This window comes from Chenopodium quinoa, unplaced genomic scaffold (assembly GCF_001683475.1).
Source record: "Chenopodium quinoa cultivar QQ74 unplaced genomic scaffold, ASM168347v1, whole genome shotgun sequence".
Classification (NCBI taxonomy): domain Eukaryota; kingdom Viridiplantae; phylum Streptophyta; class Magnoliopsida; order Caryophyllales; family Amaranthaceae; genus Chenopodium; species Chenopodium quinoa.
The window spans coordinates 4,796,191-4,857,138 of record NW_018742484.1 but is presented as its reverse complement, the minus strand read 5'-3'; the positions used below and the strand labels follow the sequence as shown (position 1 = coordinate 4,857,138).

The 60,948-nt window shown below is 38.0% G+C and overlaps 2 protein-coding genes, 1 long non-coding RNA gene and 2 pseudogenes across 5 annotated transcripts; all 5 read right to left on the bottom strand.

The window, feature by feature from the left end:
* Positions 1-6,590: 6,590 nt before the first annotated feature.
* LOC110719185 lies at positions 6,591-14,777 on the bottom strand (annotated as a pseudogene).
* A 5,680-nt stretch (positions 14,778-20,457) lies between these two features.
* Positions 20,458-25,137, bottom strand: LOC110719499. 3 transcript variants are annotated; one of them, XR_002511105.1, is made up of 4 exons: positions 22,031-25,137; positions 21,778-21,957; positions 21,343-21,646; positions 20,458-21,257 (listed from the first exon to the last, which is right to left on the bottom strand). It is a non-coding gene; the product is annotated as an uncharacterized LOC110719499 (long non-coding RNA). The 3 variants fall into 3 exon arrangements; XR_002511106.1 differs by having other exon boundaries at positions 22,667-25,137; XR_002511104.1 differs by having other exon boundaries at positions 21,778-25,137.
* Positions 25,138-28,010: 2,873 nt separating this feature from the next.
* Positions 28,011-29,533, bottom strand: LOC110719183. The gene is made up of 2 exons (XM_021898086.1): positions 29,193-29,533; positions 28,011-29,055 (listed from the first exon to the last, which is right to left on the bottom strand). The coding sequence occupies exons 1-2, from the start codon at positions 29,531-29,533 to the stop codon at positions 28,011-28,013; spliced, it is 1,386 nt and encodes a 461-aa protein (XP_021753778.1).
* A 16,393-nt stretch (positions 29,534-45,926) lies between these two features.
* LOC110719498 (scarecrow-like protein 28) lies at positions 45,927-49,501 on the bottom strand. The gene is made up of 2 exons (XM_021898453.1): positions 49,099-49,501; positions 45,927-48,985 (listed from the first exon to the last, which is right to left on the bottom strand). The coding sequence occupies exon 2, from the start codon at positions 48,234-48,236 to the stop codon at positions 46,263-46,265; it is 1,974 nt and encodes a 657-aa protein (XP_021754145.1). The 5' UTR covers positions 48,237-48,985; positions 49,099-49,501; the 3' UTR covers positions 45,927-46,262.
* A 9,476-nt stretch (positions 49,502-58,977) lies between these two features.
* Positions 58,978-60,948, bottom strand: part of LOC110719497 — a 10,567-nt pseudogene continuing 8,596 nt past the window's right edge.

The following is a 60,948-nucleotide window of genomic DNA, read 5'->3' as shown; positions in this document are numbered from 1 at the left end:
ATCCTCGACCCAGTCATCACTTAAATCGAGATCAGTCTTCAGCCACAAAAAAAGGCCTAGACGAAATTCCTATTGTTTTCACCCAAAACCTTAAGTAAAGCAAAATTAGCCCATTGATTCCCCAAAGAAAGAAAGTAAACAAAACTCCCTATAGTACAGAGAAGAGTAAAATTAGAAAGGCAAGCAAAGAGAGTTCGTACTTATCAAGTACAAATAACAGTATTATTTCTAGAAAGTGCCAAGAGTCACATGGTATGTCGCAATCTCACCTCAATGTAGCATAACTCTCTGCAAGAAAATGGACATGACAAGAAATTAAGGTGGCTATTTTTAGATGTCGACAAAATAATTCCAGCTGCACGTCAGTCGTGGATTTCATATTGTTTACGAATACCAAGTCTTTACCATTCATTCATTGCCATTACATTTTCTATCCTTTTGGTTATGCTGCCTACCCATATCGACCTATACCCTTTGCACCAAACTATATAACCAATCTGAATTTCACGAGTATTCATATATATAATATTGTCCAAGATAATCAAGCTTACTTGAATTATATATAGGTAGCTTTGCTTATAATTTATCATACCATAGGTTTGCGACAATAGATGAATATACTTGGAATCTAAGAAATATTTAATAAGAATTTGTTAATCCTTAAAACAAGAAGTGGAATTGTAAATCATAATGTAACAATAAAATATACCGGAATAGCATTTTTTAGTCACTTATGGAGTAATGGAGGTCAATCAATAGAGTTTGTAAAAACTAACAAAGATGGAGGGATGGAGGATTGATTGCATGATATATGGTTAAATATGTATGATATATCTAAAAAGCGCAATTTTTATATTACTCTTGGAGTATCGTGAGCATGGTTCTCCAGGTTCTTATTGTTTCATGTTATTTTAAGTGTTTATTATATTATTCAATAATGTATACATGTTATTTTATTATACAGTAATATTATTACATCAATATCATAATTAACTATTTTACTATACAGTAACAGATGAGTATTACTTTATTTAGTGCATTATGCTATTCTGATCTGTATGATCAAACTCTATGTTAATAGGTATGAAACTTTTTGTTACATTATATTGTATGTTATGTTCACCATATTCATCTCTACTAATATTTCGGTTTTATTTCTTTACTTTTTTTTTTCCTGCCTTCATAATTCTAGCTTTTACTTTTTTTCCTTGTAATCATTTAGATATTTCTTGATGTAAAATATGTTTAAACAAAATAATACAAGTTTTTAGCAAAAAAATATTACGTACAATATTTAAACAATATAATAGAAGAAGTTATATTAATAAATAATACAAGGTATAAGCGAAATAATATATGGTTGAATCCAAAATAACAATGTTTATACAAGATAACAAAGAGATAAAAAAATAACACAAGTTTTAAGCAGAATAACATTAGAATTAAAAAAATAACATAAAGTTAAAATTTAAAATAGCACAACATATATCTAAAGAAATTAACAAAAATATATGATAAAAAAAACTACAATGTTGCATAAAAAAATAGCAACGAACAAACAATTCAAAACTAGAAAATAGCATGCGTTTTGTAACATAAAATAAGGTTTTTTCAAAATAACTCCAATATTTTTGTAAAATAACACATGGTTTTAACATAATAACATAGGGAGCATATGGTAGTATGGTATCCAAGAAGCACCATACTTATAGTACTCCCGGAGTACTTAAGACTAATTCTCTAAAAAGTAGAAGATTGTTAATTTATGTGAAATTCAAACTAAAGAATTTACTTTGTAATTTTTACCGAAAGTTTATTGTTATCACTTATACTCAAATTACTCCCTTTGTCTCAAAATAACTGATACGTTCAAACTTTGCATACATGTTGATGCACCAATTTGACCTTATTTCTACATAAGTAAATATTAATGAAAATTATTAAAAAAAATAGTTATATCATGAAATTTTATATCAATACCAATCTAATAACTAATTTTATGACATAATATGTGTTATTATGTTAATAAGAAATTATAGTCAAATTTAACATATGAATAGGGAAAAAAAGTGCAACGTCGTCTCAGTTATTCTGGGACGTAGGGATTATATTTTTAGCAATATGAGTGAAACGAAAGGGGACAATAGATCAAACTGCCTATTATCATGTTATATAAATTGTAAAGTACTTTTTTTTTTATTTATTTTTTTTATATATATAAATTTTTTTTCGTATAACACTAAAACAAAATAGCTCAATTTATATATTCACGCATGGAATGCTTGCCGTGATTATTTTGCCTTAAAATAATTTTCTAGATCAGTCATTAATAATTAGGTGAGAAAATACTCATATAGTGGTGGTATTCGTTAAAAGGGAAACATTATAAACCAATTGTTATCATCTCCACTAATATTGTGTTATGAGTATCATTAAAATTAAATTTGCACCGATAAAAAAAACTGTATTCTTTTGTTGACTCATATCAATAATTGTTATCAAAAAATATGCTTCTTTGAAGCCATATAGAATTTGTAGCTACCTATCATATCTATTTTGAGTCCAACAAATAACACAAAGCTTGTTTTGCGCATATCATCTTATGATACGAGCCATACACTTTTTGGAAGTTGACTCTTCTCCAACTTGATTTGATTGTATATGTTTTATTAAACTGGTAGCTGTTTTTTCCTTAATCAATAAGATACTCTAATAATTTGAGTTGTTATTTGCCAGTTTGAGTAGCGCGCAGTACAACTTCAAGCTGCCCAAATTCAATGTATATACTTATGCACGATTTTACTAATTTATTAGCATTGTAAGTTGCATTTTTATACACTAAAATATGTACTAGGTTATTCTCTAGTATGAACTGTGGATCTCATTGCTTGTGGTTTGCCTAATTGCCTTGGTATTGTATAATGAGTACGTACATGCAATAGTAATCTGTAAATTTACTAGTCAGGAAGCACGTTCCTTGCACTATTGCATATGTAGGTTATCTTCGTCATTTATTGTTTGCACTATTTGCTTACGGTCTTTAAAAAAAAAAAAAAAAAAAAAAAAAAAAAAATTGACTATTATTATCTTTAACTATGCACTTTTAAAAACAAAAAAGAGTTGAAATTATGAAAAAGTAATGCTTAAACAAACTCAACAAAATTGATAGTCTTTTAACTCCCAAAAATGGAATATTGTTGTAGACTTTGGAAAAAAGAATAGAAGAAAAACACACTTGATAATTTTTAATGTAGCATACATATACCAATATACATGTATGATTGTGTGATTATTTTGCATTATACATGAGTTGAAGTGAACAAAAATTTTACAACCCACTATTATGTCTATAAAAATTTTGACTTTTTTTTTAATAACAAGTCAAACATATATGTGATGTGTTTAGTGAATTTTGCAATTCTTCCAAAAACTAGAAAATTATTCAAGGACAATTATTATGAGAATTTGAATTTACCTAAATCCATCTTAATCTAGGTTATTAATTGTAGTTTTTTTTACACAAGATTATCAAGCAAGTATGTTTAGTAATTAGTATCCACCTTTTCAATGGGCTATGGGTTCCTCCATTAATAAATTCTATTTTATGATGACCTTATAATAAACAGAAAAGTTGAGTAATTTTGCCTTTTGTTAAGTTCTTCGTCCTAGGTTATCTTTAAGACTTAACATTTTCTTTTTATATTAGTGGGGTTTGATCTAATTTAATAATGCCATTTACCCAAAAAAAAAAAAAATCAGCAACACCTTAAACGCAAACGTGGGAGTGAGTCAGCAAATAACATGGGCATCACTAACATTAAAAAAATGAACCCCACTAGTGACATCTGTCAAATCTTAATTAGCAATGCGCCTATTAATCAGCACCTATGATTGTATATTAGATAAGAGCTGACGTGGATTTTAATATGGTGTTACATCAAATGTGACATTTGGGTCGTTGCATAAAAGTATTTGCTCCATTTTCCACCCTAGCTAGATTAATGGGTTAGACACTTTATAAATAGAAATACTACACAAAAGATAAGAAAATCCAAAATTCCAATCCCTAAGTGTCCCCTGACGTAGGTTGAATCCCTAAGCTCAAACTCAAAATCAAACTCAAACTCAAAGTTAAAAGGTCATTCCCTCACTACTTGGTACATTATTTGTGACTCTAGGTTTTGTAATAAAGAAAATAGAATCTTTTTGTCAAAATTACTCTTGTTCTTATTGTTTTATCCTTTTAGTATTTTTCAAATTGAGAAAAAAAAAATAATTTTTTATTCATTAATAAAAGAATAATCATTTTCATGTGAGATTTTATTAGTTTCATCGTGACATAAAATTTCTAATATTAGCTTTAAATTTAAAATTATTAATAATGTGTAATTGCAATCTTGCACATATTGATGCTCAAATATATATACTTTTTTAGTTTATTTTTACTTCCAATTCACCAAATGGAAGAAATTTGAGAGGGTAACTTAACAGACATTTTTTAAAAAAACTTTAACACAATTAGAAGAGAAAGTTAAGTTGATACAGTACAATCTAAATTTTTTTAATCAATTTATCCAATTACCTTATCTAATATCTTTCTCAAATTGTGTATCTGTGAGGTGAGTTGTAAGTAAAACAAAACAGAGAAAGTGTAATAGTGTATAATGGAAACTGTTCTAAAAACACCTAAAAGACAAATGAGACAATAATAAAAACAACAAACAAAATATAAAAATCAAATATTTTGAAATATTTATTAAGAAAAATTTAAACGATATTGTATTATTATATTTTTTCTAATATATACGAATCATAAAATACGATCAAACTTCTAAATGTTACAAACTTTAAAAAGTGGTGAAGTGAAATTATACTTATATATTATACGTTGACCATTAGTATGTGGAGTTGTTGACTACGAAATACTCCGTATATACAATATAGTTAGTGATTGGTATGTATCATGTATGGGATCTATATGGGGGCGAGGAAGGTTCTTGAGTACAAAAAAAAAAAAAAAAACTAAAAAGATCGAGATGGAAATCTTGGTCTTTCGGGTGTCGTTTGTAGTGTTTGACCGACTTCTATGATTTTTGATAAGTGGTTGGATGGTCTTGGTCATATTCCCAAATGCCCTTTCTAATTGTGTGAACACACCAAAATTTGTGTTGGATACACGTATACTTTTTGGTACCAGCGCATATTCATGCCCCTCTATTATTATATACTTCTTACTTTCGAGTGTGTTCATCACCTTAATTTCTTTATTCATATTTAACCATTTAATTAATCAATGTGGAGACTCATAAAAGGATTTATGAAGTTTAAGTTTAGCTCTCTTTTTTACAATACTCTTCCTATCACAAACCTTTTTATTTAATAAAAAATGTTGTTAAGGAACTTGACTAAATGAGTTCATTTACTTACGTTATCCTTTCAGCATTAACTTGATTTCAAATTCTTAATTTAAGATGTTATGGTTGCGGCTATGTTATAATCTAAGATGAATATTGCAATCAAAACTTCATTATTATTCATATAAGACTGTACTTGTCTCGCATCATAGAAGGAGAAGAGACAATATCGTTTTATAAGTTAAAAAGAGGTACTTTAACTATAGATTACAAATTGATTTTACTATGATTACTCCTGTGAGGTTTCAAGGGTAACTCTCCTCTTCACGAGTATGAAATACTTGACTCTTATTCCATACTTCACTTTTTTGTTTGTTTTTTTTTTTTTTTTTTTTAAATAATTAACTTAATTAGATTGAAATCATTCATGGTAGTTGAAATGCTCCCACCGTATTTTGCATTGGCAAAGCTAGCTAATCGAACGTATTCATTCGATATCAAGTATGATTGTGTGAGGCCCTTGCATTGTCACCTTATTATTACTAGAACAAATTAACATGCATGATTTACGTGTGTTTCCACTACATGATTAAAGTGGACTTTTCATTTATTTAATTGATAATTTGTTAGAGACATCGTAATAGTTTGATTAAACGATATGTTGTGAAAACTGAAAAGTATGGTGATATAATAATATATGAAAAAGTCTAATGTTGATTTTTCTTCCACTCTTATGATAATCTAGATCCTGACATCCTGGAAATTTTCCTTGTTCGTAGGAAGATCCAGGTTGGACATTGTCTCACTAGATTAAAGAAAGTCATCATGTTGTTAAATTGACCAAATATTTTGATATTTAAGGTAAATTTTTAGCGACACTAGAAGTATAATTATCTTAACGTCAATAATCGGTCTTCTACATTAAATAAGTGTTTTAGTTCAATTCAATAAATTTGTCTTGAGAGGTACAAAGTATATACACTTTTACGATATTAACTTTTTATAATTTCTATTTAAAAAATTAATGACATAAGCTTATAAAAGAACGAAAGAAGTACCGTATAGGAATAGGATTAATTAAAAAACAACTAACCGATGGGATTCACAACTTCATATGTTGGGTTTTGATTGAGGGAGAAGGATAAAGTGCTTGAGCAAAGATTTCTGTGATTGGGTCCAAAGACAGACCCAATGTCATTCAACAGAAAGTACATGGAAACCAAAGGAATAAACCTGTTCTGGAGATGCAAATTCTTGCTTTATTCATGTGATTGCTACAATAAATCACATCCCATTGTTTTCCAAACTAGTATATTTAGCTTATTTCCTTGGGAATCAAGCATGATGTTTTCTCAAAGCAAGCTGGAATTTCTGAATATAATTGAAAATAACCAAAAGCCTTACATCTTCAGCATGGAGACAAAAGGCTTCAACATTGCTAATACACTTGACTGTAAAGTTTGAAGGTGGAAGATCTTGGGTTGTTGAATTTAGTTGAGACACCCATGTTAACAGATCATCCCCAAAGAAGTCACCTGCTTCGAGACTCCTTGAAATAGCACGGCCGTTGCTATGATGTGTAAGCTGTAATTTACCATTGAAAATGAACACCACTTTGTCAAGTGGATCCCCTTGTAGCACTATGTATGTTCCTTCTGTCCTTGTGAAAGGCCTTAGATGTCCACAAATGAAATTCAGAAGCTTTTCATCCATCCTTGTGAAGAGAGGTATCTGAAGTAGAGAAGCAATGTTTTCAAATTCAGGTCTCCTGAAACTTAACTTCTAAAGACTTTCCTACTTAAATTGATTGCCAATTTGGCATCCAGTTTGATAATTTGTATTCAGCAGATTGCTTAAGGATAGGAGTCTCACATTGCGAGCACGTTCCTTGTACAAGTGGGTTCGAATATCACGTTGTAAGTCCTGTGGAAGTGAGTTTAAAATGGCATCGTCTAGGCCTTTAGTGCATTGCCATTCTATTTGAACACTCTGCCTAACAAGTCCCTTTAGATCATGTGGAAGGTGATGGTAATGTGTCCATTCCTCTAGCCTTCTCTGCTTTATCCTCTGCTTCTCTCTTCTAGCCCCTGCAGATTGTACACTGGTCTTCACAAAAACAGGCAAAAAGATGTTAGTAAAAGAGAACAATCTATCTACAAACGGAAATGGGAGAACCAACTAAAATGTAGTACCTGCATACGGGCAATCAAGTCTGCCAACAAGATGAGACCGAATATGATTATTATACAACTGAGCGCTGTCTCCAGAACATCAAAACTTGCCTCAAAATGTTTGGCCCAAGGAGCTGCAACCATCAAGTTTTTAGTAATAAACACAAATTTATGAATTTTTTTCAAGAACATTCTTGCAGTCTTGCTCATATATGTGCATATCATTATTAATACACAAGACTACAAGCTTTCACAAGAAAGGCATACCATTCTGCTGTCTGTTGGTGACCTTTACCTGATTTTAAATATACTACTCGTAGTACATAAGTTCAGCAATAAGCATGTAACGTGACTAACATGAGTATATTGCTTACTTAATATTTTACCTTATACTCCTAACACCCCATACGAAGCAGTATATCGCTTTCTGGATAAAACTCCTTAAACCAATTTCATTTGTGAAGGCATCAGAAAGCATCCCATGGTCAAGCTCCTTGTATCCTGCAACGCAGTCCTTATGCAGTTGTCTGCAATCATGGCTAACAGAATCTATCTTTTCACGTCAAAAAAGCACTATTGGAGCCGTTCCAGGTACATTTGGTAGTACATTGCTCCTATATACTTTAAATAGAGATAGAAAGTTAAGAGTCACTAATGAAAAACACTTGAATATGAGTGAATTTATTTAGTAATATACTTGTTGATGCTATTATATGAAATAATGAAAGGTAGTTAAATCTTCATAATATAAGGCAACTGCTTATAAATTAATCAGACACCATAATAGGTCTTACATGGCCCATCAAAATGAAAACAGAAAGGTTGATGAACGCCCCTGACCACACATATCTTATAGCAATGCCAAAAACTTCCATAATATTGACGTCCCGAGGAACCATGATAATAGCCCGTGGAGTAAACTGTATCAGAATGATCAGTGACAGTGACCTACTAGCTTCAGTTGGTGATGTTAACCAAATTATTAGCTGTTACATAAAAAAAAAAAAAAAAAAAAAATAAGAGTCAGATTCTCAGTACTCCGACATAGGTATGACAATTTATGTTAGACCACAATAAATTTTCAATATTTGTTTGAGATAATCTACTGCAATGCGAAGTAAACTGTAGATGATTAGGTGACTCGAACAATGTTGTAGCCTTCCACTGCCCGACCGGGTATGCTATGCCCTGGCAGACCGGGCGGTGAGGACTTGCAGTGCAAAGTACCTTTATTTAGAAGTTGCTTCACGCGCCCGACCAGGCACTCAATGCCCGGTCTGACCGGGCGGAAGAAGAATATGATAGAGACGCGGTTTTTTGCGGAAGTTAGAGTTATCTTATTTTTAGCTTGGAGCCCAAGTATCTTTTATTTAGGGATTACTATAAAACCTTCCTTCTATTAATGCTAGGGCAATGAGAGGGCAAGAAGAGCCGTTCTTGAGAAATACTTGATTCATCTTTGTAATACTTTGCGGTTTATAGTGAAATACTTTGATCTCGGTGCCCGTGGACGTAGCTATCACATTGATAGTGAACCACGTTAATTCTTGGTGTTGTTCTTATTGTTTGCATTGAATTTCTTTGTTGTTTCTTTATTGTTTTCTATCATAGCTTCCGCTGTCGCACAACAATTGGTATCAAGAGCTCAGGTTTAATCCTTGGAGAGTTTTTTGAGGGAAACAATGGCAGAAGATTCAACAATAAGAATTGAGAAGTTTATCGGGAAAAATAGTTTCGGGCTATGGCAAATTAAGATGAAGGCTCTGTAAAACAACATCAGATATGGCGTCCGTTGGCTCCAAAGAGTACTACTTCGGGGTTAGGAGACAGACTAACTGACTTGCAATTAGAAGTTATGGAAGAGAAGGCTCACTCTACCATATTACTTAGTCTTGATGATCACATCATCACGGAGGTTGCTGATTAGAGAACGGTGACTGAATTGTGGATGAAGCTGGAGTCATTGTACATGACTAAGTCATTGACAAACAAATTATTACTGAAGCAACGGTTGTTTAGCCTCCGAATGCAGTCAGGTACTCTCGAACATCTAGAAAAACTTAACTATATTTTACTTGATTTGAGTAATTTAGATGTTAAAATTGATGATGAGGATGCTGCGTTGATATTACTTGTGTCTCTACTGTCTAGCTTTGAGAATTTTGTAGAGTCTTTTGCTGTTGGTAAAGACTCACTGACCTTAGAAGAAGCAAAGACAACACTTCATACTAGAGAACTTCGTCAAAAAGCTATAGGTGATAATGGGGATAATGGTAGTGGGTTATTTGTTAAGTCTGGGAAGTCTAAAAAGAAAAAGGGGTTTAACAAGGGGAACAATGCTGGGTCGCGCGAGTGCTGGTAATGGCATAGAAGGATCTCGTAAAACTGCTACTAAGACCTGTTATTACTGTAAAGAACTGGGTCACTATAAGGCTAATTGTCCAGTGAGGAAAAACAAGCCCCAAGCTGCTGTAGTCGAAGAAAAATCGAAAGAGAGCTATAATTCAGAGGAAGACTTAGCATTAGTCAGTTCTGCTAGGTCATGCGATTTATCTGATAGCTGGGTTCTAGATTCGGGGTGTTCGTTCCATATGAGTCCACGTCAAAATAGGTTTGATACATATGAGCCTCGCAATGGGGGTACAGTTATAGTTGGTAACAATGCTCCTTGTAAGGTTACCGGTATTGGGTCCATGAGATTGAGGACTGTTGATGGGCAGAGGTTAACTTTGACTAGGGTGCGGCATGTTCCTGCTTTAGGAAAGAATCTGATTTCATTGGGTACCCTGGATGATTTGGGGTACAATGGTGTGTTTTCGGATGGGGAGTTGTGCATTTATAGAGGTTTTGAGTTGGTACTTAAGGGTATCAAAAGGAACACCCTCTAATTCTTTGAGGGTGTTACACTGTCTAGTTCTGCGGTTTGTGCATCGGTGTCTCACCAAGAGATGACTAAGATTTGGCACATGAGGCTTGGTCATATGGGGGAGAAGGGGATGCAGCTATTGTCTAAGAGGGGTCTTCTATCCGGAGTCAAGGTTGCCAACCTTGAATTTTGTATGCATTGTGTGTTTGGTAAGAAACACAGGTCAAAGTTCAGCAAGGGTGCTCACATTACTGATGTTGTGCTCGATTACATCCATTCAGATTGCTGGGGTCCATCTAGAGTTGAAGGTATGGGAGGTTACCACTATTTTGTGTCATTTGTTGATGACAAGTCCCGATACACATGGCTTAGCTTACTTAAGTCAAAGGATGAGGCCTTCAAAGCAATGGAAAACTTTGGTGGAAAATCGACAAGGTAAGAAGATAAAGAAGCTACGAACGGACAATGGGCTAGAGTTTTGCAAAGACGAGTTTAATCAGTTCTGTGCAGATGAGGGTATAGGTCGGCATCATACCGTCAGGAAGACACCACAGCTGAATGGTGGTTCAAAATGGGTTAATCAGACACTGCTAGAGAGAGTTCGATGCATGGTCTCTAATGCAAGTCTTGGGAGGAGGTACTGGAGTGAAGCTGTGCTGACAGCTTGTTATGTCATTAATAGGGGTCCTCATTCGGGAATTGACTTCAAGATTCCTTTTGAGATCTGGAGTGGTAAGTTGCCTAATTTTTTAAATTTGAATATTTATGGTTGTGTTGCTTATTATTATGTTAGTGAGGGTAAGCTAGATCCACGAGCCAAGAGGGGGTGTTTTGTTGGGTACGGGGATGGTGTGAAGGGGTTTAGGATCTATTCACCTTCGGAGGGTCGGGTCATCCTTAGTAGGGATGTTACTTTCGATGAGAGCACCACGTATTCAACTAAAAATACGGAGACTTCTGATTTGGGAAGGGAAGGGGATAACTTATTACAGACAGATGGGATGCTTGAGGTACATCAGTCTACCATTGTTGATTTACCTCGGGTACAATATATTGATGATGATGCTGATGTTCCAGTGCCAGGTACTCCTGAACCTGATATTAATCCAACTCATCCTAACTCTGGGGAGGAGGTGGAGCAATCTAATAAGAGGTCATGTAGTCAACCTGACACCATTCTTGAGATGCCTAAACGAGTTATCAAGAAGCCTATTAGATTGATTGAAGATATGGAGGGAAGGACTTGTTGTGTTGATGAGTTGACAGGTTATGCATTGAGTGTAGCTAATGATGTAGAGTCATTTGAACCTTCCACATATAAATAAGCAATTAGTTGTAGTGAGTCAGCGCAATGGCTTGCTGCGATGGGTGAAGAGATGCAGTCTCTTTACAAGAACAGAGTGTGGGAACTGGTAAAGATACCAGAAGGGAGGAAGCTTGTGGGGTGTAAGTGGATTTACAAGAAGAAAGAAGGGTTATCAGAAACTGAGAAAGTGCGTTTTAAGGCTAGGCTAGTTGCTAAGGGATTCAATCAGGTAGAAGGGGTTGATTTTGTGGAGATATTCTCACCTTTGGTTCGACACACTTCTATCCGTGTGTTATTGTCAATTGTAGCACACTTTGATCTTGAGCTGAAGCAGCTGGATGTTAAAATGGCTTTCCTCCATGGTGATTTGGAGGAGGAGATTCTGATGAAGCAGCCCAAGGGATTTGAGGTTCCTGGAAAGGAACACTATGCCTGCAGACTGCTAAAGTCATTGTATGGACTTAAGCAATCCCCCCGACAGTGGTACAAGAGGTTTGATTCTTTTATGGTTTCACATGGTTTTGATAGGAATTCATATGATTGCTGTGTGTATCATAGTAAGCTGGATAATGGTTCCATGATTTATCTGTTGTTATATGTTGATGAGATGCTGGTTGCCACAAAGAATAAATCTGATATTCTTAGATTAAAGGAGATGCTTAACTCAGAGTTTGACATGAAAGACCTAGGTGCAGCTAGGAAGATTTTGGGTATGGAGATCTATCGGGATCGAGCTAGAGGTAAGCTTTTCTTGACTTAGAAAAGCTACATTGAAAAAAAAATTTGTCTCGTTTTGGGATGGAAAAATCAAAGCCTATAAGTACGCCAACTACTATAAGCTGTAAGTTGTCTTTGTCTATGTCACCTCAAACAGAAGAGGAGTTGTCTTATATGTCTAGAGTTCCATATGCCAACATGGTTGGCTGTTTGATGTATGCTATGGTCTGCACTAGACAGGATATTGCGCATGCTGTTAGGGTTGTAAGTAGGTTTATGGCTCGACTTGGGAGGGAACACTGGCAGGGGGTGAAAAGGATTTTTCGCTATTTGAGAGGGACAGCTGATATTGGTCTTGTGTATGGGAATGGTAAGGAGTGCTTGGTGACTGGGTATAGTGATTCTGATTATGCAGCTGATGTGGATACCAGGAGGTCCATGACTGGGTATGTGTTCATTTTGGGTGGTTCTGTGGTGAGTTGGAAGTCTACATTGCAGTCTTCGGTTACGTTCTCTACTACTGAAGCTGAGTACACGACTTTAACTTCTGCAGCTCAGGAGTCTATTTGGCTCAAAGGCCTTGTAGGTGAACTGGGTATTACATAGGATTTTGGTACGGTGTATTGTGATAGTCTAAGGTCCATTTTCTTAGCTAGAGATCAAGTGCACCATGATCGGACCAAGCACATTGATGTCATGTATCATTTCTTACGTACTGACAAGAGGGTTAAGGTGAAGAAGATTGAGACTGCTGACAACCCGGTTGATTTCTTCACTAAGCCTGTTCCATTTAGTAAGTTTAAACATTGCTTGGACTTGCTAAATATTGATTACTACGTGATGTAGTAGGCCCTTAGGGGCGGTGTTGGGGAGCTCCTGGTGTAGACATGTTGGCCTTAAGGTGGAGCTTGCCCGGGCTTGTGATGCAGGTGAAGCATTATGAGTTGTTATACTTAGAGACGAGTATGTGATGGGTCTTGGTTAGAGGCTTATCAGGATGGGTCTTGGTTGGAGACTTATCGGGATGTATGGCTTATGCATGAGCTTTGCATCGGGTTAGGCTTGAGATGTTTTTTCACTATGTGTTAGTGGGATAGTTTTGCTGACTACGAGTTCTCGTCAAGGTGGAGATTGTAGATGATTAGGTGACTCGAACAATGTTGTAGCCTTCCACTGCCCGACCGGGTATGATATGCCCTGGCAGACCGGGCGGTGAGGACTTGCAGTGAAAAGTACCTTTATTTAGAAGTTGCTTCACGCGCCCGACCAGGCACTCAATGCCCGGTCTGACCGGGCGGAAGAAGAATATGATAGAGACGCGGTTTTTTGCGGAAGTTAGAGTTATCTTATTTTTAGCTTGGGCCCAAGTATCTTTTATTTAGGGATTACTATAAAACCTTCCTTCTATTAATGCTAGGGCAATGAGAGGGCAAGAAGAGCCGTTCTTGAGAAATACTTGATTCATCTTTGTAATACTTTGCGGTTTATAGTGAAATACTTTGATCTCGGTGCCCGTGGACGTAGCTATCACATTGATAGTGAACCACGTTAATTCTTGGTGTTGTTCTTATTGAATTTCTTTGTTGTTTCTTTATTGTTTTCAATCATAGCTTTCGCTGTCGCACAACAAAAACAAACCTATTGCAATCCAAAGCAACGCAAATTGAACAAACCCATAGCAATGCAATGTCAAGGAACACACTATTGTTTATTGCAATGCAATGCCTAATGAACAAACCTAGACGAATGGGTTAGTCACAGCTCCAAGCGTTGAATATACCGGAGAGAACTAAGGACTACTTATCTATGCGATGTGCATATGTTTGAAAAGAGAATTGATTATCTCTCATTATATAATCCCTCATTTTTTTTAATTGCAATATTTTGACTTTTACACTATTCACATTATCGTATCTAAATATCTGTATTACATTTGATTGATGCAATCCTAGATGAGCCACAGAAAAACTTGAGATTGTTGAAAGTCGCAAATGTACACATATCTAGGGTAATGGCTGTACAACAAGCAAATCGACAATGAACATTGACTTGATGTAATTTAAGGCGATCAAGTAAGGGTCCTTGATTAAATCTCTCTTTTTAAAAGATCTAGGATCCAGAACTTGTAGAGCTATACGAAATTTAACAAATATATTAAGAAGGTGAAACAAATCAATGAATGCTTGGAGGAATGGCAATGTAATACCCGCCTTAACGTCGATGCCTAAACACGTAGGGCCTTTGCCATTGTGGACGTACAAAAAATAGGGGTCAAGGATCAAGCTCAAGATCCCAATGACAATCATCAAACGTTTTTAATTGATGACAAAGTGGCTCTCAGGATCAAGAACCTTGATCATCATTGTCATTCATCTTTTGGTGTTACTATTGGATTGAAGATTGAGAGTCTTCTTAGATACTTGAATACTATTGGGTTCCCTCTTTTTTAACGCTAAGCCATACAACTGATTGTATGGTGCAAGCCATGCGACCAAGGAAATTTTTTTAGTTGAGGTATAATTCCTAGATGGATCTGATCATTTGGGTGAGGAGGCTTTTGATTTAAGTATGGATCAAATCGAGCAAATTTCAGGCGTATCAAAAAATTACTAATTACTCCCTCTGTTTCGAAATTTTAAATTGTTTTGACTTTTTATAGTCGGACTTTAAATAATTTTGACCATGAATTCTCTTTTACATATAATATTCCTTGAAAATAGCTTCATATTCCTTGAAAATAGCTTCATTTAACTTCCCTTGACTTCTGGTAACCAATTCATTGACTTCGTAGCAACCTGTAACCTGCAATCTAGCAACCCGTAGAAACTACTAGAAAATATGCAATTTTCAACGGAAAAATTCTACGGAAACATCCTGTTTTCCGTCGAAAAACGTTTTTCCGACGGAATTCCATCGGAAACTATCGTCGTAAGCGTCTTAGTCGGAAAAACGACCTTTTTCGATGGAAAACACTTTTTCGACGGAATTCAAGTGTTTGAAGAGATTTTCCGGCTCGGAAAAGTCCGTCGGAAGTTTTTCGCCAGAGATTTCTGCCGAAATTTTCGTCGAAAAATGCTGCTAAAAAAAAACGGGCCACCACCACACCAGCCCTACCCCACACCACCAGCTCCCACCACTTCACCCTAACCGAAATCACCACCCCACTTCACCTAACCCACACACAAACCCAGATTTACCGTAACCGACCCACTTAAACTTACCCTTTTTACCCCATAACCGAACCCACACTCAAACCCACCCACCTAAACCACCCACCAACCTAATCGAGCCCCTAACCAAACCCACACCCAAAATCACCCACCACCCTAATCAATCCCCTAACCGAACCCACCCAAACCCACGATCTACTACATATACCACATATTCGAAAACAAGAACAACTTTATTCGATCTACTACACCAGAAACCCGAAAAAAAAAAATTAAAAAAAAAAACTGAAAACAAAAGATGAAAAATCGAAACAAAAAACTGAAAACAAAAGATATAAAAATTGTAGATCTACTACACTTACCACAACAATTCGAACACAATCCACCGAATTTAGTCTTGAGTTTGGTTATATAAGGCCAAATTCGATCATGAAAACGCTAGATCTAGAGTTTTCATGGTCGAACTTGACCTTAAAACCATAAATTAGATATATATATATATATATATATATATATATATATACATATATATATATATATATATATATACATATATACATATATATATATATATAAAAAAAAACGTCGGGAGCTTGGCTGGAAAATAACACAGGGATGCTTTATGGGTTAGCTTGGTCAGAATTGATTTTTTTTATTTTTTACAGAAGAGGGGAAGGTGAGAGAAGAGAGGAGTAGCGAGAGAGGAGAGATAAAGAGAGAAGATAGATGGAGAGAGAGAGAGAGGGAGTGCGGCGATGGAAGGGAAAGAGAAAAGATAGAAAGGGGAACTGAAATGAGAGGGGGCTGCTAGGGTTAGCTATTTATACTCTGCTCGTCAAAACTGTTTGAAATCCGTCGGAAATTTCCTACGAAATAAAAAATTTTGACAGAATTTTATTCCATCGGAAATATTCGATTTACGACGGATTTTCTTGTCCGTCGGAAATCCGCCTATTTCTTGTAGTGAGACATAGGAACCAGTAGTGATAATTTAGGCATAACAGTTATTAGCAGTTAGTATGGGATCAACGTATCAAATACTTGTTAACAAAATGTTTAAAAACCCGCTAGGAGACACCATGGAAGTTTGCATAGACGACATGCTCGTCAAATCCAAAAAAGCAGCCGATCACATTACACACCTGAAGCAATCCTTCGACGTCCTGTGTCAATACAGTGTGAAACTCAACCCTACTAAGTGTTCCTTTAGAGTGTCTGCAGGTAAATTATTAGCATACATCGTGACACAACGAGGAATAGAGGCTAGCCCAGACCAAATCAAAGCTGTGATCAATATTTAGTCCCCAAGAAACGTCAAAAAGGCGTAGAAACTCACAGGACGCATCGCAGCATTGAAGCGTTTCATATCCAAGTCATCAGACAAGTGCCTCTTGTTCTACGACGTCCTAAAGAAAAACAAGGGATTCGAATGGACCGAGCAGCATGAAAAAGCTTTTCAAGACTTAAAGACGTATCTAATGATACCCCCACTACTGTCGAAGCCTAAGGAACATGAAACACTAGACTTATACCTGGTAGTCAGTACAATGTCAGTAAGTGTCGTCCTGGCAAGAGAAGACCAAGGGCAACGGCTGCCCGTATACTACGTTAGTAAGTCTCTGCTTGACGCAGAGACCAAGTAATCTTCCATAAAAAAACTCATACTTGCATTAATCACTGCTGTTAAAAAATTACGTCACTATTTTAAATCTCACCTACTGGTGGTGAGAACTAAATTCCCCATTAAGTCTGTGTTACGTAGGCCATAATTGACGGGAAGGATGGCTAAGTGGAGCATAGCCCTCAATACACACGACATCACCTTCCAACCTAGGACGGTGATCAAATCCCAAGTGCTTTCCGATTTTGTGGCATATTTCAGCCTAGAATTGGAGCCATTTGCAAACAAGGAGCTGGAAGAAATCAATCGGCAATCATCTAGACAATGTTCAGTGACGGATCATCCAACCAGCGTGGCGCTGGATTAGGAGTTATGCTAAAATTTCCACAAGGGGAGCTAATAGTGCAATCCATCAGTTGTGACTTCAAAGCAACCAACAATGAAGCTGAGTACGAGGCACTAATCGTAAGGATGATGGCAACTCAAGATCTGAAAGTAATAGAACTAAACGTTTTCAGTGACTCATTACTAATCGCCAGCCAATTAAACGGAGAATTTGCCGCTAAAGATTCCAAAATGATGGCATACTTGGAGAGAGCGAAAATCATTGCAAAGACATTCAATCCTTTCTCAATCAAGCATATCCCCAGAGATAAAAATACTCAGGCCGATGCATTAGCCAACATTGGTTCAGCACTCAGAAAGTCGCCGTTCACAAGCATACCTCTCGTTCACTTGACGATACCATCGATAGACGTTCCCTAGGTGCCCGACGTCATGGAAATTACAACAGAAGACAACTGGATGACGCCTATCGTGAAATACTTAAGAGATAACGTCCTTCCGGATAACCCCCTCGAAGCAAGAAGAATGAGGTATAAGGCCTCACGATATACTATTTTACATAACGTTTTTTTCAAAGTGTCTTCAACAGGTCTGTTGCAAAGATGTCTCGTGGGCGACGAATGTTGGACCACGCTACAAGAACACCACGATGGAGAATGCGGTAGCCATGCTAGAGCAAGAGGCTTAACAACTAAGCTACTAAGAATAGGCTACTACTGGCCGACGTTGAGGAAATATGCAGAAGAATACGTGGCAAAGTGCGACAGCTACCCAGGGGCGGACCCACCTTTAGTCATAGTGGGTCCGGTGACACAGTATTTTTTTTTTTTAAATAAAATATCAAAGAGACCCCTTATTATAGATAGGCGGTCTCTTTGATGCTGCTATTGGTAACAACAAACAACATCAAAGAGACCTCTTAATAAGGTAGGCGATCTCTTTAATGCTGCTATTGCTACTTAAATATTAAAGAGACCTGTTATTTATATAAGAGGTCTCTTTGATGCTGCTATTACATTTCGCAATTTTTTTGCGCTACTTTCTTTTTTCATTAAAGAGACCAGTTATATTTAATAACTGGTCTCTTAAGTTATCTCACTTTTTTTTGTATAATTTTTTAATAATTTTTTTTCCCTTTTTATATCTTATATTTGTACAACCGATTTTAATATTTCCCCATAAAGCTTATCAATTAACTAAAAAATCATAAAGTTAATTCAATATAATAATTTTATTGTACCATTTGTTTATAACATGTTATTTGTAGTATTTTCGACTTGTAAAATTGAATTCTTAAGTACTGTATTTGGTTGTGGTATGTATTTTTGTGTCCTATTTTTGGATTGAAATCAATTTGGTGATATATATATATATATATATATATATATATATATATATATATATATATAATTTTTGGATTGAAATTAATTATGAACAAGACATGGAAAAAAAAATTTGTACTTTCACAAATGATCAATAATTGATGGTGACACACTATCTCGGAAATCTTGGATCCGCCACTGCAGCTACCAACGTCACGCCGGGTTATCGCTTCAACTACTAGAAATGTTGCATCCATCGTTGTGCCCGTGGTCATTCATGAAGTGGGGCATGGACATAGTAGGCAAATTACCCCAAGCTCTAGGACAGAAAGTCTTCATGCTGGCCATGACTGAATATTTTTCCAAATGGATCGAAGTTGATTTGTTCACTTAGGTACGTGACAAAGAAGTCATATCTTTTATTTGGTGTAACATCATTTGTAGGTTCGGAATCCCATCCGAAATTGTCTACGAAAATGGATTGCAATTCATCAGTGACAAAACCCAAAGCTTCAGCGACAAATGGAACATTAGACTATGCACGTCAACGCCAAGGTACCCTCTGGCGAATGGACAGGCAAAATCAAGCAACAAAACCATAATAGCGTCACTAAAGAAAAGGTTGAAATGCGCCAAAGGAGAATGGGCAGAAGAGTTACCCTCCGTCCTTTGGGCAAATAATCAACCCCAAGAACATCCACAAGACAGACGCCCTTCTCTTTGGTGTATGGATGTGAGGCAGTACTCCCGTCAGAGGTCCGCATCCCAACAGTGAGATACAGCCTTATGACTCAAGAGCAAAATGATGAAGAAATGACCACCAACCTGGACAAAAGTTAAGAATTAAGAGAAACAACGTGCATAAGACTGGCGGCACAACAACAGATAGTGGACAGATGCTTCAACAAAAAAGTAAAAGCTAAAGTATTCTAAATTGGCAACTGGGTACTAAGGAAGGTATTCCAAAACACCAGAAATCCCATAGATGGAAAACTAGGGCCAACATGGGAAGGACCATACCAAATCATCAGCGTATCTGGTTAAGGAGCTTATAGACTCATGTCCTAAGATGGTAAGATCTCTCCAATAAGTTGGAACACAACGCATTTAAAATCTTATTATTTTTAACATCTGTTAAGGTACGCAAGTTCGTCGTCCTCTTAAAGCATCTCCTTTGGTTCAAGTTATGTTTTTTCATTAAGTTTTTATTTTCACTACGAATAATGACTTTAGCATCAGAGGGTCGTAAGCGAAAATGACAACGGCCAAGTCTAACGCTTCTTTTGTAGGATTGCCTTGACGCTAGTTCAGAACGCGTCCCAGCAGCACGTTCGACGCGACCCTAGTAAATTCTGCAAGACACGTGTCCAATGATGAATGCCAGACTCTTAAGATATTGACGTCCACCGTCAGACGTTGGGGCAGATAGGCATCACAATGAACGCAACGAGACATGAAAACGCCAGACAGGCATCATAAGTTTTTTTTTTCAATACATGACTTGTAAAAACTTGGAAATTTTTCTAAGTTCTTTTTCAAATTTTTTATCCAATGTAATTCGCCCGTTTGGCTCAACACATTAATGAGCGCAATAGAAATAAAAATTACTTTGTGCATATAGCCATTGTTCTGCTAACAAAATGAAACAGGAAATTACGAGGATAAAAGTACTAATTACAAACTGCCTATAAAAGAGGCGTCCACCAAAAGAAATAAAGTTCAAAAGAAAAAGAAACTTTAAGTTCAAAGCCTCAAGAGGCAGCAGTCAACTAATACATCAAAAGACAAGGACACAAAAAGTCAGGCATCTAAGCAGGTTCCTCGACGTTTTGAACAGGCTCCTCAACATCAACATTGACGTTGGACGCACCATTGGCATCAACAGGAGCTGAGTCAGCTATAGACTTGCCTTCTTCGGCGTCAAACTCAGTGTTAGATTCAATGTCAGCTGCAATTCCCACAGATTGAAGAAAGATGTTCACTTCCTGCTGCACCTCCTCCCTTGTCAAACGACCAACCAAGAAACGTTTCAACACTTTAGCTTATCTAGTTAACTGTTCCAGGCACTTAGAATTCTTCGCGTCCTCTTGGACGTCAACCAATTACGCCTCCAACTTAGACGCGTTCTTGGTCAGGTCAGCAATATTCTTGTTTAAATCAGCAACGTTCTTGTTTAAATCAGCAACGTTCTTGTTTAAATCAGCAATGTTTTTGTTTTTCTCTTCAAGAACCTTCTGTGCAGCATCCAATGAGTGTTTAGCCTTGGCCAATTCCTCGTGATAAGTACAAACCTCCCCTCTAGCAGTGGACAGTGCAGATTTGGTACTTGGAAGCTCCTTCTCATTTAAAATGAAATGACCCCATCACCAAAAAATCCTGAAAGGCCTATAAAAACCACAAAAAATATTCACACAATATCAGTAAGTACAAGTCCAAAGAAAGAAAGCAAATGACGAACAAACGTCCCTACATTTAATTGAAGGTTGATCGCCTTCCCAACGATCACTGGCGGCTTAAGCTGACTTAGGCGTTTCACAAAGGCGCAACATTAGGTTCCCCAGACAAGAAGCTAGCAGGAATTCTCAGCTCGTATTCCTCCTCCTTCACTTGCTTCTCCTTGACATTGGACGAGGAACGAACGTGCGAAGCCTTTTTCTCTGCCGGTTTCTTATCATCAACCTTGGAGTCTAAGGGTTTGGTCTTAGCAGGCTTATTCTCAGCAGCAGGGGCAAGAAAAACGACAGGTGCTTGTTTCCTCTTCTTAGAAGCCATCTCTATCATTTCCGCCATAGACATAGAGCAAACCTTAGTCTTAGAAGAATGCGCAACATCTAATGGCTAAAAAGTCATAATCTACGAAAAATGGGAAGTACCAACACGAAAATAAAAAGAAGAAAGACATTACCAGAAGCCATGTCAAGAGTGTCATCTAAAACCTTCATTTCCTCCTCCGAACCAGTGTCTATTGGATCAGGATCTTCAACAACGGCGCAAGGAAACATCCTGTCTTCCAAAGGATACTTCAGAAAATCCTTCACCTTACTAGCACTTTTGTCTCTAACTACAACGGTACCGACGTCGATCTCTGCAAAACGAAGCACATAAGAAAAGAGTCAACAACAAATGCCATAAGAAATGAAATAGTATATGTAAGATACCTTCGCCGCGCCATCCAGTCCTTATCCATTTGGCGTCTTCCCCTAGAGTCTCCTTATCCACAAAGACTTACCGCGTCTTCCAGCCACGATCGTTAGCATTCACCTTCCCAACCAAAGCTGAACGGCCGCGTTGCACATGAAGGGTGCATCTATTGAAAGCTTCTACATGGATTTTGTAGACGTGAACAAGATCAGAAAGATTGAAGGGATCCGCCCAGCCTTCAATGAGATTTTCAATCACTTGGGTGACCCTCCAAACCAGGGGCATCACCTGCCGTGGACTCAAGTCAAGCACCTCTATAAAAGAGCGCGTCATAGCATTGAAATGAAAATTAAACCCAAGTTTGAAAGAGTATTCGTAGAACACAATGTGGCCATTAGGGCAATTCTGAGGGCGATCCTTCTCACTCGGAATCACCACGATAGCGCTCTCATGGAAGCCTGCCATGGAAACGAAGGACGGAAGTTCGCCTTCGGTAACAGTACTTGCTGGGTTCTCGAAGGTCGCCATAGTTTGACCAGGTAAATCCCTAGTTTTCTCCAATATTCTAAGTGAAAACCTAGATCTAGAACTACCCCCTTTCATCAAAAACCGAAAAAATGAAAATGAAGAGAAATTAAGTTAAAAAGAATTACCTATTAAAGAAGCAAAAAGCGGAAGATTGGCCGGAAAATCTCAATCAACACTAGAATTCTCTAATTTCGAATTTTAAAATTTCTCAAAGTGAATTTTAGGGATTAATTTTTCAATCCTAAAGCATTTATAGAGAGTAGTTGGAAGTTAAGTTTGGCAAATGGTAATGGGGATACGTGAGCAACGTGGAAGTTGAAGAGTTTGGATAAGTTGGGGTAACAGTCAGAAAATTTAGGAATAAGTGCACTGAGGTGGCATCATTAGATTGTTCCTTCGAATCTTGAGGAATCCAAAGCAACAGTCAGGGGCAAACTGTTAGTGCAGAATTTTCATGACGCGTCTATCAGAAGCGACATCAAGAAGAGGCGTTATTAGAAGCTATAACCGACGTCCCGATGTTCAAGGGATAGTTGACCAGTTTAAAGGGCCCACTATCCAGCTTATAGAAGAAGATAGTCAAGGAGTTCCATTGATAAATATTCAAAGCAAAGAAGAACAAGTCATCTAATTGATTTCTGACTTTCAAGGAAGGGATAATGATCAAAGGCAAATGGCTATCTCTAGGGGTATACTCGTTAGGTTAAAGGGAAGCTTAGCCTATAAATAGAGGAGGGTTTAGCTTATGAACACTCACTCTTACTCACTGTTTAGCATTCTCATTGTAAACACTTGATTATTCACATAGTGCAATCGGTGGAATACTCCCACCCACAGTTTTTCCCACCTTATTGGATTTTCTGCGTCACCAAAATATCGTTTGTCTCTCTTTATCTTTATATTCATTTTATTTCTCGAATATTAATCATCTAACTGTCAACGTCCCAGCTTAACGTCATTCCTTGACGATTTTTGGCATTAACAGTGTGTATGCGCGCGCGCGAGCGCGTGCATGTGGGATGATGGTGTTACATTTTTTTGCCAACCGTGCCGGCATGGCTCAAATCAACTACCAAATTATTGAGCTGTAAAACTATGGATTGTGTGGCTGTTGGGGAATTTGTCCACTAACATTTCATTTTGATTGAAGGAAACGGGGGGAAAGGAACGGAAAGGAAATGGATGGATGAATTTTCTTTCATTTGGATAACAAATGAGGGAAAAAGAGAATTGGAGGGATTAAATTGAAGAAATTGATCTCTCCAACAATGGAGAGAATTGGAAGGAAAACTCATCATTCTTCCCTTCCCTCCCCTTCTTTTCCTTCCCCTTTCTTTATCCAAACACACCACTAAGAGAACTTGTAAAAATATATGAGACATGATCTTGCATAGGGATACCATCCTGATGTTGGTAATTAAATCATTTCAACCATCGATACAGATCTTGATTTGTTCCCTGATACATAAGTGATGATTCATACATATTAACAGAAAAATTGTCATTTCACAACGATGAATCATAAGATGTTGATATGCATGCAATTAATTTCTGTGCTATGTTAGTGGAGACCGATAATGCAAAAATAAGATGAGAAGAATAAACTGTAGCACGCAGTAACATTCATTTTTTGTAAGTGTAGCACCCTAGTTATGTATGTCTGTTCATTGTTATTCTAAAAAACTACTCTAGCATAAATTGCAACAGCAGATTGTCCTTATGGTAAAATTGAATATAGAGAGTAATAGAGATAAAAGTTACACTTTCATTTTTTATATTTATGAGTGCAAAGTATATTGAAGGGGTGTTATAGGATGGATTTACGCACAGTCATTGTTATTAAAATCTCTTCATACATCAAGAATAGAAGCATTATACTATACATGTATTCTCAAAGTGTAACAGCCACAAAGGCCACTTCATATTGCACAAGCAAATTCCGATGAATGCACAACTTTCACATAAAACCAGTAAATTAAGAAGTTTTATATTTTGTAGGCAAGAGAGATGACTAAACCAAATTCTGCAAAATGGGGACTCATGTTACTCGTTTCGATCCTGATGAATGCAAAGCTTACATGCGCAGTTTCCTGGTGGACTTCGGTTACAGCAGCAGTTTTTGGCATACTCGGAGCTGCCATTCTTTTTGTACAGAAGAGACGCACCAAAAAATCAAGAGATAGGTATTACAGGCACCAGTTGCATGTGAGCATTAGATCTAAATATGGTAGGAGGAAATACCTTCTTTATACTGGAAAAGTATCTCAAGTTACACCAAGTTTATCCATGACTTGCCATAATACCGAGGAAGTAAAAAGGGTGGAAGAATGATTTCATGGAGTTTCAAGGGAGATAGATTTTCAAACTCTTGCTTGCGACTGTCGATATAATCTGCAATCTCATCATCCTCTTCCAGGACTTTAATTTCCTGTCATTCTGTCAAATTTATACATCAAAAGGTTTATTACTCCCTCCGTTTTTAAATACTTGCTCCACTTTCCATTTTCGTCAATTTTTAAATACATGCTCCATTTTCTTATTTGGAAAGCTTTTATAATAAATAATTCATTTCCCTCAACTAGTGGACCCAACATAAATCATATTTTATTAATTTTATATTCTCTCTCCTCCAATTCTCTCAACTACTTTTTTTTTTACAGTTTTTTATTCTTCCACCTACCCCACTACCTCCATATTTTATTGTTTATCCAATTTCTCCTAAAACTCCGCGCATGGAGAAATGGAGCAAGTATTTAAAAACGGGGGGAGTACTAGCTAACTATGCTACCTCTGTACTTTCAATAGTTGCATCATTTTTGAATTATAATACATCATGTCATCATACATTTCAAAGTAGTTGCAAGGCATTGATTATTTATATTATTCCCACTACTAAAAATAGGCCGTTTTCCGACGGAATTTGGGTCTGTCAGAACAGTCCGTTGGAAAAGATAGGTTTGCGACGGAAAATCCCTCGAAAATATTCTGACGGATTTTTTTCCCTCGGAATTTACTGCTTCTGACGGAAATTTTCATTGGAAGCTTTAAATTCCGAGGGAAATTAATTCCATCGGAAATTTCCGACGGAATTTAACCCTTTTCCGACGGAATTTTGTTGTTTATAAAAAAAATAAAAATAATAATAAAACCCTAAACTCCTAAATATACGGACCCCTCCCCCATCCCTATTCATTTCTCTTTCCTCACCTCTTCTCTCTCCCCGCCCCTCTTCTTCTTTTTCTCTCTCCTCTCTTCTTCTCTTTCTCTCTCCTCTCATTCTCCTTCTCTATCTTTTCGATCTCCTCCTTCTCTCCTCTTCTTCATTACAATCCTAGATTCTCTTTCTCTCTCTTCTCAAACTGCTCATTCGGTCCTTCCCTTTCTCGGTTTCTCGTTCCTCCTTTTGATGCGGCGTTTCGCGGCTTCTCGCTGGTGGTGTGAGGTGTCCGCCTCTGCTGGTGGTGTGAGCCCTAGCAGCAACGACAACCCATAAATGGCTTCCCTCACTCACGGCTCCAGTTTTCCAACGAATTTTCCGGGAACGACTGAGGTTCGGCCTCGAAACGAGGCTTGACTTGGTTTCATCAACAACAACCTAAACATCAATTGTAGATCTTGTAATTTAGGTTTGTGTTTAGATCTAGTTTTTTTTTTTGAATAAATGTTTAGATCTAGTTAATTATATATGTAATTGTAATGTTAATTTATAAAATTTATTAGACAATTATATATTTATACATTTCTATTAATTTTCCTTGTTTAATTTTGGTTTTTTGAATTTTTTGGGGTTTTTTTCCGGTTTTTAGGGTTAATGGTGGTGGTGTGGTGGTGTCGGTGGTGGTGGGGTGGGTTGTTCTGGTGGTGTCAGTGGTTATGGGGTGGGGTTATGGTGGTGTGGGTGGCGTGGGGGAGGTTTGGTGGGTTATTTGGTGGTTCTGGATTGGGTTTGGTGGGGTGGGGTGTCTGGGTCTGGGTGGGGTGGATGTCTGGGTCTAGGTGGGGTGGGGTGTCTGGGTTTGGGTTGGGGACGTGGTGGGTGGTGTGGGCTGGTGGCGGGGTGGATCTGGGTGGGGACTGTGGTGCCGTTTTTTTTTATTATTTATTTTTCCGACGGAATTTTCCGTTGGAATATACCTTTTCCGACGGAATTTTCCGTCGGAATATACCTTTTCCAACGGAAAATTTCGTCGGAACGTCTCCCCCACTGACGGAAATTTCCATCGGAATTTATCTTACTACGACGGAAATTTTCGTCGGAACCTTGCGACGGATTTTCACTTAAAGTCAACAAAAGCGCCAACAGAACATAATCCGTGAATATCGCGAAATTCCTACAAAGTGTATTCCGACGATGCGTTCCGTTGGAAAAGGGCATTTCCGACGGAATTTCAAGGTTTTCCGACGGATTTTTTCCGTCGTTGATCGACTGTTTTCTAGTAGTGGTTGCACCTGCGTTTTTGAGCCCCGAAGGGCTTAACCTTGTAACAATATATCCCTTTGTCCGTCATGAACGCGATCTTTTCTTGATCTTCCGGGTGCATCAGTATTTGATTGTATCCTAAGTAGGCGTCCATGAATGTTAGTAACTCATGTCCTGCTGTGGCGTCAACCATCGCGTCTATATGAGGCAACGGAAAAGGGTCTTTGGGGCCTTGTTTAGGTAAGTGAAGTCGATACAGACCCTCCACTTGCCATTCTTTTTACTGACGACGACCACGTTTGCTACCCAGTCAAAGTATTTCATTTCCTTGATTTTTCCTGTTTCTATCGACTTTTTTACTTCATCATTTATGATCTGGTTCCTTTCTGGCGCAAACTTCCTTCTTTTTGCTTGATCGGACGGTGGTTCGGATCGACATTCAATTTGTGGGTGATGAGCTCGGGGCTTATACATGTCATGTCCTCATGTGTCCAAGCAAAACAATCGGCGTTAGCTTTAAGAAATGAAATGAGTTCTTTTCTTATACCTGGGTTTAGGGAAGCTCCAATTCGGACGATCTGTTCAGGCTTGGTGGGATCCAGCACTATTTCATCAATATGTTGCTCATCTGGCTCGTCCGACGCTGGTCCATGCTGTAATTGCTACATCGTCCTTTTTTATGGCTTCAATGTTAAGCTGTAGCAGATCCTGGCTTGCTTTTGCTCTCCTTTAATTTCTTGGACTCCCCACTTGGTTGGGAACTTCATGATTTGATGATAGGTGGACGGGACTGCCTTCATTTTTTGGATCCACGGGCATCCGATGATTACGTTGTAAGATGACGGGAAATCCACGATGTTGAACCTGGTTTGGAGGTTGACCACACCTGCAAAAGTTGGTAAAACAATTTTGCCTATGGTGTTGAGTGCTTTTCCGCTGAATCCTACCAATACGGTAGACCTTCTGACCACGTCTTTGGCATCTATGCCCATGTCTTCTAGGGTATCTTTGAAAAGGATGTTGGCTGAGCTTCCTCCATCTACCAAGACTCATCTGAGCAGGAAATTGCCTATTGTGAGATAGATGACTAACCCATCATGGTGCTCTTCGCGATACTCTCCAAGGTCGCAGTCATCGAAAGAGATCGTCATGGCTTCGAGAGCTTTGTCTTGCCTGAATATGACGTCTTTCCTGGATATGACGTCTTTGGGAGTAGCCTCCTCGGGTGTACCTGTCCTTGCTATTTTCTTCGCTGCAGAATATGTTAGTCCATATATATCTGATCCACCTGAGATTACATTGACTACCTTAGTGACGTTTGGTCCCTTTGAGGGCTGTTGAGCGAGTGCTTCCTTGTTTGACATCTTGCCCTTCCCGATCAACTCTTTCAGGTGTCCCTTATTTATGAGGAACGCTACTTCATGTCTCAAGGTGTTGCAGTCTTTGGTGCGATGGCCTTGATCGCTGTGATAATCACACCATTTGGATTGATCTTTGCTTTCCAATGGCTTGTCACTCTTCTCGGACCACCTTGCTACGGCGCCTAGGGAATGAAGGGCATTTACTGCGCCCCCGATGTCGACACAGAAGCCATATTCTGCTATTTTGGGGTACGCGTCGGCATCTGATTTTCCAGACCTGTCATTAACAACTGGTTGCACATGGTCAGTATCATCAACGTTATTGATGTTATTTACCTGATCGAGCCTGTCGTAAGGCTTTCGACGCCAATTCTTTTTAGAATTGGGGGTCCTCTTATCAACTTTCTCGCTGTTGGACGCGTCATTGCTTTTGACACCTTTTCTGGTAGCAAGATCTTCTTCCAAACGTATCTGAGCCAAGGCCCATGTTCGGACTTCCTTAAATGTTATGCACAGATACTTAGTAAATTCTTTGTAGAGCTTAGATTCTAAGAACAGTCCTCTTTTGAAGGCTTCTATGGCCATACGGACGTCATAGTTCTTGATCCCGATCATCTCTTTGTTGAATCGACCAAAGTAGGACTTGATTGTTTCCCCATTCCGCTGCATGACGCGATATAGATCGCTGGTCTGCTTCTCGACCTTGCAACTATTGTTGAACTTCGAATAGAACCTGTTGCACAAAGTTTGGAAGTTAGTTTTGGAGCCTATTTTAATATCACACATCCATTCTAAAGCAGTTCCAATTAGGGTTGCCCAAAAGATTTGCAGAGGACTGGCTCGAGCAGGTTGCGGGGGATGGAATATTGCCACATCCGCTGCTTGCAGTGAGTGACATGCTCCAACGGACAGGTGCTTCCATCATAAAGCTTTGCTGGAGGGGGGATGCTTAGCCTTCGGGGGATGTCGGCCATTGCAATCTTATCCACGAACGGCGACGCGGCAAAACCTTCGGGCTCCTCCGTCACGGTTTGGACTGGCGCTCTTGGCAGTCTTTTCAGCAGGCGGAGCAGCTTAGCATTATGGGCCTCGATTTGGTTCAACCTTTGAGCCGTTGGATTGGCCTCGTCGTCCTCTTCATCGGTGTGCTCCGCATTATCTTCCTCATCGTCGTCAGCAACTGACCCATCCTCGGAATCCAGATCCATCATGGTGGAGATGTCTCGAGTGTTGTGGCGTCAACCGAATGTTTTTCTCCGAACAGATTCTAGCTCCTTTCGCAGGGAATCCACAGTCTTTTGTCTTTCAGTAGCGAGATTCTCGTTCTCAGCTTTCTACTTCGCGAGTTCCTCTTGAGTCTTGCGAACTTCCTACATTAGCTGCTCTAGAGTCATGTTTCCTTTTGAAGAACCCATGGATATCGAGCGATTGGCTAGAGGACGGAGTTCTTGGAATTTGTGAACAAAAATCTAGTCGTCGGCCCCACGGTGAACGCCAAATTGTTAATGCCAAAAATCGTCAAGGAACGATATTAGGTTGGGACGTCGATGGCTAGATGATTAATATTTGAGAAATAAAATGAATATAAATATAAAGAGAGACAAACGATACTTTGGTGAAGCAGAAAACCCAATAAGGTGGAAAAAGCTGCAGGTGGGAGTATTCCACCGATTGCACTATGTGAATAATCAAGTGTTTACAATGAGAATGATATTGCTATGGAAAACAGTAAGAATGAGTGTTTACAAGCTAAACCCTCCTCTATTTATAGGCTAAGTTTCCCTTTAACCTAACGAGTATACCCCCTAGACCTAGTCGTTTGCCTTTGATCATTATCCCTTCCTTGAAAGTTGGAAATCTATTAGATGACTTGTTCTTCTTTGCTTTGAATATTTATCAACGGAACTCCTTGACTATCTTCTTCTATAAGCTGGACAGTGGGCCCTTTGAACTGGTCAACTATCCCTTGAACATCGGGACGTCGATTACAGCTTCTGATGACGCCTCTTCCTGATGTCTCTTCTGATAGACGTGTCATGAAAATTCTGCACTAACACACACATAAGGCAAAAATCTGACAGTGAAAAGGATTAGAAGTAACACGCATCAATGAAAAATATTACATCAGCATATATACTTACTCATTAAAAAAAGCTCAGGATAACATAATGAAGTAACAAGCTCATAATGAATCACTATATTATATATAATCCTGGATAATAATTGAATAGACACATTCTTGAATAACAACACTATAAATAACTTATCAATATACCAAAGAATTGAAGAATAAACATGAAAAAGCTGAGCTTCATGCGGTCTAACTAGAAATATGTATGAACTGTATAAAATATCAAATTGAAAATCATTATCGAAAAAATGGCTAACTGTATGATCTAGAACAACTCTTGGCTATTACAATAAAGAATTTTATCTACATGAAGAAAATCAAAGGTGTAAGAAATATGCCTTGAATCGGTGACCAAGTTGGTACACGGTCGTGTAGTCCATCGTACACGATTGTGTAGTTGTGTTATGTACTCTTCAATATACACGGGGCACATGGCCATGGTTCATGGTACATGGTCGTGTAGTTCATGGTACACGACCAAGTAACTGGGCGCGCCATTTGACTGTGCAATATACACAGTCATGTAGGTCAAGGTACACGGTCGTGTGGTTATTGTTTGGGCTTTGACCCAAATCAGTTTTTATTTTAGGAGAGTATTATAAATAGGGTTGTATACCAGTCCAAAGCCGGATCGGACCGGACCTAAACCGGTTTGGATCTGAACAAGAATCACATTTTTTTGAAGCCCGGAGACTGGACTTGAATCCACCGGTCCGATTTCGGTCCAGACCTGAAAAATCAGGTCCGGTCCGGTTTTGGACCCGATGGACCTGTTTTGAGGTTTTATTTTTTTCTTTAATTACTAATTAATTGAATCAATTGCCTTTGTTCATGGGTACTATAAATCTATAATAAGCTCTAAAAATACATAATACAATTAAAAACATATACATCATATTAGATCTAATAGCATATAAAATGAAAATATAATACAAAATCTGAAAAATATAGAATCTTATTCCTAACTCACTGCAAAAGGGAATAGTAAATGACGGAAATGTCGGCTAATAAAACAATATGGAGTACTAACATGGTAACATCAAAATTGAACCAGAGAAAAAGAAAAAGAATGAAACAATGATTGTCGGCCTCGAAGAGTCAGAGTGACGGTGGAGGAGCCTTGATCTATTTGCCTTTGGGTCTCATACTCATAGTCCATAGAGTAGCAACGGTGGTTAATTTGAAGAGACGAAGAGAGTGTGAAGTTGAACTGGAGCCTAGACATGAGAGAAAGATAGTGTAACTATGAAGGTGAGAGAGAGAGAGTTTAAAGGTTAGGGAGTCAGAGAACGAGGCGACTGTGGAATATGTGTGCTAGGGTTTAAAAGTATAAGTTTATGAAAAAAAAAATTTAAAAAAAAAAAAAAAAAAAAAAAAAAAAAACATTACAATAAACTGGGTTTTCGAGTCAAACCTGAAAATTTTCGGTTTTAACCTGGATCGGACCGGTAACCCGGAATCCCCTATTTTGAGGACCAGGACTAGACCTGAATCAACAAGTTCGAGTCAGGTTCGGTCCTAACCGATCCGGTTCAGGTCGGGTTTCAGGTCCGGGTTGATATTTGTACACCCCTAATTATAAATACTACTTAGGGTTAATTCTAGTCACCATGATATTCATGATCAATATGTAATCTAGAATTTCCTCAAGATCAATAAAGCTTTTCTCTCGCCTGCCCGTGGACGTAGCCAACACACTATTGGTGAACCACGTAAATCTATGTGTTATTTATTTATTTTGCATTCGTTAATTTGTTTTTTCTCACATCCGTTACAACAAATTGGTATCAGAGCATAGGTTAAATCTGAATGGGAGAGATGTCTAAGATGAATGTAAAAATTGATAAATTCACTAGGAGGAATAGTTTTAGCCTATGGCAGATCAAGATGCGGGCGTTGCTGAAGCAACAAGGGTTATGGGCACCATTGGCAAAGAAGTCACAGGTTCCGGATACCACTGAGATGGCCATTCTGGAGGAGAAGGCACATTCAACGATCATGTTGTGTCTTGCAGACAATATCATTACCGAAGTCGTGGAGGAGGATACCACATCGGGTCTGTGGTTGAAATTGGAGAGTTTGTACATGACAAAGTCTCTAATGAGCAAGTTGCTATTGAAGCAACGTCTTTTCAGTTTGCAAATGAATGAAGGTACACCTCTTAGAGATCACCTAGATCAATTAAATACGATTTTTCTAGATTTGCGTAATATTGATGTTAAGGTTGATAATGAGGATGCTGCTTTACTTTTGTTAGTTTCTTTGCCTCTATCGTATGAAAACTTTGTGCAATAATTCATTGTTGGTAAAGATATTGTGTCCCTAGAAGAGGTTAGATCATCTCTTCATACTAGGGAATTGTGCCATAAGGCATATGGTAGTACAGGTACAGTTAATCAAGCCTCTGGAGTAATAATGGCCAGTGGTGGTAAGGGATATGAAAATTTCGGGAAGAAGAAGGCTAAGAAGCCCGGAAATTCCAAAGGGGGTCCTAAGCCAATTAATGTGTGTAATTACTATAAGGAGAAGGGGCATTAGAAGAGAGAATGCTCCAAGAAGAAACGGCAGGATAAATCTATAACTGCTGCTTTAACAGAAGAGGATTCGAATTCTGAGTATGACATTGCTTTAGTTGCGAGTGAACATACATATTACAATAATGTGTGGGTTCTCGATTCTGGGGCATCGTATCACATATGTCCACTTAAGGAGTGGTTTACTACCTATGAGCAGGTAGATGGAGGAAATATTTCAATGGCTAATAGTGTAGTGTGCAAGGCAATTGGGATTGGCTCTATCAAGATTTGGAGATATGATGCTACGTTTCACATATTGAACGATGTTAGACATGTTCCACAAATGACTAAGAATCTGATTTCACTTAGTGTATTAGACAATAAGGGGTTCAGTTTCAGGGGTAAAGGTGGAGTTTTGAATGTCTGCAATGGTTCAGATGTGGTTCTAAAGGGTGTCAAGCGTGGTACTTTGTATTTTCTATAGGGCTCCACTCTATCAGGTTTTGTTACTGTTGCTTCATCTGAGGTTCAGAAGGATGATATGACCAAGCTATGGCACATGAGGCTTGGGTATATGAGTGAGAAAGGGATGCAAATTCTCTCCAAGGCAGATCTTCTAGGTGGCCACAAGGTCATGAACCTTGATTTTTGTGAGCATTGTGTCTTTGGGAAATTACATCATAGCAAGTTCCCTAAAGGCGTTCATAGAACTAAAGGTACTCTTGATTATATCCACTCCGATTGTTGGGGTCATTCACGTGTTGAGTCATTGGGAGGTCACAATTACTTTGTATCATTCATTGATGATTTTTCAAGGATGACTTGGGTGATTATAATGAAGTTTAATGGTGAAGCTTTCAAGAATTTCAAGCAGTGGAAGGTGTTAGTGGAGAATCAAACTGGGAAGAAGATCAAATGGCTACGAACTGATAATGGTCTAGAAGTTTTTTGGTCTGAGTTCGATGATTTTTGCAAGAATAAGGGGATTGCTAGGCACCGTGCAATCAGAGATACACCACGGAAAATGGTGTAGCAGAACGAATGAATTAGACACTTTTGGAGAGAGTTTAGTGCATGTTGTCGAGTGTTGGATTGACTAGAAAGTTCTGGGCAGAAGCCGTTACTACGACATGTTATCTGATCAACCATGGACCGCACTCTAGAATTAACCTCAAAACACCCTATGAGATGTGGTCTGGTAAGCCTGCAGACTACTCAAATATGAGAGGTTTTGGTTGCAATGTTTATTATCATGTTAATGAAGGTAAATTAGAGCCAAGGGCCAAATAGGTTATGGGAATGGGGTTAAAGGTTATAGGATTTAGTCTCCATTGGAGAATAGAGTTATACTTAGTAGAAATGTAGTTTTTGATGAAAATTCTATGTTTAACTCTAATGTTCAGTCCATAGTTGTATCAGATAGTGGTAGTGTTGACAAACAGGTGGAGCAGCAAGTCACTCATGATGATAGTGATGAGGTACAAGAAGAAGATGTTCAACACGAAAATTCTAAGGTGCCAAAATCCTCAACACCAAAATTGAACAAGCCTAGTCTAGCTCTAGAGCATCCTAAAAGGGCGAATTTTGGGAAACCTCCCAACAGGTTTGGTTTTGAAGATATGGTGGCTTATGCCCTATAGGTTGCCGAAGAGATGGATACCTATGAACCATCTACCTATAAGGAAGCAGTTACATGTACGGAATCTACCCATTGGCTTGCTGCAATGTGAGATGAGATGGAGTCACTTCATAAGAATAAGACTTGGGATCTTGTTGCTAGGCCTTAAGGGAGAAAAATTGTTACTTGTAAATGGGTTTTCAAGAAAAAGGAGGGGATATCACCTACGGAGAGGATCAAGTATAAGGCTCGAGTAGTTGCTAGAGAGTTCACACAAAGAGAGGGGGTAGACTACAATAAGATCTTCTCGTCTGTGGTCAGACACACTTCCATCGGGGTGCTACTAGCAATAGTTGCACATCAGGATTTAAAGCTTGAGCAACTAGATGTGAAAACAGCTTTTCTACATGGAGAGTTGGAAGAGGATATATACATGACTCAACCGGATGGTTTCCAAGTTCCCGGGAAAAAATAATATGTTTACAAGTTGAAGAAGTCCTTGTATGGGCTAAAGCAGTCTCCTAGGCAATGGTATAAGATGAGGTTTGATAGCTACATGATGGGGCTAGGCTACAACAGGAGTTTGTATGATTGTTGTGTATACCACAACAAGTTAACAAATGGGTCTTACATCTACTTAGTTCTGTATGTAGATGATATGTTGATAGCAACGAAGAACAAGTTTGATATTCAGAAATTGAAGGGTCTTCTTAGTGCCGAGTTTGAAATGAAGGATTAGGGTGCGCCTCGAAAGATATTGACATGGAAATTTATAGGGATAGGGCACAAAAGAAACTTTTCTTATCGCAAAAAGGCTACATTAAGAAGATATTATCGAAGTTTGGCATGTCAACAGCGAAACCTATAGATACTCCAAGCGCGACCAATAGTCACTTGTCAGTTGCTTTTGCACCAAAATCTGCTGAGGAGAAGGAGTACATGTCTCGGGTTCCTTATGCTAGTGCAATAGGGAGTTTGATGTATGTTATGGTTTGCACTAGGCCGAATCTTGCACATGCAGTCAGTGTTGTTAGTAGGTTCATGATTAATCCTGGTAAGGAGCAATGGTAGGCAGTCAAGAGGATTTTTTTTCGTTACCTAAGAGGTACGTCTGATATTGGTCTCATTTATAGTAATGATGCGGTGTGTTTAGTTACAGGTTATTCGGATTCTGATTATGCTGGGGATGTTGATGGTAGAAGGTCTATGACTGGTTATGTATTCATTCTTGGTGGTTATGTTGTTAGTTGGAAAGCTACTCTGTAGCCTACGGTGACTGTGTCTACTACTAAAGAAGAGTACATGGCCTTAACAGAAGCGGGCAAGGAGGGAATCTAGTTGAAGGGACTAGTTAGTGATCTGGATCTACATCATGATCAAGCGGTAGTGTATTGTGACAATTTGAGTGCAATATGTTTGGCTAAGGATCAAGTGCATCATGAGAGAACTAAACACATTGATGTCAGGTATCATTTTCTACAAAGTGAGACGAGAATTAAGGTGAAGAAGGTATGTACTACTGATATGTTTACCAAGCCGGTTCCGCAGAGTAAGTTCGAACATCGTTTGAACTTGCTCAATGTTCGAGCTTGTTAGTAGCCCTTAGAGACTAATCTGGAGTCCTACGGGGCTAATCTAGTCTGGTTGTCTTTTGAGGCAAATCTGATGGCAGGGAGAGTCTGGGCATTGTGTTCAACGCATCTGGTTATCTGGTCATTTGTGAGAAGATTCAAGTCAAGGTGGAGATTTGTAAGAAATATACCTTGAATCAGTGACTGAGTCGGTACACCGACGTGTAGTCCATTGTACACGATCGTGTAGTTGCGTTATGTACTCTTCAATATACACGATCATGTGGTTTATGGTACATGGTTGTGTAGTTCAGGGTACACGACCGTTATGAGTGAGCATGGATCGGATATCAAATCCGAAATTTGATTTCAAATCGAATATCCATATCTGAAAATTCCATTATTTGATATTTGTATCCGATCCGAAAATTTCGGATATATTCGAAAATTTCGAATCGGATAGTTCGAATATCCAATACCCGACCCTTATTGTTAAAATACTAGTTTAATAGCACAATTTATTTTGTTTTTAAAAGGCAAATTAATAAATATTAAATTTTAAACAATCGATTTTAGGCCTAATCTGAATTCTAATTGAAAGACGAAAAAACCAAATAAAATTCTAATTGCATTATTGAACATTGGTTCAACGTCCACAAAGTACTGATGATTGCATCTGATATAAGATAAATCAAAGAACAAGACAATTTGCCTTCCCTATCTTACAAATTACGTCAAAATTCCAAAATCAAGCTGATATAACCCAAAAAATACTCAAACGAATCAATTTTTTGTGGACGTTAAATCGAAAATAAAAATCAAAGTACCCAGAAAATTGTAAGACTTATATACAGAACAAATCATTCAAAACAAAATTAAATGAAAAAAATAATCAGAAAAAAGTGTAGATCTGGAGTGAGGCGAAGTCGCGATAGTTGAGACGATGAGTTTTCGATTGTGAGCATGAACGACGCGAAGGTTGAGTGAAATTTCTGGAGTTCTGGTAATCGATCTGAGAGATTAAAATTGAGAGATATATTGGTAAGGAAGAGAAGGTGGGGGTCTTAGTTGTTGAGTGATTTTGGGGAAATATTAGGGATTGGGATTTTGAAGAGGAAGGAGGAGATCTAATAGAGTGGGAATGGGGTTTTGAGTCTTTGGAATCTGAGAGGAGATGGAGAAGACAGAGAGAGGCGGTGGGGGTGTGTTTTATTGGGTCTTCTAGAATATACGTAAGTTTAAGAAAGGAAATATAATACTTTGTACGAAGTAAAGTAAGTGATTTTTTTCGGATAATATCCGATATTCGAATTTTTCAGATCGATTGATTCAAAAAATTTTGGATCGAATATCCATAATTTTCGGATCGGATGCGGATCGGATTATCGAATTTTCAAATAGCTTTGCTTAGCCCTAACGACCGTGTAACTGGGCGCGCTATTTGACTGTACGATATACACGGTCGTGTGGGTCAAGGTACACGGTCATGTGGTTATTGTTTGGGCTTTGGTCCAAATCAGTTTCTGTTTTAGGATAGTATTATAAATACCACTCAGGGTTAATTCTAGTCACCATGATATTCATGATCAATCTATAATTTGGAATTTCCTCAAAACCAATAAAGTTTTTCTCTCGCCTGCCTCGTGGACGTAGCCAACACACCGTTGGTGAACCACGTAAATCTGTGTGCTATTTATTTATTTTGCATTCGTTAATTTGTTCTTTCTCACATCCGTTACAACAAAAGAATTCCTCTACTTTGAGCAAAATCCATCACAAGAAATTTGACTTCCTAATTCCTGTACTTCGAGCAAAATCCATCAGCAAGCAGAACCAAATTCGCTAGGAAAATCTGGAAGAAGTCCTTGTAGCAGCATCAACAGAACCCCACAAAGAGAGTACCCAAAGGCTGATTTATCCATCTGAATGTAATACCTTCATCCCCTTGCTATTCCCCATTGTACCTTTCACTTGAGTACATTACTTTGAAACACCTCTAGAACTTCATTTGATTGTTACTTAGCTACGCTTACTACTGCTTGAAGGCATCAAACGTCCTTCTTCAAGGTGAAGACAAGCAGGAAATCATGGATCTAAAGGCCACGTCTTGAAGCTTTTGTAAATAATAGTTCCTGCATAGTCTTGCTCCCACCTGAAACTGCAGAAAACGAGGATCATGGGAGGGTGCTGGAAAGCTCTAAGTCTCTAACATAAGTAGCTCCTAAGAGAAGGTAATATTTGTCACTTTGTCAGTATTTTGATCCTCGTCTTTCAAGCTGCAATACATAAACACAGGCTTGCTTACACAATTAGTGATCTTAATTGATGCACCTGGCCACTTTTTACCCATCTGCTTTAGGCGCCTTTTGTATAAGTTAAAAGCAATGATCGCATACAGAGACATTGCTGCTGCTACTCCTACACTCCAATGAGAGTAAGCCTCTATCTGTTGAGCTGAAAGCATAAGTAGTGAAAGACACATTAAACCCCATTTGTGAGAACTGCAATTGTTCTTCATTTTCTCTTATTTTATCCAACTCTGGTAGATCTACTTTTTGTAAGGGCCAACACCCACCATGGCTTCTTATATAAAAGTTGTCCTTTTCCTTGTCAGAAAAATAAAAACGGTTTCATGCATTGAATCATAACTATAGTCTGTTTCAATACTATGTGAAGCAATATCCAGCAATACAATTGAAGATGTCCCCTAATATGAAGCAGTATCCTGTTGTACAAATAACGCGTTTAGAAATGACAGTTACAGTATTTTGCTCCCACCTGAAAGTGCAGAAAACAGGTAATTAAGATCGTTCTTCAAGTACCTAACATATACAAAAGTCTGTAACTCCCACACCAAGCTATGGTGCAAATTGGCAGTACATACTTTGATTACCCTTTAAGTTAGAGCTACAATGCATAAATTCAGGCTTATCGATTTTATTATTGATTTTTATTTTCTTTAATTTCAGTCGGTTATAGCTAATCCAGCTTTGTTGAATGGCAAAAGAAACGAAGGCAATCACAGATATTCCTGCCACTGCTCCTACAGTCCAGCAAGATTATGCTTCTACCTGTTGCGCAGAAATCATATGTAGAGAGCAACAGAATTAAGCTGTTTGTTATTCATTCTCTCTTGCTTTGTCCAACTCCAAGAGATGACTTTGATTTATGATTTCTGAGTTGCAGCACCCAATTGTGGCTACATAAACTAGTCCCCCTCTCTCACTTCCTCAAGCCTTTATGTCAACCCTGGTTATTACTCATAAATGTACTTGGTATAAATATGCCTTGAATATGTTTTCGGGTCTTGGAGTAGCGAGCGGTAGCTCACGAGGTAGCTCAGTAGTTCGTTGGAAAAGTTGAAGCTTGGTACGAAAAGTGGAGCTATAGCTCGCGGAGGTATTTAGGTGCGGCTGGGTCGAACGAGAGCTCACTCGGCAGCGAGCGAGAGCTCGGTCGCGCGCACCACTGGGAGTCGCGCACGACATTTAATGCTGAGGCGGTCAGCGTTTTTTATGCGCGTCTATCTATCTTATTCCGAAGTGCTATATATACCCCTTAAGGTTATTTATTTGTAGTTGTATGATTGTGTAATTGAGTGGTTATTCAGAAATCCGAGAGTCTTTTGTGTATTGTGAGATCTGAGAGAGATAACATTAGAAATCCGAGAGACAATCAATCTGGTTACTGTGATTGATCTCAAATCTGTTCTGAATCTGTATTCTATTTTCCCCAAGATCAAAAAAACTATTACTCTCGTCTGCCCGTGGACATAGCCAACACAGTGTTGGTGAACCACGTAAATGTGTGTGTTTTTCTTGTTAATTTTACATTTAATATTTGTTCTTTCTTGCATCCGTTACAACAGTACTTTTATGAGTACAATTTCATGGATGAGAACTCAATTTTTTCGTATCCACTTGCAATTTACTAAGCTACCTACAACAATGACTTATGTAAGACTATGAAGCACTTTGAGGTACCCCTGGATAAATTACTCCAGCATAAAGATGGTACTCCCAAAACATTTCACCATCTTTAGACTTGCAGCTCACTGTCTGGGGCTCAATTATCCTGTTGGGATGCTTCCTAGTGTTGTTATGCTTCCGTTTTTGTCTTCTATTATACATTTTCACAAGAATAACCACACTTGAACAGAGAGCAAAAGTTACCCCAGCACCTATAGTCCACCCACTAACTGCTTCTGTATGCTTGGCAGACATCAGAAACAATAAAAGAGACAGGAATAACTGTTTAGGATTCTTTAGTTTACTCATCTATTCTCTTTCTGACATTTAAAAGAGGAAATATATCTTGCACCACCAAGTATATCAAAAGATAATGTTACCTTTCTTCTTTTATATAAGCATTCTGTGACCTTCAAGGAGGAGTACTTTTATAGGATACTAAATGTCTCATTCTTTGATTAATGATGAGACACATAAGTACAGAACTGGATTTTTTCCCAAATTAAGCTTTATACGGAAATTATTTACGAAATTGGTCTCGTGGCAAAAGTATTTCCCAAACTAAGTTTCTGAGGTGAAACGCTGTCTCGGACAGCGTTTTACACTCAGTTTTTACAAAAAAAAAATTCAAGACATAAAACGCTGCCTGAGGCAGCGTTTTATGGTAGTTTGACTTTTTTCAAAAACTTCGTATTTCATACCTGTTTTATACAAATAAACGCTGCCTGAGGCAGCGTTTATATCTTTTAATGAAACGCTGCCTCAGGCAGCGTTTAATGTACAAGCATAAAACGCAGCCTGAGGCAGCGTTTTTATCTGTACATTAAACGCTGCCTCAGGCAGCGTTTCTTGCGGGAATTATAACGAATTCCAGGCCTTTTTTTTCTCAATCTCTTTCACGCAATTTACACTCTCTCTCTCTCTCACTAACTCTCATTGTCAGCAACAAAGAACCACAGCCGTTGCCAACGCCTCCCCTGCCGTGCCGCCGCCCCTGCCGCCGCCAAAGTGAACGGAAGTTGTTGCCGGCATTGTCTCAGTCACTCTTTAAATCCGGGTAAACCCTAAATTCATAGTACATTGTTGAATTTTACATTGAATAGTTGGTAGTAGATAGTTGTTGTATGTTGTAGCAAATTGTGATGTAAATTGTATTAATTTGTTGCTAATTAGTAATGAAATGTGATAAATTGTTGATAATTATTGATGATAATGTGGTACATTGTTGAGGAAAAATATAGACGAAAGTGTTGATTAAATTGTCGACGAAATTGTTGATGAAATTGTCAATGATAATGTGGTTTGTTTTTGATGAAATTCTTGATGAAATTCTTGATGGTAATGTGGTCCATTATTGTGAAAAAAAATAATAAAATTGTTGATGGTAATGCGGTATTAGTATGTTGATAGTTGTATGCGGTACTAAGAGTTTATGAAATTGGTGATGAAAATGTTGATAATGAGAATGGACTTGTTTCATTGTTGTCATATTAGCTACCAGGTGGACATAGCGGAAATGTTGGGGTGCAGGCACTTGAGGTCCGGCTGGGCAGTCGATCCACGTGTTCTTCAGTACGTCGACTGGGTTGGCTTTGGTGGTATTCATCGCGTGGGCTACAGAGAAATAGATCGAGGGCTTATCACAGCATTAGTTGAGAGATGGAGGCAGGAGACACACTCCTTCCATCTTCCTGTGGGGGAGGCGACAATCACGCTGCGGGACGTCGCGATACTCACACGCCTTCCCATCCATGGGAATGCGGTGACAGGGGGTGTGGTACTTGACCCCGCAGGTTTAGTAGGTCGGGTTTTAGGGGTTCAGCCAGAGCCAAACGAGATCAGGGGCAGCGCGCTAAGGACCGGTTGGCTACGCGACACTTTTGGACATTTACCTCAGGACGCTGACGACGCCACAGTGTAGAGATACGCTCGAGCTTACTTGTTCCTGCTCATCTCGGGCGTGCTCTTTGGAAACAAGAGCGGAAGCCATCTTCAGATTATTTACCTGCAGCTGTTAGACCACGACTGGGATGAGATCCGTGGATACAGTTGGGGTAGTGCTTGTTTGGCGGTCTTGTATCGCCATCTGTGTAGAGCATCACAGCGTGGAGCACAGCTGATTGGAGGTCCTGTGGTTGTGCTACAGGTAAACCTCATCATTATCCTTAAGCCTAATTTGATAATGACTTGACGTTATTTATGCTTTACCTTTTATTTGATTTTTAAAACAGCTATGGGCTTGGGAGAACATCCATGTAGGGAGACCAGGTAGGCCTGTTGTACACCGTCCAGGGCAGCTGGACCAGGACGATCAGTACGCAGCATACGATGCTCCCCCGCTCCCTGAACCCGATCAGGCATACGGTTGTAGGTTCGTAACATTATACTTGTGTACTCAAATTTTGTTATAATTAGCTAGTACAACTTCTTAAATAATTTGTTGCCACAGGTGGGTGGTTCCCAGACTAACACATGCGCATACAGCGAGAGGTCTTCTCTACTACCGTGACGCCCTCGATCGACTCTCGGATGAACAGGTGGAATCTTGCACTAAATTTGTAATCGTTTGTTTACTCTTTATACTGTTTATTGGCATTGCCCTAACCTTTTCACGATATATCCTTGTTGCAGATGACATGGGATCCCTATTCTGCTGTGTTGGTAGAGGCCATGCCGGAACACTTGCTCGAGCATCGTGTTGAGTGGCTTGCCAGGACCCCCATGATCTGTTTCGAGGTCGTGGAGAGCCACCTACCGGACCGAGTGTTGCGACAGTTCGGACTTCACCAGCCTATCCCCATGCCCTGTGACACTAGTATTCGCCTCCACGGCATTAACCGTCGTGGAAAGTTGGAGACAAACTGGGCACTGGAGCATCATCAATTCATTGAGCTTTGGGACCAGCGGTTGGAGTCCATCGTTGACGGTCACCTGTTTCAGGGTGTTATGGATCCGCGTGATCCTTACATGGTATGGTACAGGCAGATTACACGCCTTTTCATCAACCCTACCTACACCCCACCGTCCACGCACTACCATCCAGCTTATGATGTTATCAGCGGACTTGTGAGTTTTTTCAGTTTCTTGTTTTCCAAAATTATTTGAAATTCTATATCATATTACTAATTCATGGATGATTACTGCAGGCGGGGGATATGGGTGCGATGGTTGATGCACTTTCAGATTCCTTAGCAGCCGTACCCACCAGAGCCCAGGTTGAGCGGGTGCGAGATATGGGCATACATAGCTTGCAGAGATATGGCCATGGCCATCTCGTCCACCCCAGGGACGATCATGACCCCAACTCCTTCCATTCACAGTTCGATATCGGACAGAGTAGTGGTGGAGGTCATACTTCGGGCTCTACACGGGCAGAGGATTACTTCATCCATAACACCGCTCCCGGCCACAGCCAGGATGACTCATCGTCTCGCCAGCTGACTCCACCACCGTCCCGAGACCCATTCACCACCATTCCGCATTACACGAGGCGTCCGAGGCGTGTTCGTAGACGGACGGAGGACACACAGGATGGAGATCAGTTAACTCCAATACATGAGTCCGGATAGTATTAGTTAGTTTATCCTTTTGTGGTACTCAGATATTTAACAATGTTGTATATAACGCTTACATTATTAATACAAGAAATGTTTTCTAAATGACTCTCTGTACAATTTGAAGTTTATTTCCCTTATTTGTCCGAATTTGACTTTTGTTAGTGAAACTATATCTTTTATATCCGTTATATGTATCAAGCAGCATATATTTGGTCTCCTGCACTTAAAGTGCTGTTTCACGATGGTTATCATGCTGTTGGGGTTGTTTCCAGTGTTTAATGGTTGTCGGTGGTGGTCGATGGTGGTGGAAAGGTTGGGGCTGGTGGTGGGAATGCTCTTGCGTTGTTTAGGGTGTTTTATGGTAGTTTATGGGTGGTTGAGAGTGGCGGGCGGTGGTGGTGGGGGAGGTGGTTGATGGTGGTGGGGGTGGTGGTTAATGATGGGGGTGGTGGGAATGTCCTTGCGTTGTTTAGGGTGTTTTGCATTGCATAGGGGTGGTCGAGAGTGGCGGTCGGTGGTGGTGGGGGAGGTGGTTGATGGTGGTGGATGGTGGTGGTTCATGGTGGGGCTGAGCTGATGCTGCTGGGTGAGGGTTATGTGTAGGGGCAGCAACAGATTGCAGAAACTGCTGGTGATGCAATGTAGCAGATGCTGCTGGTAATACAGTCTAGCAGAAAAACGCTGCCTGAGGCAGCGTTTTATGCTTTAACATAAAACGCAGCCTCAGGCTGCGTTTTATGCTTTAACATAAAACGTTGCCTCAGGCTGCGTTTTATGCTTCAAATAAAATGCTGCCTCAGGCTGCGTTTTATGCTTCAACATAAAACGCTGTCTCAGGCAGCGTTTTAAAGCCCATATACATATTGCAGTATAATTTGGCAAAATATACTAGTATATTTTGCCAAAATACATACCAACAGGTCAACAAGGTAAAACGCTGTCTGAGACAGCGTTTTACTTCTTGAATTTTTTTTTTAAAAAAAACTGGGTGTAAAACGCTGTCCGAGACAGCGTTTCACGCCAGAAGCTTAGTTTGGGAAATACTTTTCCCACGAGACCAATTTGGTAAATAATTTACCAATAAAGCTCAATTTGGGAAAAAATCATCAGTAATTTCTGATCTATAGTTGTGAGCTGTCTAAAATCTTGTCAATATGTATTACTACTTTTATATAATACATTTATCAAAAGCATTATCCATTTATCTTCCTTGATTAGCAGTAGTTTCTTCATTGAATTCTTAATCATTGTAGTCCCCTGAACTAAAGAATCTGTAGACACCAAAAACTGTCATTTACCTCTATGTGCATACACCTCCATTAAAACGAGAAGTTAATACAGTATTATTTTGCTCTTGATATTTCCTTCTTGTTAGGTTGCAACACATAAAATATACGAAAATGACCCAGTACCCTTTTTGTTTGCTGGGTTGCACTGCCGACAAAAGTCAGCTAAATTATTCTACTGCTAATTCTTGAATTTAGGAAACTAGCCTCTTTCCACCAGATTAAGCTACCAACCAGATGATCAAACTGTTTAACTTACATTTTCTGTTATGAAATAAGTGAAATCTTATGAGTGCAATCATCAACTCTTTTTTCCAACAAGTCTTACAGCAATTTGGTGTTTATGGAGCCACTTCTGAAGTCCGTATATGTTGCAGCAGCATCACGATGGCATGCCACAACTGTCGCACCATCCTTAATTTTGGTGAATGTTTTCAGCAGTACCATATAGATGGAAAAACCTGTAAACACGCTATCAAGTTCACCAAGTAGATGCTCCTGTAATTTGTGCTGACATGATTAGTATCCCCCAAAACATAGGGTATATATACTTGGATTTACTCATCTCCTGCTTTCTGCTCAAAGATAGATGTGAGTGCAGATTTTGTTACATGTTTACTCGATATAGGCATCTACAAATCTTCTCCCCTTTCTTCTTCAACAAAGCATTGGTTCCGTTGTGGGGTGAAATACAGAGACGTGTCATCTGACAGACATATAATGCTTAACAGACATTATTGGTGATCTTAAATTATGCTTGTAACCATTTTTGCCAATCTGCTTTACTGTCAAATTTAAGAAAACTAGGTTGCAAGCTTTTTTCCTCAAAAAAAAAAAAAAAAAAAAAGGTTGCAAGCTTTTAGACTGTCTGCAATATTTAACAATAAAAAGATAAGCAATACTATCATATATTCTTACTATTGAAATTATTACTAAAAAGCCAGGAAACCACAAGGATGAAACAACCTCGAAATGAATGATTTTTATTCCATATGATCTTGAATAACAAATGAATAGACATATTCCTGAATAACAGCTACAAAGAATTTTTTTGACAAAAGAATTGAAGAATAGACATGAAAAAACTGTGCTTCATACAGTCTAGCTAGAAATATGTATGGACCTATGTAAGAAATCAAACTGAAATCTGTATCGAAAAAATGGCTAACTGTATCCTGTAGAACTGTGATCCACAAAAAGAATTTTATCTGCATGAAAGAATCAAAGAATTCCTCTACACCTACAAAGAATTCGACTTCCTACACTTCGAGCAAAATCCATCAGCAAGCAGAATCAAATTGGCTGGGAAAAGCTGGAAGAACTCCCTGCAGCAGCATCAACAGAACCCCACAAAGAGATGGTATACAAAGGCTGATCCATCCATCTCAATGTAATGCCTTCATCTCCTTGCTGTTCCACATTGTACCTTTCATTTGAGTACATCTTCAGCAACATCTGGCTTTGAAACACCTCTCTTTCGTCCCTCCTGATACCCCGGAAACCTTCTTGCTCCATTCTCCTTTTCCAATTGCCGAACTTCTCATGCCTTTCAATCCTGTCACTCCCTTCACAAGCAACTATGTTCCTCATCTCGCGCCCAAACATCTCCTCAATCTTCACCCTTGCTGGACTATCAAAAGGGAGACTAGAATCAATTGAATCAAAGATGGCCGAGTAGTATCTTAGTGAATTACAAACCCGCATCTCCAAAGTGGGCTCGTTGTGCTCAGCTTCTTGCTCAGCCATAACCAAAGCTATAGGGTTAGTGCTTCGGATTATACCCATGAAGTCCCTAAATGCACCATTATTAGCATCATATAGGGTCTTGTGGAGCTGTAATATGCAATTCGCTGCCACACTTTCTCCTTCCTTGACATGGAGCATCCATAGCCTAACATCCTCCAAACGATCAACAACCGGATGAAACTCAAAAGGCAGATTAAATGCCTCAGCAAAGCTAGCCAACCTTTCTCCTGTCTCGACTAATTCCTGCTTAGACTCCCCTATCCCAGTGATCCTAACATGACTAGGAGGGTTACGCCTCGTGGCTAAGCTTTGAAAAAAACCAGGCCATTGCAGCCCTTGCTTGACATCAAAGTCTATGATATGCACCTTATCCTTCCCTTCAAAGGCTCTCAGCAGCATCTCATTAGCAGTGAAGTGAATGAACTTCGGAATAGGACTAATCTGATTCAACAACCTGAATGCAGCTGCACCGGACTCATCATCGAATCGATCAAGCTCCCTAGGGACACTTATGTGAAATATTCGAGGCCATAACCTTGTCACCCTCAGGGCTAAAGCCTCAGTGAAGTAAGCTGTAAGACGGCCGATAGTAGACCGGCCTCTTGGAGAAGCCTGCTCCCCCAACTTAGCAATAAAATGATTAATTGCAGGAACATTCCTTGATGCAATACCTTCCACACAACCCATAAGAAAGCTGACAAGCTCGAACCCTTGCTGCTCGGTCTGATCATCGTCGTTGTGAGTCCTAACCGCCCTAGAACCATCACCAGGGTTAGGATTCATGGACCCATTTCCATACTCATGCTCAGAAACATTCTCATTGAGCCTAAGCCCCAAGCTATGACTCTCAGAAGAAGAACTTGAACCTGATGTTGTTGTTGTAACAGGTCCATGACTTGGCTCACCTTCAATTTCACCACCATACTCAGCAATCTCAGTAATACCAGACCCAATCCAAGGGTTATGCGACAGTGGCGGCAATGGCGGCAGCGAAACCACATCAGTGGGAGCACCAAAACACACCCTCCTTTCTTCTTCCCCTGAACAAGAGATTGAAAATGGAAGTTGAGGGTAATTAACCACCCCAAAACCAGGTTGTTGCATCCAAAAACCCTCAGATTCTCCAAAATCAAATCTTCCCTTCTTCCTTCTAGACCCTTCTTCTTCTTCATCTTCATCATCATCTTCTTCAAAAGAGCCTTGATCACTGAACCTCCTTTTCAAGTTCTTCCCTTTTTCACCCCAAAACTCTGCCTTGATCTCCCTTCTTCCCTCGGGCGAAGGCGGTACCTTGATTGTCTGCTTCAGTCCCTTTGTTTCGATCGGCTTCTCGACTGATAACCCCACCACCGGTGCTCGAATCTGCGGCGGACGAGTGACTGACACTTCTTTTCTTGAAAAATTGCAGGGTAAATCCAATCTCTGTGTGCTCATTGAAGGTAATGGATAATGACAAGCTGATGCTTCACTCCTTAATCTATGCCTTGGTGACAATAATGTTGATGAACACCCAGCCAACATTCTTCTCAACTAAAAACCACCTTTTCCTTCTTCTTCTTCCCTATTTTTCCTCTGTTTTTCTTCTTTTTCCTCTGTTTTTCTTCTTTTTCCTCTGTTTTTTTCTTTTTTCCTCTGTTTTCCTTTCACACACTCTGTTTTCTGATGTATGCTCTGTTCTAAAATCTCAAAACATGCACACACTATGCACTATTGTAGTATAATAATAGTTATGTTTGTCTGTGCGCTATGTAAATTTTGTAGGTGAGTGTGTGCGAATTCTATGAACAAAAACCGGAATCCGATGAGACGAAAAATCGAGTGAATTGTGATTTGTGAATTGTGGTGTGTTTTTCTACAAAGAATTGGGTTATAATGTGATCTATATGAGTATTTTATGTGCAATTAAGAATGAATCAATGAATTTTGGAATAACTACAAATAATGATGTAAATCAAAAGCTATAACATATGAACAAAAATCAATAATGAATGAATCTAATCAAATTGAATCAAAATTCAAAGAAAGAAATAAATCATCGGATTCCAATAATATTATGAATGAAAAAAGCTCATTTGAAAAGTCTTAGAATTGCAAATTGAATTGAATAAAATAAAAGAGAAGTAAAGAAACATACTTGATCATCAAAATTGAGGCAGAATTTCTGAAGAACAGAGGAAGAACAACAACAACCCAATTCAGCGAATTCCATAGCAAGCAGCAAGAAATCAAAAACCCCACCAAAATTCACTTAAGAAACAACATTTCCCAACCTAAGATGAACAAAAACACAACCTTAATTAACCCAAAAAAACCATAAAACTTAAACAAACTCTTTTTATATAATGAAATGAAACAATAAAAAAAAAAAAGTAAAGATACCAACTTTATCGTCTTTCTCTCACTACTTCCATAGCTGTCCCTATCAAAGCTACTTTGTTGACCGGAAATTGGGGTGCTTTTTAAGTACTGAGAACTGGAAAATGATGGGAAATAGTGTGAATTTGGAGTGTTATTGAACGTTGGATTGAAATCGGACGGTTGAGATTAAGTTAAAAGATGGTATGTTACCGTTGGAGAGATGTCGGTGAAATATGACCGTTGAAGAGAAAGAGGGAAGAAGAAGAGTTGAGGAGTTGGTTCGACTTTTATGGGAGTTTGTTGATGATATAAATTTCCACGTGGATTGCACGTGCTTGTCTCACTATGATTACCCGCCCGTGTAGTTTATGACCGTTGTATTTTCCTTTGTTTGTTCTTTCTTGCTTTTGAAATTGTTTTTTTTTTTTTTTTTTTTGGAGGTATTAGTGTTATTATTGTGGGGTGTTTTTCTTTTTTAAGAAGTATTTTGGTGGTTAGTGAGCTTTAAGCAAGACGAATAGTATTATTGGATTAATAAGAAAAAAAAAGTTACTTTCTAGGAGATTATATTACAACCAACAATAAGCTAAATTAAGCAAAAATAAGTTGAAACGAAATAACCTTTGTCTAATTCTATAAGTTTATTTATTTATCAGTACTTTATACAAAGTAGTTTATATTGAGTGCAAATGTACTAAGAAAGGCTATAAGTCTATGCCCATAATTACTATCGTTTGAAATGACAATAACAAGTGTGTTGGTATATTTATACCTTATGGTTAGCACTGTCAAACGGTTTGACAGTTCGGGTTTGGTTCGGTATTAAATCGGGTCGGTATTAAATCGGTTTAAGTGTCTCGCGGGTCGGTTTCAGTTCGGTTTAAATATTTATCGGTTCGATTCGGTTTCGATTTAATCTTGATCGGTTTTAATTCGGTTCGGGTTGTAAACAGTCCGGGTAGTAAACGGTTCGATGCAAACGGGTTGCGGTTTATTAATGGTTCGGTGTAAACAGTTTTTATCCCGGTTCAAACAGTTTCGGGTTGGAAGCGGTTTCGGGTTGGAAACAGTTCGGTTCTTTTTTGGTTCGGTTTATAACTGGTTCGGTTTTTTTCGGTTCAGTTTATAACTGATCCGGTTCTTTTTTGGTTCAATTTATAACTAGTTCGGTTCTTCTGCGGTTTAACGTTATTCGGATCGGTTCCATTCCGAGTTTACTAAATTACGATTCGGGTCGGTTTTCGGTTTCAAAAAATCAATTGTTTATCGAGTCGTTTGGATTTGGGCAGTTAAATGGTTTTAGTTTGAAATTTGATAGTATTTGCTGGTTAACAAGTTTTATATAAAGTAAAGACTTCATCATTTCATATTTAGGCATCATATTATAAACAAATTCACATTGATTTTATAAATATATATCATGTTCTGTTTCAAGTTTAGTCATATTGATCTTACTAGTGTATTACGAAGTAGATTATAAAAGTTAGTGAATTAATGTATTATTGTTTTACAACTAGGTTGTTATATGTTTCTTATTAAATCATTTAAATACTAGTGTCATAGTCATGATTTGATGAGTTCTTATTAAATGGAAATTTGCAATTTGGTAATTCGATACTTGATTAATCAACAAGACTGATAATTATGGCTCATTTATCTTTATATATTTTCATGAAATTATGAAGATATTACAAAGTAGTTTGATTTGTGTAATGAAAGAAAACATTAATGATTTATTAACAAGGTAATATTGATTAGTTCAATCGATCGTATGTACACATTAACGCATAGCATCTAACCATCTCATAGTTAAATACTTCGTATGTATTAGTACAAAGTTATAAATTAGTGAACATTATTTTGATTGGATCAATAACTTGAGCTGTTGTTTTAAATTAAATTAGGATCATTGTTCGTGTAGTTTAAGTATAATGATCTACACCATCTCTAACTATTATTTTAATACTCCATCCGTCCCTTTATTTTGTCCCTTTGTCATTTTTGGGGTCAAACTTTGAAAATATTGACCATAAATTACCACTAATCTATAAAACAGTAAAACTTAATTTTGTCACGAGACTCATGAGTCATGAGTCATGACTTCATGAGTGATCTTTTTAAATTTGTATCATTATATATTTTATTAATATAACGTTTTTATAATTTTTACTTGTATGAAAATAAAGATATACTACGTAGATGTTTTAATACGCGTCTTGGAGACTGATCCCGATCAAATGAATACACAACACACAAAACATCATCTAATCAGTCTCAACCATAGATCAAAAACAATCTACGGTTAATTTTTTTCTCCCACAACACACACGGATCACCACTCTCAACCATAGATTAAAAACAATCTACGGTTAGCTTTTTTTCCCCACAACACACACGGATCACCATTCTCAACCATAGATTAAAAAATCAATGGTTAGATTTACATCTCAACCATTTTGATACCCTAATTCCACTTTCACTTTCACGCCTCCTAGTTCTTTCTCTCTCTCATCTCCATCTCAGATCTCACTCATTCATTCACGGCGCCTCTTCGTTTGTCGTCTCTCTCATTCATTTTCAATTCTCCCTAATTCATTCACGGCGCCTTTCGTTCGTTGTTGCTGCTCATCGGTGTTGTTGCTGCTCTAATCCTCGCTTATCAGTGTTGTTGCTGCTCTAAACCTCTCTTTTTTTGTCCAGGTATGATATCTCTCTTCCTCGTACTTCTTGCAACTGATTTAATCTGATTTATGAAGTAGAAGAATTAAAGTTGTAGTTGATTTAATGAGTATATAATTGTATAATTGTAATTTAGTGGTTTACTGTATAACTCTGATTAGTGGTCTATCTTAAGTTAGTTAGTATTTGACGGTTGTATTTCTTGACTGCTTTGCATTATTGTTTGCATATCAATCAAAATGAATCAAGATTAAAGAATTGAACAGGAAAGAGTGAAAGACCAATAATCAAATTTGACATTAAAATTTAGGTTTTCTAAGCTACCACACTATATAACATAGTTGTCCACTACGTTTTGCATTATTATAGTTATAATTCCCCTTAATGAGTATATAACTGTATAATTGTAAGTTAGTGGTAATAGTATATAATATGGGTTCATCTTATTTAATTTTCTAGTAGTTAAAAATTAATGGGTTGCTACTGAAATTTGATTATATGAGTTTATTAGCGTTTATAGAAAAATAATATGGGATTAATGACTTTTCACTCTCTATTCTATTTGTTGGTTTCACTATTAAGTGTACATCTCAATGTAATGGGTTTTCGACTCTTAACTAGAGTGTAAAAAATACCTAAATGTGTTAGCATTGATAGGGACAATTAATTGTTATAAGGCTGAAATGTGTTGTTTTGATCCTGTTTTTTCAGCAATGGATCAAGGGTATGAAAATTATGATGAGGACAGACAAGATTATTTAGAAACTTCAGATTCTCAAAACACTATTCAGAATCAAGATTCTTCTCAGCAACAAGTCACTACCACTAGTGGTAGTAAGCGTGGACGAACATCAGATGTGTGGAGGCATTACACCTTTTTTGATAAGATTGTTGGTCTTGCTCCGATAAGATATGCGCGATGCAATGTTTGCGGTAATGAATATAAAGCACCAGGTAAGGCTGATACTTCCACTTGTAAAGCTCATACTAAGGCATGCATGGGTAAAAATATACATCATCTTGCAAATCTTGAAAGTGTTGTTGATCCTACGTTTAATCAAACTCGTCATTTACAATTGCTTGCTAGAGCTATAATTTTGCATTCCTATCCTTTAAATATTGTGGAGCATCATGGCCTTAGGGAAGTTTTTACGAATCTGAATCCTAATGTGAAGCATGTGTGTAGAAACACTATGTTGAAATATTGTATTGCTGAGCATGATAAGTTTAAGTCCTTGTTGTTGCAATCTTTTCTGGAATTGAAGGTAGAGTTAGCTTCACTTGTGACTTGTGGACAGCATGCACTAATCGAGGTTATCTCACTTTAACTGCACATTATGTTGATAAAAATTGGTGTCTAAGGTCTAAAATTCTGAATTTTAGATATTGTGGTCCTCCTCATACTGGTGTTGAGATAGAAAAATTTGTGTTTAAACTTATTGGGGAGTGGAACCTTCAAGGTAAAGCTTTTGCAATTACTGTTGATAATGCTCGATCTATGGATGTTATGGTTAAACTTTTGAAGAAAGATTTAATGTTGACTTTTCCTCTTCCTTGTAATGGTAAATTTTTTCATATTCGATGTTCAGCTCATGTCTTGAACATTATTGTTCAAAGAGGTTTGAAAGAAGTTGATAGTAGTGTTCAAAAATTGCGTGAGCTTTGTAAATATATTGATTCTTCGGACTCTAGACTTACTCAATTTGAGCATACTCTTTCTGAGGTTAACTGTCTATTTAACGGTAAGTTACGTCTTGATGTTGTGACTCGTTGGAATGCCACCTATACGATGCTCCGAAAAGCTTTAGAAGCAAAGGAAGCCTTGAAAGTGGTTATCGATAAGTATATGGGTTATGAATTCAAACTTTCGGATGATGAATGGGATACCCTTGAAAAAATATGTCATTTCCTAAAGCCATTTTATGAAATCACTATGTTATTTTCTGGTTCTGAATATCCTACCGCAAATTTGTATTTTGCTAGTGTTTTGAAAATTGAGCACACAATAACTTAAGCCCATATAGACCCTAAACTTGCACCCATGGCAAAAGTTATGCTTGAAAAGTTTGAGGGCTATTGGGATGACTATAGTTTGATCCTTTCAATAGCTATTGTTCTTGATCCTCGCTATAAGCTTTTTCGATTGACGAATATGTTGAAAGTGCTTTATGTTGAGGAGGCATGTGTTGAAAAGGCGAAGGTGATTAAAGATGCTCTTTTGGAGTTGTATAACTTTTATTCTTCTATGTGTTCCGGTTTTAAGTCAAGTACAATTGTTCCCCCCTCCATCCCTATTGGGGTTGATAAATCAAATAGTCTCTTGGATGATGATGATATATTCAAGGTAATCATTTTCTGTTTATTGTGGTTTACTAAAATAATAATTATATGTCTTAATTTTTATTATTTAATAAAAGCATATTTTTTGCACTTTTCTAGGATGTTGATGTTGATGATAGCCTAAATCGACCATCGATGGAGATTGATAATTATTTGAATACTCCTCGTCAACCATCAACTGAAGGGCAGAATTATGATGTTCTCAAGTATTGGGAATCTCAAATTAATGTGTACCCCATATTAGCTATTATGGCTAGGGATGTTTTGGCCATTCCTATTACATCGGTAGCCTCTGAGTCTTCTTTTAGCATGGGTGGTCGTATTTTAAACAAGTATAGGAGTGCACTTTTGCCTAAGAATGTTGAGGCGTTGGTTACCACACAAAATTGGTTACGTGGTTATGATTGTGATATTGAAGAAGACGTCCTTGAAATTGGTAAAGAGGTGATAGATGAAAGTTTTGCATCTAATTAGAAAGGTATGGATGTTGCTATTTTACTGATGCTTAATTTATATTGTGTTGCTTAATTCAAGCTTTCTTGTTTTTTTTTTTTTTTTGTGAGAAAAGTGTAGCTTCATTTCTTACACTAATGATAAGTATAGGGTGCTGCTACTGCTGACTGCTTCTTCTCCTTACTGCTATTCTGCTGACTTGCTGTGCTGCTGACTTGTTGTTCTGCTGTTGTTCTTCCATTCTGCTACTGCTCTTCTTCCATTTTGCTGTTCTGCTGCTCTTCTTCCATTCTGTTGTTCTGCTGCTCTTCTTCCATCGCTGCAGTTCTGCCATTCTGCTGCTGCAGTCTGCAGTGCTGCTGATCTGCCATTCTGCTGCAGATTGTGGTGCTGGTGTTAATCTTGTTATGCTAAAAACTTGTACAATTCTGTTGTTAAAACTTGTTTGTATGGATTGGTTGGTTTGATTTTGTTACTTTGTTGTTAAAAATTGTTTAATTATGTGTATGGATTGGATTAGTTTGTTTTGGTTTTGTTAAGTTGAAACTTGTTGAATTAGAAGTTTTATAACTTGTTAATGCTATTAATCCTATTATGCTACTGGAATACTGCTATGTTGATGAATAAGGCCCAAAAGGCCAAAAAATTGTAGGTTATTGCCCAAAAAACCAAAATTGCAGATTATTCCCCAAAAACCAAATTAAAGTCAATACTTACGGATTAGCTAACGAAGTGCTATTTCTAAGGGAATTTAGTATTAACTAAGTTACTAAGATATATACAATTAATATGATAAGTATATGGTCTCAAGAAAAATTGATAAGTATGGAATATATGCTAAATATATTCTAAGATTTCTAATACTTAATCCATATAATTACATAAAAAAGTGCACCAAAAAAAAAAATTATTATTACATACAAAAAAACTTGTAAACGGTTCGATTTATAAGCGGTTTGGTTCATAAACGGTTCGGTTTATAAGCAGTTCGGTTCATAAACGGTTCGGTTCATAAGCAGTTCGGTTTACAATCAGTTCGGTTTTTTAAATGGTTCGGTGCAAACGAGTAGCAGTTTGCTAACAGTTCGGTGTAAGCGATTTTTATGCCAGTTCAAACGGTTTCGGGTTAGATACGGTTCGGTTCTTTTTCGGTTCGGTTTTCTTTCAGTTCGGTTTATATTTGGTTCGATTTGTTAACATGTTCGGTTCTTAAACGGTTTAACATTACTCGGATTGGTTCGGTTTCGGATTTACTAAAATGCGGTTCGGGTCGGTTTTCGGTTTCAAAGAAACGGTTTTTAATCGGTTCGGTTCTCATTTGGGTCAGTTGGATTCGGGCAGTTAAACGGTTTCGGTTTGAAATTTGACAGCACTACTTATGGTGGTATAGTAATTTTTATACCAACATAAAGTCTAAAAATATCAACAATCTTGTTGGTATATTTAGACCTCATATTGGTATAGTAATTAAACCAACATAAAATCTAAAAATACCAACGGGACTTTGTTATTGTCATTGAAGACATGAGCAATTATTGATTTAGACAATCTCTACTTTTTAGTATTCATGCTTTTTTGCCTTTTATGATTGTTTAAGGAATGTTTTTAAAAAAATAAAAATAAAAAAATTATAATAATAATTGAGTTGATTTATATATTAAAATCTCTATTCTAAACACAAGGGTTGAGAACTTCTTAGTCTATGAACTAATCTTCAACACTAATAAACAAAGAGTATCATTCTTGATATAGAGGAACATCGAGGCATGTCAAAACATTGCTTCATCCCAATAAGAATCTACTAAGTGCCTTTAGATGCATAAATACATAACTCAACAGGTTGAAATCAACTTCGCTTAAATTTGGATATAATTTGACACGTTCATAGGCATAAGATACCAAATCAATTTCGAGAGGGATATGGGGAGAGAAGCCTACAACCCCAAGTAGCCTTACATTGTAGTTTTAACTCATTAAGTGGCACACAAAAGATCTATAATTACCTTTCACTGGCAGCAACATCCTACCAGAATAATCAACCAATTACTCGTATAGTTTAGATTTTGTTGATAAGAGACTTCTTTGTTAGTACCCACACCACATTCATTAATACCAATAGGAGGCTTTTTTTGGTACTAATAGAATCTTTGAGATTCATGTAAGGTAGTGTTTGGATACAAGGATTTCATTTCAAATGCTTGATTTCAAATACTAACATTCAATTCCAAAATTTCTGTTTGGGAAGTATTGAGATTTATAAATCCATCATTTCAAATTTACTTTGTTTGTAAATAACTAGAATTTCAATTTCAGAATTGTAAATTTAGTAGCTTAATAAAAACATTATAAAACTAATTCATCCCTAAACTAAAAAATTAACCAAATTGATATGAGATCTTGAATTTGTTGCAACTTCAAAGTGAATTGCTTTCGGTGAGATGATTGTCGTCGGGTTCGAAATTGATGAATTAGCAAGAAAGATGCTTCAGTAAGAATTCAGAGTACACTACAATGGAGGAGAGAAAGCTCCAAAGCCACTTTAATGGAGATTCTAGAGAACGAAACCACAAAGCTGCTTCAATGGAGGAACGAAACCACAAAGCTGCTTCAAAGGAGGAACGAAACCACCAAAGCTGCTTCAATGGAGGAGAGACCAAGCCCTAGGAGAGAGAGAATTGGGGAAGCAGGTGAAACCGTGAAAGTTGAAGTGGAATTTGAAATGATAGGGTAAAATAAGTAATTAACAAATCCAAGTTGTAAAGAGGGTTTAGTAAGGAGGTTGGAATTGGCCCAAATTCAATGTCAAATTTTTTGGATTCCCAAACAAAGGATTTGGGCCAAATCATCATTTGAAATAAACTACCTATTTCCAAACAGGCCATTAAACTTTGAAAGAATTTTGTAATAAGATAGTTATACTCTGTAAAATGTAAATAATAAATTTACAAAATGAGTAAGACATAAAAAAATAAGGCTTTTTTAAATATAAATCAAGTAGTTTTTTGTAAAAAAATGTGTAATGATATAAATAAACACATATAAAAATATGCTTATATGGAATAACCGAATAAGTTAACCAAACATAGCCTTGGTTGAGCCCATAGACCATATTGAATTTGAAACATAGAAATTAAAAATCTAACCTTTGCACTTTCTTCACTTAGAAATCCAACCTTTTAATTATCTCATAAAAATCTAACCATTATCCCATATTTTCATCTAAAGATCTATTTGACCTGTAACCTGTTAAACAAGTTAAAATATTTATTTATTATTTATTTATTTTACTTCACACTCCTCCTATCTCCCATCCCCCTTCCATGGCAGCCAACCCCCCCCCCCCCCCCTACCTTCCCATCCCTCATTGCAGCTGGAGGTGCTATCACAACACAACCCTCCTACTGCCCTAAAACCCCCATATATGCTGCCTGAGACCCCTTGCGCTGCTGCCTTGAAACCCCAAGACCCACCCATCAGCCGCCCCCAAAGGTCGAAACCCCCAGCGCCACCCTCCTGCCGCTCCGAAACCCAACCCCGACCCCGAAAATCACACCCCTAGCCCCAAGAAACCTAGTCGACCACCCTCACACAACCTCTCTCCTCTTTCTCCCGAAACAACCACAACACACAACCCCTCATTGCCACTGCACCACTGCCCACACTACAACCAATTACAACAACATCGACACCAATTGTCACTAACACTACACCGCGAGCCCCCAAAACAGCCGCGACCAACACCAGCCACTAATTTGTGGGATGTTGTGGGTTTTGTGGCGATTACGGTGGTGGTGATGGTGGATTTTGTGGGTTTGTAGGTGGTGGGTTTTGTGGGATTTCGTGGGTTTTGTGGCGAGTACGGCAGTGGTGATGGTGGGTTGGGTTGCCGGGGAAGGAGGGGTGGGGATGGGGAGGGAAAGCGGTGGGCTGTTTCGATCGAGACGGCGACCCGGGTGGTCATTTAGGCAGTAAAAGGGGGCCTGAGGGCTTTGATTTTTTTTTTTCTTTTAATTATTTTTTGTTTTTTTTTTTAATTTTTAAAAAAATAATAGACCTATTAAAAACTAACAAGTGACATATAACTTACAAAAATCGGTCACCAACAGATAATGGATCTTAAGATGAAAATAAGGGGTAAAGGTTAAATTTTTATGGGATAATCAAAAGGTTGGATTTTTAAGGAAAGAAAGTGCAGATATTGGATTTTTAATATTCATTTTTTCTACTGAATTTGATTTAAGTTAGCCCATGTACCACACATTAGGTTTTTTCCAGCCCTGAAAAGACTTGATTTGATTTAATTTGGCCAGACTAGACTAAATCTAAATGAATTTCAACTCTGTTAAGAGGGTAGTTTCATTTTCACTACACTTTAGAAAATGAATTACTATAATGAAATTCCATATTGGGATACTTCGTAACAATTTGTAAAGGCATCAAAAACCAAACCAATAATTTCATAAAACCAAGCAAATAAAAGCACACAACCAATTGCCCATGAACATGATTTTTCATTTCCAACTCCTTTTTTAACACATGGGAGTTACTTGTACTATAAAAGCTAGTCATAAGCCCAAACATATAAACTTCCATGTGCATGTAAATTATATATATAATTCTAATAATTACTGAATGGGATTGGACATGTTAATTTCTACATATTTGGAGTGTTTCAAATTAACTCCAAAAACAAAGCTTCTTGTTTGCTTGTCAGGCCAAGCTCGTTTAAGGTTACGTTGCACTCTCCATTGCTGAATGCTTGGCGAGGGTAAGGCCGTACCTGTCAACGCCACATAGCATATTTAATGAGATGAACTAAAAATGATGATTGGTATGGTACGCAGTAAAGCAAGCCCTTAAAAAAAGTCGATACCACCACTACTGGTACAAGTTCAACGTTTTAGAATGCATCCTGATTAATGTTACCAGAAAAACCATGTGGATTTAAAAGAGAAATGCATAAATCGAGTTTTCAGCCTTCAAATTATTGGTTGAGCTTCAATCCATAAAAATTTAAACACAAAGTATCTGTTGTGAAACTGCTAAAAATTTGTATAATTTGTCATCTAAGTGGTTGAGAAATAGAAAATTACCAATCGATAAGTGCCAGGTTTGACTGCTTTCCCAATATCAATGAAGTCAAAAAGTGACTGCAGGATCAATGATCAGTTAGCTATCAACTAGAGTATCAGTGTCAATCATATCTAAACAGAAGCAACTATTTACAGAATATACCTGCAATTTATCAGACTTAAGAAAACCGGCGGCCACGTCGACTGCCATCAGGCATTCTAATAAGAAGAGTTACAGCATTCTCATTATTCGATGATGGTTCCTCGGGAAGGGAGGCTTCTTTTGCAGCCAATTGCCTCTCAAGCTCCTGGCAGAGAAAAACTTTTTAAGAATCGAAAATTATGATATAGGCAACTATAGCTCAGAAATGAACCATAGATAATTCGCAATATGCTAACCTTCAACATATATCATTACCATCACCCAATTTTCACCATCATCAAGAATTGTTAAGAAAACCCATGGATGAAAAAATAAATAAATAAAAAGCACAAACGACTACTACAAATTTACAATCAAAAGCAAAAGCAAATCAATGACATTACATACTCCCACTTACCCACTTTCCATTTTGAGGTATATTTTTTGTACTCACTTCTACTTAATCCTATTTTTGGCAAACACATATTACCATCTCATTCTCCTTTACCCTAGAATAATTACAGTTGTCCACTCAATCCTAATCCTCACCCTCTCCTAGAAAGATGAGTCCATAGTAAATGGGTACATCATATATTACATATAGTATAAGATGAAGGAAAAATACACTTTAATAATCCCAACTATGGGAGATTTACTTTTAATAAGCCCAACTAAGGTTTATTATCTAATAATCCCAACTATGCTATGTGTTTGCCTCCAATAGTCCCAACCGGTCAACACCAAGTCAACGACCTGTTATGACTGGTAACCATGACACGTGTCAACTTGATTGGTCTAAAATAAATAAATAAAAAAAATAAAAAAATCCCAGTCACCTTTCCCACCGTGAAACCCTAACCCCCACCCCCTAACCTCACCGGACCAGTCGGCCACCCCTTTCTAGCCACCGAAAACAACAGGCCGGCGAACTCTGACCCCCAAAACCACCTGCCTAGCCAACCACGACCCCCAAAACCACCTGCCAGCCAATCTCGAGCCCCTAAAAACCACCTGTAGTCACCGCCACCACCTGCAATCACACCTTCGTTGCGATTTTTTGGTCAACAGAGGTGAGATGCCGGCGTGTTCTTTGGCAATGGCTTCGGAGTAGGCAGCGAAACCCCCGGGTAGATTCGGTGACATTATCGTCGTCGGTGCCTCGAATATGAAGCTTGAACAATTCGAGTTT

Coding starts and splice junctions, on each gene's coding strand:
- LOC110719498 (XM_021898453.1), bottom strand. CDS start 48,236: ATGTTGGCTGGGTGTTCATCAACATTATTGTCACCAAGGCATAGATTA.
- LOC110719183 (XM_021898086.1), bottom strand. CDS start 29,533: ATGATGGATCTGGATTCCGAGGATGGGTCAGTTGCTGACGACGATGAG. Junction 29,056..29,192: donor CACTGCAAGCAGCGGATGTG/GCAATATTCCAT, acceptor TTTGTGCAACAG/GTTCTATTCGAAGTTCAACA.